The sequence below is a fragment of the Haemaphysalis longicornis genome, unplaced genomic scaffold (genome assembly GCF_048455015.1).
Source record: "Haemaphysalis longicornis isolate Haplotype H1 unplaced genomic scaffold, Haemaphysalis longicornis Haplotype H1 scaffold_17, whole genome shotgun sequence".
Taxonomy (NCBI): domain Eukaryota; kingdom Metazoa; phylum Arthropoda; class Arachnida; order Ixodida; family Ixodidae; genus Haemaphysalis; species Haemaphysalis longicornis.
The window spans coordinates 2994189-3045116 of NW_027526276.1; the positions used below are offsets into that span (position 1 = coordinate 2994189).

Consider the following 50928-nt stretch of genomic DNA (forward strand, 5'->3'; position numbering starts at 1 on the left):
AGAATTTCTTAAACGTAGTAATAATGGTTTTGGTATAGCCGAACTTCGTGCATCCCAGCTCCAAGGGGATAAAAAGTTGGTTAGAATTAGCCGGAGTTCGAACTAGTGGGGCTCCCTTTGATCGGCAATACAACGCAAGCTACCAGCATCAGAAACGCATGCGCCATAAAGTAGGCGGCAATGTCCTTCAGGGTACACTTTTAATATTTACGTGTTGGAAAAGTATGGAGTCCGCAATGATCAGCTCGAGATGCGAACACGAAGAAGCGAGCCCGCACTTCCAGACTACGGTCTATAGTGAGAAGGCTGTATGGCTTATCCCAGTTGCTTCAGTGTATACGCGCAGAAAACACGCGGTTACGACTCTGGGAAGCTGCGGAGGCTAGTCACGCATTGAACTTTGCACTTCGGCTTCAAAATTTCACGAAACGTATTCCGTGCGGACGGGCAATATTGTTCGGAATAACTTTGGCACGTGTTTCAGGCTCTAAATAGGGCGAGTTTGCCCAATTCAAATACACGTCACTTAGCCGGAACCAATATACCACGTCGAGACATCCGCTGGTTCGAATTATGCTGCTTAGAATTAACGAGGTTCGACTGTACTTTCATGGCCATTTGATGTACAACCTGTAAAGATTCTGAGGGCTCTCGTGTACACTGCTTACGGGCAAAAATGCGGAAGCATTATAGTCTCGCGGGGGATTAATTTAGAGAAATGTTTCCACATGCGTTACTTGCACAGTGAGCTATCCGGCGCAGTTATTTTGGGGTTGCCGCTCCGTGCTTTAGAGCTAGTAAATTGCAAGTGGCACATCGACGCTGTGGGGCTCACATCCATTCCGTATGCGCAGCCACCGCGACCGGACCACACCAGTTTAACCAGAGGTAGTGCTATGCAATCGTGTGACCTGGAAATTATTGAAATAGCGTACCCAGGTCGCAATACAATCGGTGGCCATAATTGTGCCGTCCATGGTGCTTTGTTTACGTTTTGTAGCTAGAGCCCAACCGCATCGCGTTAAGTTGCACTGTGCTCAGAAGGGAGCATCCGTGTTTCCTTGAGGCTATCGCGCCACATACGGCGGCATGTAAAGAGGAAAGTAGCGTCAAGTGCACGACACTGAGCCGCACTATTCTGGCATCATCAGAAATTTTACTGGTTTAATTACAGATTTCCTGAAGGGCAACACTCGGCAATAATACAGGCTTAAAAAATCACACAACCTTCGATTTCTGGACAGTGAACACAGTCCACGTCAATGTCCACGGAAACGTTCGCCGTAACGACCTTTATTTAGCACTGAAAATAATGTGTTTGCTGTCCTACGCGGCATGGGATGGGATTTCGGGATGACACCCTGTACAGTCAAATCTCGGTACAACGAACACCACATTAACGAACTTTTTAGATTCACGAACATTTAAGAAATCCCACGCCGACTGCTTATAGTTTTATTGTAAAATTATTTCACTACTACGTACTTCAGAATAGCGAACTTTTCAAAATAACGATCGTTTTATTTAGTTCCGTGCCATTTAACAACGTCTCAGTACTACGAACTCATATTTTCAAGGCCGGCGAATCTTATATTTCCGTTAAACAATCGCGGCAACCGGAGCCGTATGCTAGCAGACGGCACGGCAAAGCGCAGAGCAGAGGATGACGCCTTGGAACTTGCTCCGCAGGATGCGCGAGCCGATGCGAGAGAGCGAGAAAAAAGAAGGTGAGGAGGAGAAAAAAAAAGGGAAGCATGGGTGGCCTCCTCTATCCAGAAAGCCGCGATATTCGCACCCCACCCCAAGTTTTTCTACGTTCCGCCGCTGCTCGGGTGGCTTGCTGGATCTTCATGGACATCAGCGGAGCTGACAACAGAGGACATACTCCAGAGCGTGAGTGTTCAGAATGAATAAGGCAGCGAGGATGGCATGAACGACGATGCCTCTGAGGGTGTCGCGGCAGCACTCTAAGACTTTGACGAGCACGTGACGACTCCGGATGTGCTGGACAGCATACGAAAACTCCGCACATTTCCGGGGAAGTACCGCACGACCACTGAGTCAGTCCACAAGAATATGGAAGAGTTGGAGTCCTTCGTGCTAGGAAACTCGTGCTGCACGCACCAGATGAAAATTGCCATCTACTTTAAAAATAACGTGCATTGTTTCATGATGACTTGTGAATTTTTTTTGTGAAAAATGACTTCAAGGATGCACTGCTCTACAGACAGGTAGGTCGTTTAAGGCATTGAAATACTTTGTTTTTGTATTAAATATTGCGATTTTCGCTACAACGACCTTTCAGAATAACGAGCAATTTTCCGCAGTCCCCTGAAGTTCGCTATATAGAGATTTCACTGTATGCATACCCCTAACAGCCCATAGGAAGCGGTTACGCTAAAGCAGACCTAACGAGATCTAACACATACCTAACACACAAATCTCTGCCGACAATTTATCTTCTGCCACAAAAATCCGCATAGAACGCCGTTATACGACCTGTTAAACGAAGGAGTTCACCTATTGTGCTAGAGTATTCAAGAATTGGTACTCTTAGCTAAACCCAATGGGGAAGGCGCTGCCGGAGAGTTGGGGAAACTGTGCTTCTAGATTTTTTCTGGAGACACGAGAACTCTTCGCATATCTGCTGCGTATGCTCGAAAATGGTCTCTGAATTCGCTTTCAAGGCGGCCGCGATAAGGAAGAACTTACGCATGCACTCAAGACGCTATGCTATAGCCAACGTATTGCTCTTACTGAGATTTGCACATACGAGACGGGAGTGCGCACTGATTCTTTGCGCAAGACTGTACGAGCCGTAGCCAGGAAAGAGCTGAGGAAACGCATTCAAACCACGCCAACATTAAATCATTTCAAGAACTACATCCGAAAGTGGACTCCTACGGGACTGCCAGTCGCCATTTTCCCGTTGGATTTTCAAGCAGATAGGAGACCGTGTCATACCACCGGCTCATCGCCTGTCGCGCGACACGGCACCAGCATTCAACACATTACTCACGTCCTCTTTGCCAGCTTTGTGACCATTCCACTTGCCAAAGCGACTTTTACGCCACAGGATCTTGCAACCGCACGTCATGGAAGAAAATCCTTCGAAGCAAAGTCGAATACATGTTTAATCACCTAAAATCACCCAACTATATTCATCACCTGACAAGCATAGCGTCGCTCACACAGCTCATGGCAGCTTCCACAACCTACCTAAAGGTACCTGAAAGCAGTGCTTTGGTGGGTGAGCTTAATGTACTACGAAATAACTACACGTCTAGAAAGACGAAACAGCACACCAACCACGAGGCACCTACAGAAATCCCCGACCCACAAACCTGAACAAATTGAAAGCGACTTCAGCCCACATAGGGGCTTCCTGCCCCTAAGCATATCTTTCCTGGTGATACAAAGGTCGAAAAGCAGAACAATTCCCCCTAAAACGCCCCGACGGGTGCAGAACTCGAAGACAAGTACGTATGAACTACATCTACCTACTGGCGGACATGGGGTTTTAGCACTGGTGGCTAATAGACAGCAATTTTCTAGGATGAAGACAACGTGCGCACCTCAGCTAAAAATACAGCAGAAATTGATTGCGGGAACTGTCTGTGTATTCAAATCATGCTTTACTTTAGAAAGACTCACGAAATTCCGCGGAATTAATTGGAAGCAGTAGAGATTGTCTACATGTAATTAGAATTTCCTGGTAATACTCGGAAGTATGGTAGGTTCTTGAAGCTGGTCATAATTAGATCGAATTATCTGTGATTGCCGTAAATTACCTGGCACTTTCTGAAATTTCTTGAGATTACGTGTAGCCCACACACTTTCTTAAATTAATTTGAAATTACCTACTTTGAATTTGCTAAGATTTAAATTCCAATTCTTCCTTTTTCTTCTCAGCAATATCTCAAAACAAAAGGCGCATTCCGAGTGCACTAGTGGATGGCGCAATTACCGCACATGAAGTGCCGAGCTCTTACCTAGCTTGGAAAACAATCTCGTTGTGCCAGTTTGGCTGGTTGATCGAGAGACATATGGGCCGAGCGAGAAGGGTGGAGGTGGAAAAAGAAAAAGAAAGAGAGGAATGAGTAGGAGAACAAGAAGAATGCCACAATCCTTAGTGGGAATAGCTTATAGTACAAAAATGCTTTAAATATAGAACTGTGCGCACTTTTTCCCACTGGTTATGTTAACTAATTGCACGTCGCAGTTTATTAAAATAAAAAAATGGTCTGGAATCATTCAAAAAATATTCTCAAATACTCTGGAGATTGCACACTATGCACGAGTAGGGCGAACCTTGACCAGATATTATGGTCATACCCCGCAACACAGAATCAAAATGGTGCAGCAACTGCTAGGAGCAGCTGGTGTACCGTAACGAACATGGAGCGATGGGAGAGCGCTTTGCTCAGCCCCGACCGTGAAGTGGAACTTCGGGTCATCCGGATGCTGAGGCTGCCGCCAGAATCCGAAGACGTCTGGCCCACGACTGATGAAGAGGGAGGAAGACGAGCAGAAGACACTGGCTTCTCATTCATCTCTTTCCCTTTTAACCCCATCACGGGCATAAAGATGTTTCCACTATGACTGCTAAAAGCGGCATGACTTGCACACAATGAAAATACCGGCAAAACATTCGACGCGCCTTCACGCGATGAAGTGTCTGAATATGTTGGGGGAAGTAATCTCATGGATCTCCAGCGCAGCTTTTTACTATTGGCAGTGCAGGCCACCACTGAAGAAGCCAGTACGGCGATTGTTTTGACGTCTCTTGTAGGATCACCGTTCCAATATTGAGAAGCAGTTGGCTTGCAGCGCGTGAGGCTTCGTTTTCTTTGTGTATTTTCATGTTAATTTTCGGCGTCTGAATATAAGTGTCAGTTCGGAAAGTGTAGTTTGACTTCAGGAGGAATATATAACCGTAAACAACTTGAGTATGGTGGTGTTTGACGACGTATGCGTCCGAGCCCGGTGTAAGCATAAATGGTGGGCCCGTTTCCCCGATCAACATTATAGGCTACGACGATCGCCGTGCGAAATTTCTAGATTTCGCATGTTGTTCGCAAGGAAGGGATAAAGCAGAAAATCATGAAGAGTTCGCGGGCATGAAGTGTTCCGCACACACGCCCACACTGCCCACGAAGCGGCTTGGACCAACGCGTGTAGCGGCAGCAACACCTTGTCGCCGCTTTTTAAAATCACTCTGGTCGTGTAAAATAAGTTCCACTTTATCGAAAGTGGGTGTTAGTGGAGTGAAAAAATGCGCTAGGTATTGTCATCGTCGGTGACTTTCAAAGCGATGCTCAAAGATCTCCCGCGATCTAGGCCGACCAGCCGCGGAGGTCGGTCCCGGCACCGCTGGCATGCGCTGGCCCGTCCACGTACAGCGCGGTGAACTGCCGAAGGATGGCGATACCTGCGTGCAAGAATGCACAGAGGTCATGGCAGGTGTCTTGATTATTGATCACTTAAACGGCAATCGCCGCGGATACAAAGTTCTCCGTAAGAGAAACGGGGTGATAGTGTGGTGCAAAATTGTGTTAGGCAATGTCATTCGGAACGGTAACGATAGCGGGGATGAAACATATGCAGCGACTCTAAGCCTAAATGTCCCAAAACCCACCCGACTCCGAGCATCCGAAGCCGACTGTGAGGTGTTGCAGAAGACGCTCTTCCAAAACTCGTCGCGCGCGAGTGTGTTGTTTTTGTGCTCCTCTAACTTCTATGGGGGTCTCCCAACACTTGGTTCCCCAATTCTAAAAGTCCCCATTAGTAGAATGCCCCAACCATTACCCCACGACGTGTTTCGCCTCGCACACAGTCTAGCCTTCTGTGAGCAGTCGTGAGTTCTCGAAATTGATGCTAGAGAAAGGCAGGCTCACTGTAAACAGACAGAGGCCCACGTTGCAACTACAATTTCTCATGGCGCGATTCCAATGACATGCACACAGAGGCATATCAAAACCCGCACGAAGGCGCGTTGATACATAGCGGACAAGTTGTCTCGAAAAATAAACATATCAGCCATGCGTAGTATACCGCCGTGATCGTTAATCAAATCAAGCATAACTGCAAAAATAACGAAGAGAAAATAGGCATTACTTAAGCCAAACTGTAGATCGCCCCAACACTTTAATAAGAGCATGTGTGGTGAAGCAATCCGTACACCCTTATGGCGTTGTCATTCATTTACAAAGCAATGTGCGCAGTACGCGCTGTGAGTTCACAACTGAGCGGCACGTTTCCTTCGCCATTGCAAGCTCTATTTTCGCTACACGTGCAGTCTGGTACACGTCACATCGCACGATTTCATAATGAATTATAGCGTAATTTTCTCGGAATCAATTGCATCGTTTTTGGGGTTAGCTGGCTACGCATGAGCTGTGTATCGAGATCGTAGCATCTACCTAGCATCTACCTGTAACCTCTACTTCCCTGCGACGCGGCGTCGTCACAGGGAGGTACCCGGTGGCCAAAACAAAAGAACCCGCTGTCGTAAACGCACAGGAAATGTGTTTTATCGTACGACAACATATCCCGGCGTCCTATAAGTGACGTCACTCATTGGTAACGCTACGGTGTGTACTCGAGGCAAATAGACAGAGACGTGGAAGAAAGCAATTAAACTAACTTCGCACTTGTAAAGACGATAGTCTTTCTTGGGCTACTTAAACGAAGAAATTTTGTTCTGAAGGTAAGTAAAGTAAAACAGAAACTGCGCAATACTCTTATACACCTACAGCCAAATCTAAAGGTTTAATTCCGGTGCAGGGTTCATAGTTGTCAAACTTGTTGAACAAAAGCAAGACATTACGTGAAATATAAGGCTAAAAATAACAACATACGTGATATGCGCAGTGTTCCTTTGTAAATTCATGGGAGCTTGGTTCTGCGATAGCAAATGAAATGATACATACACTGCAGGAAAAATTTCACTGCGTCGCCTGCTGTTGCCCGCACTACTATAGCTTCTGGTGGAATTTAATAAATCAAATGGCAACAGTAACCAAATGTTCCACTAGATAGGTTTCCCACTCAGCTTGGAACGCTCGTGGAGTATAGGGCGACGTGGTTGTATAAACGTTGGAGTAGGCTGCCTCGAAAACGCGAGTCTCCACCGTTGGGGTGGGCTGGAATCGAGGCACCCGGCCTGGAGCAGTAGAAGGCGGTAAATTTAAATTGGTTTGAGCAAACCTTTAGCGTGTTATCTTGGGAGGAACGAGAGGAGAGATGAACAACAGCATGAGAGGGAAACGAGAAAGAGAAGGGAGATATTTACTTGGAAGAGGCGCCAGTCATCTATTGTCTTTCGTCGACATTTGCAAACAAAGGAGCTGAAAGACGGTCCTTTTTTTTTTTTGCCTTCCATCCTCTGATGTTTTATTGCGTTTATAAGTGTTCAATTTTATCCTTTGTGTAGGAAGAGACAGAACGATGTTATCATTTTTTTATACTCCCCCATGTACATTAAAGCACGCAATTTAGAACAGTGTTCCTTTTTTTTCTTTTTTGTGTGCCTTAGCAAAGGATCGGTTGAACTGCCGAGTTCTCTCATTCAGTCCATCATCCAGAGTGTACCCATTTTTGCACCCCTGCGTGGAGTCTACAATGTGTGCCCACTTCGCGTAAGAGCGAACCAAGGCCTACAGTTTCGATAATTGAATAAACTGTTACATACTGCTTCTTTTATTCATGCCCTTTGCTTTTACCTCAAATTAGTATAACGTTCTGGCTACACAAATCAACATAAGCAAGTTCGAACGATGCCATCACCAGTAGAACCATGGCTAGGTCAGTTAGTATGCCCCCATGTAACCGAAAATTGCGCCATTAGCGCCAATTTGTCCCCAGGTGCTTGGTAGGCCAAACTGTCAAACCAAAAAACAACAAAAAAATCACTGATGCTGCTATGGCAACGGTTTCATTGATGCGCGCCTAGGAAACGCCGTGCCGCTTATCGTCTGCTGTGGACTGAACGAGCGCGACTGTCTTTGTGTGCCGCAAGCGCGAAAAAAAAACCGCTTGCATTTTGCTTTTCAGGTTAGGCTGCTGCTGCATATCTTGCTTTCGACAGCTTTCAGTTGCTAATTTCCTTGAACTCTCTTGGGCTAATTTGCACGTGCACAAAAATTTGTTTGGATATCTTTCTTAGTTGCATATGCGCAGCGCATATACGGACCCCGGCCCACGAAGGCCTTAGGGGGAACGAGGCAGCCCATGACGTCGCTCGAGGACACCCGATTCGAGTGGGCCCCAGTCTCGTCCCCTATAATGGGGCCAGATACACCAGGGATACACCTACTGTGTTCAACAATATCGGCTCCTATTACCACTTTTCCCGCCGTAAAGATCCCGCCGCACATCCTGAGCTCGCATCGAAGCAAACGACTGGGCGAGTTGGCTTAGATTGATCTTCCTAGGCGCAAAAAGACATGGACGAAAGACTGACATAAACGCAAACAGGACCCCTTATTTGGGTTTACCTCAATCTTTCGTCCGTGTCTTTTTCCGCCTAGTGAAGATGCACCCAGAGCTCACCGATGCACAAGGGTGTACCTTGCGACTTCTGCCGACTTACAATCTCCCTTGCATGAAGAGGGGGAGAGAAAGAGGAGAGAGCGACAGAGAGAGGGAGCTTTAATGACACAGACAGATAGAGACAGAGGGGAGAGAGAAAGTGTCATTGAATACACAGAAAGTTAGCCTTACAAATAGCGGGGCTTGCTACTTCAGATGGAGTGAAGACAGTGAGGCGAAAAAAAAAACAAAGGGGGAAGAAGTGAGGAACTTTACACGATTCGTTCTTCCGGGACAGTATCCTCCATCTAATTTCCTCAATTGTGGTAGCCGTGCCAAGGGGCCGCACTTTATGTGGGGCTACCTTCTTTACCCTTTCCATTCTGTCTCCTCTGATGAGCAGTGGGAGGTAGCGCTGGGTAGTTGTGATAGGTGAGTTGAAGTCTCACTCATGAACACAGACGCTATAGTGTCACCGCCAGGCGTGCTCCGGCGGCTATCCCGCTCCTCTTGTCTACTCTCGCTCATTTAAAGTTTATTCTCTCTCTCGCTCTCTCCTTCTCCGTTGTTCTCTCACCCATTCCCGTTTCTGGGCGCACCGACGCTCCTTCAATTGCCCCTGTTCTTCCTCCGAGCGAAATGCACCGTCCTCCCCATAACGAGTTAAAAGGGCTGAGCAACACTTCCGATAAACGCTTTCACTCTTCCGCGTCGGGAACAACCGCGAAAGTATAGTTATCACCAACATGGAGCGAGACTGCGTGATTTGCTAATCGCAGCAGACACGCCTTCCGTTTCGCTTTCTTTTTAAAGTCTCTATAGAATGCGTTCATTGGTGCAACTGCTCAAAGGAAATCCGGCCAATAGCCACTACACCGCTGCAATGACGCAATTCCGGCGATCGAAGAACGCTGACAGCAAGAAACAGAAAAATATTTTGAGAAATTTTCTAAGTGGCCTGATGGGCATAGAACAGTAATTTTCGGCTGAGGTACTTTGCCACCCCCTCTTATGTTGGTTGGTTTAATGTGCTTGGTTGGTTGGATTATGGTTGGTTGGATGTGTCGGTTGACTACGTCGTTCAAGCCTCTAAGATTTCTAAAAAAGTTTGAAGTGCTCCAGGGTTTGTTTAAGTGCAAGTTCTGCCGATTGTGGTGCTAGCGCTGTTATAGCCCTATTTCGCAACTTGTCAAAAAGATCAGTAGTGCCAAGGGGTGTACAACACGTGAGGGAAGTATCCGCGGCGGCGAGAGGGAGGCCAAGGGCAGTGGCGATTAAAACGTCCACACCGCCGCTATAACCTGGGGGACAGACATACCCAGCTTCGCTCTAAAAATGTTCTGACTTGTTCAGGCTGTCCCAATCACTCATGATTAATGCGCATTGATTTAGTAATGTATCCACCAAATCTAAACACGCAGCACCACTGCCAAACACCTCCTAACCAATAGAACATCGTATAGTATCCTTTGGCAGCAGTTATTTCGATGGAAACGAAACATTTGGTGATATCGATTGTTGTCGACAGCAGTGTTCATACTAAAGATACAGGGCCGTTGGGAGTGAAAAAGATGGCTGTGGTTTAGCTTAGGTTAGTCCTAGTTGAAAGCAAACGTTTCACTGCCCTGTCTAGGCCCAGTGTCCAGATGTTGTTTCGCAATTATATGCAGACATGTTTTCAATGAATACAATGCTTATTCATCACCTTTCTTCGTCTCACGGCATTTTTTAAGCGCCGCCACTGTACGAGCGGGCACACATCGATGTTTGTCTTCCTCCATCGGACACAGCTCTGCACCGCAAATGGCTTCCTGGCTTTCCTTCGTGGCGTGTGCTCATCGCTGCGGTGGCGGCCTCCTTGCCTTCCTCCGCCGGGAGGTGACACGGGTTCCGCCCACATCTCCGTTCTCTCCTTGCCTATCTCTCGCCAGAAAGGTTTCAACCTGGGCTAGTTGGAAAGACCTATTCTTGGATGAAACCAGAGTCAACTTAAACAAAGACAAAGGAAGTGGAACGCAAGTTGTATCAACGGGCATTTGATAGAGCTTGAATTGTCATTAAAGGGCTCCCCCTCATCCCAACTTTCTTCGCATTCTACTGAGTGCCATGGATGTAAACTTAATTTTCCGGCAACTGATATTTTATTAGTCACCGTGAACAAAAGCCTCGAGAGATTATGGAAGCGTTCCACAGCAGAAAGAGTAGACAAGTGTGCCAGCCATGCAAGCGTGTGTCTTCATCCCAAAGAGATTGCATATCGGCGTGGGCCCTGACTGTAGCCGGTCTCTATCTAGTTGCCTTATCATCATGGCTTTTGGAAACTTGTTTTGCTTATGCGCAGTGTTGTTTAGTGTTTTTGTGGAGTGTTTATATTCAGCCTTCGTGATAAGAACTTTACCTTTTAGACCAGCGGCTGTCCTCGCCTTCTACTTCCTTTGTCTTTGTTGAAGTTCGCGGTAGCTTTATCGAAGAATAAGACGATCTCTCCCTTGCCGCCCGTCTCTCTCTTGCGGAAAACAATGTGGTTTGACCTCCAGCTCTCAAGGTCAAAACGGGTGACATTGTGAAGAGAGCCCGGACTAGCGTAGTGTAGCTTTCGCTACAAAATTACAGCGGATCTTAGAAGATTCAACAACGTGAAGGCAAGCGCCTAGTTGGACCTTCTGTTCATCTCCTGCATACATTTCTGTTTATATATTTTGTGGAAGTGTGCGGCCGCGTCCATCCCCACTTGCCCAGCCTACTCCACTGCACCTACCAAAGGTCGTTAGGTCGTTCCGCTGGCTCACCATCACCAGGAGCCACCTGCTTCAGCTTATCGATACTAGCTTGTATTGCACATGCGGCAGCGGCTTAAGTCCTTGGTCTCTGCTTTTTTCGTTCTTTGGCACGCGATAGGTCGCCCTTTCTCACACTTCTTGGACTCTTGCCTTTACGCCTATATTTTCCCAGTGCAAGATTCCGAGTTTACGCTCCGATTTTCTGTGCGATTTTGCGTACCTCACAACGATATTTGGACTTTATGCGTCTCTTGAAACACAGTGATCTGGGGCATTTGCCTTGAAATATTTATAAGCAGTTTTCAACACAACAATGATACACTGCACAAACAAGGTAAGCAGAGGAAAGGCATGGCTTTTTCTGTTTACGGTGATGTAGCGAAAACACACAGACCTTGTTTTTCACCACTAACAGTTCTTTATTATGCTCAACATTGAACCGCAGAATATTCACCCCGGTTCTTTTCTTCTTTATAGTTACAACAGCGACTTGCCCCTGCACTATGCTCACCTTGCTCACTATGCTTCTCATGGTGTGAGCAACCTGTTTGTCTACCCGCTGGTTTACTCCAGAGCTTTAATGAGAGCAGTGCGGAACGGCACGAAGAAGTGGCGGTTCCACATTTTTTGGCCGATACCCTCCAGTACCTTGCTAAGTACTAATGCCGCTGATTTGACGCCATTGCCAGCGCCTTCAACTGTCAGGTAGATGTTCAAGGTGGACACAGGAAGCGTAGCTCCGACATACGAGAGCTTAACTGCTTGGCCCACACCTGTGGTTACGACGTGAAACTGAACCGTGAAGCGAGATAACTCTGCTCGGAGATTAAAGCTCCCTTCTTTTCCTGAACATGTCCTCCATGACTCCGAAAGAACGATGTCATCTTTGTTGACAAGGTCCACTTGTAACATGTGGTTCCCATTGAGGCAGTAAGGAATCGCCGGGCCGTACTGCCGTAGGAGATTCCAGCCGCTAGTATTGAGTCTTCCGACTTCAAAGCCAGGTAGTACCGTCCTGTATCCTTCAAAGCCGTGCTCGACGTATGTGGGAAGCCTGGTGAGGACGCGCATCAGAGCCCGATCCAGGTCCATATTACTGAAGTCGCAGGAACTTCCTAAACAGGAAAAGAATGCGTTAGATATCAACACAAGAGTAACATACAAAGCGCTCGACCAGCTTTAAATGCAATATTCCTTAATCAGGCAAGGAGAGCCTGGAAGCCGTTCAAGGAACAAAATGGACGCCTTCTCGCCCGGGGGAATTGGGTGCCCAGCGCGGCTGTTGTAAAGCACTACGCATGCTGAAGGGGGAAGGTATGAAATGTTGCTTGTTTTTACGGCGGGCTTGTCGCTTGCACTCGGCTTCTGTGGCAACACATGCTGGGTCCTGACGCATGCGCTCGGTGTTTTCAGCGAGAACTGCTGGGTCTCTGTCTAGCCTGACGCATGAGTTAGCCCTCGAAGGAGGTCAACCCCCCTCACCTTTCGAACGTAGCTGCAAAGTTATTCTTTACAAGAAACATGAGGGCGGGGGGGATTGGGGGGGGGGTCCCGTTATTCAGCAGCGCCTTATCATCCATAATGCGGTTTCAATGCATGTTTTATGGTTTTCCTTTACACGAATACTGAGCTCTATGCTGCACGCCTGATTAGCCTGACGCGTGCGCTCGGCGTCTTGGGCGAGAACTTCTGCGTCCAGCCTGGGTTTTTTTTTGTTTATGGCACGAAATTCTCCGACCAACGTAAGGCGAACAGCTTTGCTGTGGAACGCTTAAGGTATCACTGGGCAGTGTTAAACATCAAGGTCTGCAACGACTCAGTTTCCGCTCCTCCACTTGATGACGTTGCAAAGGTTGCTACTGATAGTCGTTCATCTGGGAGAGTCTTGTACCGGGGATGCATCACTCCGCGACGCCCACACTTAAGGATGCACTCCAAAATACACGCATCCTTCAACACTGTGAGCCTTCCTTTTGAACATTCACGGAACAAACCACAAAACTGGTAACACCTTGATCTTTTGACATTTTCAAATGCGTACTAGATTTACCCGGCATCATACCCCAGTACCCGAGACCAGGTCGCTAATACTTCTGCACTTGCTCTGGGCGTATGAAGGCATGGCTCAAGTATCTACGGGTGGCTCTGTCAACAGATCACTAACGACCAGCGCAAAGGCCTTTGTGATGCTCGCTTTGCACGTTTTTTAAATAGACCCTAAAAATTGATACCAGAAAAATGGCGCAATATAAAGCTGACAATTGCCAGACATCTAGGTCCCTCTAAAGGCCTCGGTGCCAACCTTGTAATAGAAAGGAATTGAAAGGGCAGAGAGGTCACTGGTTTTCCACACCCCCGGATGAATTTAGCATGAACTAAGGCGTGGCTTTTATCAGCTAAACGTGGCCTCGTCATCCCGTATCAAAGACGAAGTGTACTTGGCGACGTCAGACATAATTAATGCACTGACGAGTACATGCGGTAGAGGGCTTTGGTTTATATACAAAAGTAATGAGAGCCCCCGCTCTCTTATTTGTAAGGCATACTATTCCCAACAGGACACTGGATCGCTATAAGTGAGACATCTTGCGGCTTCTTCTGAACATGTTTAAGGTCGCACACACATGCGACTCTTCCTGATTTGCCGCGAATAGTTTCGTAAGGTGTTACCCTGCACAGAAGTTTCGGCACACCTCGCATTTTTAGGTCAGCCCATTCGCTAACAACTCGCTCGCTCGGTTACTCGATCACTCACTACAGCACAACCGGGTATGAAAAGATATGTGGAAGACCTCTGTACCCCATACAAAAAGCACTTCAGTGATTTTAGCTGCTCTACGTTCAGGGGTGGGAAGCACTTCGTCGCAAAGATAGCAAAAAAGCAGGGTCGTTAGATTTTGTGGTTTGCGCTGCTGCTAGTTAATTTATCCCCTGTCAAGTAAAAACTTAATACCGCACGGATTACATTTCGCCATTTTCCAGCACAATTAATTATGTCATGAGAGCTTAACTTTAAAAATTAGGACCCATTATACTCTCGAAAGGAGATTGATTGATTACCCAAGCTTGATGACCACATGACGTGGAGGCCACGCGGCCATACAGACCACACGACCGTTGACTAGACGACGTAGAGGCGATGCAGAATTGAGGCGAAAGGTATGAGCACAGTGTGGTTCACTCGAGCGCTTACGGCGGTCATCCCTAAGAAAAGGTTTTGCGTCTCGTACACAGTACATTCATGCATCCTTAGCCATACATTTTGCCGTGGTTGAGCGCGGTTAAACGAAGTTTCTCGAGTGATAGCAAGGTTTTCCCGTGATAACGCGCAGCGAGGACGCAAACAATGGCACGGCCAGACAACAACCCGCCCCCCTTGATGTATTTGCCGCTGTATGCGCATATCAACCGCCAACTTTGATGCACACAGAGCCTGCTTGTATCGTTTTCGGAACGCACCTGCCTTTACCTTTTCCCTTTTCCCCCTATCGCTCTCTCTACACCCTTCCCCTCGGTACGAACTAGCCACTAGTCATTTTCACTGTGGAAGCGCACAAAGCGCTGGCTTGGACTTTGGGGGAGCACGTACACTCTTTCCATTACCCCCTTTCTCTCCCCTCCCCTTGGAACAAACGAGTTATTGCATATTTTCACTGTGGCCACCATCGGCACCACAAATTGGCCCCGTAAGCAACCCATCCAACGTCGGTGGCTTAACCCCCTTCACCACGAAACGTCACGAGGCGTTTGCTACACATTGGCGGAGCTTGAAGGTTAGAGTAACGATAACAAGAGTTTTCTGTGTTTGTACCTGGAATAATAAGCTCGCCTTAAAATGTCACATCACAAAAGCTGCTCGTTAGTTATTCAACTGTCTCGCTAACAACTTGTTTTGTGCACTTCGAACCAATTTCAATACGTTCGTATTTGAGAGGCCGACCTATTTCGCAAAACATACATCTTGAACGAAAAAATTGACAGCTTCGCAGCAAAAATCCTCCAAAAGACTTAACCTTCAAGCACCCATACCAAGGTGCGGCAGTCCAACACATGTTGTTCTATCACTCTCTTAACCCTCATACTAGTTCTCTGCTCCAATTCCTCCATTGATGGATAGCATGAAGATTTCTTGAAATGAATTAAACTTATCCTCGTTCCCACTGTTCACGCGCCAACTGCTCCGACCTTTTGTTTCTTGTGGGATTGGAGCAGCTTGAGCCAGACTAGAGTTTTGTTGTTTAGTGTTTGCTTTTATCTCGCATCCACCCACTAAAGTCGCAAGCTTGTTAAGGCTTTCTCTGGTGAACGCAAGGTCAATTTTGGGTTTCTTTGTGCTTTTCTCAGAACGCCATTTTCTCGTTTTTGTGCTTTTCTGAGAATGCCATTTTCTCATTTTCTGAGAAAATGAAAACACCTGTGTGTGCACATTTCGGCGCAGGTTAAGGATCTCAAGGTGGCCAAAGTTAATCCGGAGCCATGCCTTATTGCACCCTTCATAGCGCAGGTGTAGCTTAGGCGCGGAAAACGCCCGAATTATATTTTATTCCCGTTTTCTTTAGACCGTTACGCATTTCCTCTATTCTTTCTGCCAATCTAACATTCATTCTGAGGAAGGAGCATTGTTCCCTGAGAGGGGCCTGCGTACATATGTTTTGCCTGAAATGTGCATAATGTTTTCTTCGTGCTGAACAACATTGGCCTGTATGGCGAATGCCATCCGTTTTTCTAGTGTGGGAATATCATTCCTACATATACTTTGCCTTGAACATTCCTTAAACAGTTTTTCGCATGGACAGTTGAATCAAATGACAGGCGTACAGGCACAAATTGTTGCGTTCACGTAGCCCAAAAAAAGAGTATTGTCTCTAAAGTATACGTGCAGCAAGTACTTCCACATTGTTATATCTGAGACACCGTGGTGCTCTTCCTAACGTTTATTTTACGAGGCGCAGCCTTGCTGCCTTGGAAAACAGAACATTTCACCACAGCGGCTGCATAGCTCTACTAGCACACCACGGGCCCACCACCGACCCAACGGTGCCGTCAAGCTATCCCAGATGGCGTATATGGCCAGGCCGTCGTATCGAATATCACGTGCGCGTGCACACCACGGCGACCACCCAATATACACCTGCGGCAACAGAATACAACACTTCCTCCCAAAATACGTTAAAAGGCGTCGTATGGTGAACGATCTGGAGGGCGCCTACTCCTCCTGCTTCGTAACACAGTGGATGGTTGCCGCTACGGGAAAGTGCAGTACCGCCCTGCTGTACACATTGACCACTCTGTCGTCTTGCACCTGACCCACACTCCAAATCAGAAGCATGGGGCCCCCGCACGGCCAAAGTGTCCTCGCACCCCTCAGAGGGTTCAGACCAAGAACGTCGGAAGTGATCAGCGTGCACAAACCATAGTCTATTTCCCACGAACACCATTGTTATGAATGTGCCAAGGACCACGCAGGCAGAGACAGAAGTTTTCCTGGTGCCCCGTTGCCGTAAATCTGAGCCGCTGGATTAACCCTTTCTTTACTTTGCTGGAGTCAAGCCGCTCCTGTGCAGTCATGCGGCCAATCACGGTCAGCGCTTCCCCGGACAAGCACATACTGAGCTCGACGGTCTATTTGTCCTACCGCCAAACCCTGTCCAATCGCCATGCGCTCGAAGCGCTGCAGGTATGCATGTAGGTCGTCGCGTCTTTCACCAAACAGGGGCAGGAGCTTTTGTCGATTCACTGTTCCCGGCAGTAACGGTTGTGGGGTTTTGCAACCCTTGGCCGTGTATACGAGAATTAGGCGCCGGTTAAAGATCCCCGTTGGTCAAAATTATTCCGGAGCCCTCCACTGTATATACGGCGCGCCTCATCGCATGCGTCGCGTCGGCGCGTTGAACCCTTCAATCAATCAATCAATCAATCAATCAATCAATCAATCAATCAATCAATCAATCAATCAATCAATCAATCAATCAATCAATCAATCAATCAATCAATCAATCAATCAATCAATCAATCCATCAATCAATCAATCAATCAATCAACTTTGTAACCCTTCTTGAAGATGAATTTTCAACTCCAGGATTCGCACTTCTCTTTCGGCGGCTTCCTTCGCTATCTCAGCAAATTCTCGCCGTGCTTCCTTTTCCCGTTGTCCAGTTTGTCGGAGTGCTTGTCTCTCAGCTACCTTCTGCATGATGCATCGTCCGCTGACTGACGATCAGTGTTGTACGTAATGGTGTTGCAAGGAACGGCGTTCCTGGAACTATTTCCTTTTGGGAGGAACGGAGGAACGCCACCGTTTCAATAAGGATCGGTGGAACCGTAACGGTAACTCGTTAGCTTTACGAAGAAACGGCAGGAACGGCGTTCCTTCTGCAAACGTTACATCGCTAGGACTTGGCTGCTTTTGATGCCAAGGCTCGAGCAGAAAAATCCACAAGTCGCTAACTGTGAGCTGCCCTACAGCGGAAAGTGGTTCCTCGAAGGTCAAGGGCAGAAGAATAACCACGCAGCGGGCCGCAGCTTGTGCTTGCTTTCATGCCGGTTCAGCTTACGCGGCGGCGTTGGACGGGTGAATAGCGCAGCCGCGAGGATGCTTTGTACCTTGCATCGTTTGTCTGGGGAGGCCAGGATGCGCGTCTAGTCGATGGAATTCTTTCCCGCCGGGTAAAGTCCGAGCGGCCCTGCAGGGCCCTCGTGAAACCTACGTATGTGTATATTTTCCGGGTAATTACCGCATTAGTGCGAGTTAGGGCGGGTGCGTTGTTGTCCGGGAAGTTGCGCTCGCTGTGAGGTCATTCGAAGGAACACCGACTATCAATAGAAACATGGGCGCGCCGCAGTATCTCGGGGTGTTGTACTGCTCGAAGCTACGGAGTGCGCACGCAGTTCGTCACGGCGCGGTCTATCGCTGATATGGTGGGAATGGGTCGACGGGAGTACCAGGTCCTTTTGTATTGCACACGTCGTGTTGACAAAGGACAGGAATTTCGGCATTCTTGGGCATAATTTCGTGGCGTGGCGTATGGACAATACCTGAGAGAGGCCGCCCGAAGGTCTCACGGTCAGCGTTCAGGGTTGCTTTAGTTGGGCGGTTTCAACCTGTGTTATACCTTCGCTTTGATGAATACCTGGGTGTGAGAGTGAGAGTGTGGATCACGTCATCATTTGTGTACAAATTTTTGAAGTTTGTTGACCTGGCGGCCCAGTGTGTGTTAGTTATTAGGTCCTCTGAGAATGGTTTTGTGTAATTAAACCGAAGTGTTTTTTTTTGTTCTTGGACAGTCACAGCGACAGTTATATAAAGTCGATTTAGGGAAGCTTGAGTCCTGACCGATCGAGACTGAACGAGGAGTTATATATGTTTAGCTGATATATTTAAGCATTTCTCTGTTTTTTTATGTGAACTTGGTATATCAGGGGCGGAGTTAAACATGTCTGGAATTTGTCCGGTTCTCCCTGAAAAAATTGTTCTAGGTTCAAAATTGGGAAGGAACGAGCTGTCGTTCCTGTTTTAGAGGCACGTGTACAACACTGGTGTCGATCCACTTGCGACGTTCAAGTCCTGAGAGACCCAGATTCGTCCCGATCTCCAGTAGCTTCTCTGCATCTATGATAGACTCTTCAATGACGTGTCTCACAGCACCCAGCTCCTTCCTGCAGATGTCAAGAGGGGATCCTGTCCGGCTGGCCACTTTTGTTACAAATGGGCCAAGGACCACACAGGCAGAGACGAACGCTGTTTAACACGTTGAAGAAGATAATTTCATCAAGACGAAGGACAAGCACACGGCGGGAGGCATAATAGACGATGGGGAGAGGCACAACACAGTCTGAAGGTACACAATGTAACCTTACATTTCGGACGGTCCGAGAGCAGTGCCCGCTAAGCATGTCCGCTCACGTTCCGTCGCGTTGTGTTTCTAGCGCCTCAATAGCAGGAACAGCAGCGCCCAACAGCGGGAACGGAGTGTGAGCAATTGGCGCACCAGCGCCGCGATAACGGTACCCAGATGCGCTTTCGAGCCTCGGCGGAGGTTATTAGCGGTCTTGTTCAAGGTGGCCGGTGGACCAGGCGTCCCACGGTGTCGTTTCCACGTAACCGCGCATTGTTCCGCCGCTTGCCTAACTAGCCGTCGTCGTTCGAGCTTCCGATCACTCCCGTGCGGCCCATCTTCATTGTCGCCGTTGCTGTAGTTCCCGCGGGCACAATTGCGCGGTCAATTGCTCGCGGGGTCATTTATCCCAACCATATACGTGGATAGTGATTTCACTTGTGTTATTTTGCCCGGGAGCCACTTCACTACTTCTCCACGCACCGAACGTACCAACACGCGATCACCCGCAGCAAATGGCCACTGCGCAGATGGGCGTTCATCAGCAGCCACTTTCACTTTGGCTTTTTTTCGACCATTGCGCGGGTGACATTTGGCCCTAGCAACGACAAGAGAGAGAGAGAGAGAGAGAGAGAGAGAGAGAGAGAGAGAGTAAACGTGTTTATTGCGAAACGCAATGAGGAGGAGTCCTCAGTCTAAGACCCCTTGAGCTTTCCCCGCCTCAACAGCCCTCAACACCAGCAGGCGCTCGTCATTGAGGTCGTAGCTGGTCAGAGCTTTCTCCCAAACCTCGCGAGAAGGAATGGAGGGATTTCGCGAATGTAGTGGGGCGTGCGCGCAGCCCCCTACCACATGAAAGAGCGTCCCGGGGGCTCCGCAGAAACGGCATAGCGAGGAATATACGGTGGGGTGCGAGATATGACATTTAGTGGGATGGGGGAAAGTACTCGTCTGGAGTGCACGGAGCTGCCGTTCATCCTCTTTCGTTAGGTGTTTATGCGGTGCTGGGTAGGCGATACGTCCCAGCGTGTAGTGCTGTGTTATTTCGTGATACGTGATCAGCGGGGTTGGCCTCTCCTGCTCGCTTCCCGGAGCCCGGCGGGATAACTCTCGGGCCAACAGGTGGGCGATTTCGTTGCCCGGTACTGTAGAGTGGGCGCGTGCCCCTGTGGTCATGCTAGATCTGTCTGGTGGACGCTGGCAGATGATTTTGTGGGTTGTCCGGTGAATTCGTCCGCACGAGAAGTTGCGGCATGCTTGCTGCGAATCTGTGATGATTACGCTGGCGGTAGTTTGCGTTATGGCGAGAGCGATGGCCGCTTCTTCCGTTTGTAAGGGGTCGTATCCTGGTAGGGTTAGACTGGTGACGGGCTTATTGTTCTGAACAACCACGTCTGTCATTGCTCTTATGCCGGGATAGGAAGACGCGTCCGTGTATACTGTGGTTGGTTCCCTCCCGTAGTATGTGTGGATGGCCTTGGCTCTTGCTTCCCTGCGCCCAGTGTGATGCACAGGGTGCATATTTCTAGGGAGCGGTGAGACGTACAACTGTTTCCTGATACTGTGGTCGAGAATTCTCATTTGAGATGTCTGACGCTGCAGAGGGGATGTGAGCCCCAGACGAGAGAGAAGGACAAGCGTGTCCGCAGTTTCCGTTTGAGGAACAACTATGCCGGCGTCATCCCCGCGAACTTGTGCGGCGTTGTTCGGTACCAGAACACAAAATGCTGGGATATACAGTCTTCATTAAACTATTCTTCTGCGTCGTCCGACTGACATGTATAGGGCAAGGAAAGGGAACACAGAAACAACTTAGCCGGGTTAAACCCCACAATCACGCTAGCACTGGAGTAGGAAGCTGGCTTTCCCGCATAGCTGAATTTCGCCGAGCTTGAAACGTAAAAACAGAAACTCTGGCCATGGTATTTGTTTTTCTTGGAGAGCCTTTCAGTTTTATCATATGCAAATGTCGTTTCAAATCGCGCGCCATCAGCCGCAAAGGGTTCGCACAACATCCGACAGATGGCGACGAGTGTACTGGCCAGTAGGAAGACGCATTGAAACATCCCCCTCGCGAGGGGCACGATCAAATGCAGAGCATTTCCGGGGGCGCACGACGTTAAGTAGTTTGCGTTACGTTAATGCTGTTACCCGCCGCGGTGGCTCAGTGGCTAAGGCGTTGCGCTGCTGAGCACAAGGTCGCGGGTTCGATTCCCGGCCGCGGCGGCCGCTTTTCTGATGGAGGCGAAAAGCAAAAACGCCCGTGTGTACGAGATTTCGGCGCACGATAAAGATCCCCAGGTGGTCAAATTTAATCCGGAGCCCTCCACTACGGCGCGCCTCATCGCCTGCGTTGCGTCGGCGCGTTAAACCCCACGATCAATCAATATGTTAATGCTGTTGCACTTGTGACAACTCCTGACGAGAGAGCGCTCGTCAGCAGTAATTTGAATGAGTCAAGGATATAAGGCGCGTCCGTAGCCGTCAATTCTGTGTTGGCTTTGTGGCGCAGTGGTTAGAGCACAATGTACATTGCATTCCGCCCGCAGGGTCGAGGGATCGAAACCTGGCGCAGGATAGTATTTCTTTTTTTATATAGTAGGGAGGGGTGCGGTGCGGACTACGGACGCCAACGCGGGTGACATCGTGAGTTACTGAAATGCTCTGCATTTAAAATGATCAATTCTGTGCTGCAATGTTGTTTTGTTTCCTTTTCCTTGGTTGTCCAATAACTGTTTCAGCAGTGCCTTTCTCGTAGTTCGAAGGGCACGCTCAGCCACACCATTCGATTGCGGGTGATACGGAGGTGTGAGCGTATGCTTTATGCCATGAGCCGTCAGAAAGGTGTTGAATTCTGTCGAGTGGAACTGCGGACCGCTATCAGTTACTGCTTCCACCGGCCTTCCATGAGACGCCAAGAAGGAATGAACTGTTTCCACAGTCTTTTCTACCGTCGTTGAAGCCATTAGCTTCACTTCAAACCATTTTGAAAGCGCTTCAATCACGAAAAAAGGCATTTGTCCTTCTTTTTCTATGAAGTCGAGCTGTACCCTCTCCCAAGGGTTTTGGCACATTGTCCATGGTCACAGAGGCACAGGCTGTGCAGCAGGAAGAACAGTTTCACGTGCTCGACATTTCTTCACGATTTACTCGACACCTTTATCAAAACCTGGCCACCACACCATGGAACACGCCACAGCTTTCAACCAATTTGTTGCTCGTGAAAAAAAGCTACTAACAAGTCCTGGAAGCATTGCGGAATTACAATCCTGTTCGTCCACACCACACAACCACCATCAACAGAGAGCTCGAAACGGCGTATCCAAAATGGCTGCAATTACGGTGCGCCATACACAGCACCGCTCTGGAACGCCTGTATTGTTTTTACAGTAAATCGTAATGGTAAAAAAATTTCCATGTAACCAGGCACAGGTGCCACAGTGTCTGTCATGTCCGAAGCAGAATGCGAGAAGCATTTTCCCAATTCTCGTTTCAGAGAAGCCAATCTTCAGCCTGTAACGTAGAATGGTACGCCTGTCTCTGTAAAAGGTAGTCTGAATGTGGAAGTGTGTTATCATGACCAGTGCTTCCACTTGCCTCTGGTCATAGCCAAAAAAGCTCAAGGCGCTAGAATGCCTACGTGATTTGGCCGGCATTGGCTGAGTAAAATTAAACTGAGGTGGCATGAGATCCTTCAAGTGAGGGTAACAACTGTGTCCGTACCACTCATAAAAAGGTACCGCGACGCATTTGAGCCGGGCTATGCAGTTATGAGAGGATTTAAAGACAGCATTATCGTGAAAGAAAACGCCAGGCTCATTTTCTGTAAGGCAATACAACACACAGCACTGAAGCGAAAGGCTATACAGCTATTGTAAAATACTTAGGACTCGTGGAAACGTCCCTGGGCAGTTTCGGTAAATGACATTTCATTTGTTTATGATGTGTCATCTGTCATCGCGATTTTTCGTTTCTTTATTTTCGTGCGCCCTCTAATAATTTGTTGCCTCGCTACAAACGGCTAGTATGCTAATTCTGTCGAGGAAATATGAATCCACAGCTTAGGCCATTCCAGCAGCTCCACTGGTTTCGAAAAATGGTTGTAGAATGTTTTGTGAGAGATTTGTACTTCTCTCGTAGAATAAAACTAAATTACTTTCCAGTTTTATGTATCTAATTAAGCCCTCCATATGCAAAAATGGCCAATTAGAGACAATGGTATTTTCTTTGCAAAATCCGCCGTAGAACAACTTGTAAAAGCTTCTTGTTAGTCTGGGGGAATGAAGCTACATTCTTTACACGTTTTATAAAGGTAGCTCACATTTTACTGTGGAAACTCATTCAGTACAATGCCAATTTTGCGGGAAAACCTCCGTAGCACGATTTTTAACAGCTTCGTGTTTGTCCGGTAGAATAACATTACATTTCTCGGAACTTTCATGGTGCTTGTGCGCCATTCATTGCGCAAATATTGGTATTTGTAAACAGTCACAATGTTTATCCCTATAAGTTTAATTGCCCTCACTTAAACAGTGCCCGGTCAATACTCTCGCAAGACATAAATACGTCGCTATCTAAATGAAAAAAATGAATAAAATGTCTTGCGGTATTTCATTGAGCAACATCTCAATCTCATATTCTAATACGAATTGATAACAGAGGCATGAAATCCTAATCTTCAATTGTCATTCATGTTGTGGACAGGTGAACGGGCCTAATATATTTTTTAAAGTTCCGACACTTGTCTAGAAGATTTTAACTTGCTGATTTCAGTGATATCGGACTAAGAGGTTACCACTTACCTGTTTCGTACGGAAGGGAACCCATTACCACTCCAATACAAGCAATGTATGCCAAGACTCTTCGTGCCATCCTTTCTAGCTGACTCTGAAATGAAAATAGCATATAGTGGGTAACTACTCTCTTATTCTATGGTTGTTACGTTTAAATAGAAAGCAATTGTATTTCTTATTTCTGTGAAGCGTTTAAACCAAAAGCGTAAAAAATTGACGTATCATGCACTACTCGCAGAGACCTGGATAAACGTAACAGCAGACCTGCCGGCCCCTCTCTTTTCGTCGGACACAAGCTATTGCACCTAACATGGATTTCCGAACTTACTGAAGAAAGTTCTCCATGACTGGCAGGCACGGATCATTCTAGGACAAACGTGTATTATGCGCGGGTACACAAAGATCTCAGCGATATCATATCCGTCACGGAAGTGACGGGGCCAGAAAAAGTGCTCTTAATGCTGCGGCGCCTGGTTTCGACTCTACGACTCTCTCGCCAGAACGGGAGATACTATCTTGATCACAGTTAGGGTGAACAAGGGAGGCCAGTCATTCCGTTCGCGGGATCCGCCTGTCGGTATTCCCCGTAACTTTGATGGCATGCGCAGTTCGTTTGCAACGAAGCTATGTGATGCGCGTGCGAAGTTACCCGGAACGCTGACAGGCGGCTCCCGCGCACGGAATGACACGCGCTCCCGTGTTCACCCTAACAGTTATGAAGATAGTACGCGGCGCAATGACCACTGCACTACGAAGGGAGATGTCAGCAGTCCTACGAACGCGACTTATGCCCTTTCCTATGACTCATTCATATGGAGCTGCCGTCTAGGGAAGGCGAAGCGAAGTAGCGCATCATGATGCTAATGAGCGCCGACAGTTGGCACCTCGGTGCCAGCGCCACCGTGTACGGGGGACGCGCTTGAATTGAGGCAGCATCCGCTGTATTTAAAGACGATAGTCTTTCTTGGGCTACTTAAGCCCAGAAATTTTGGCCTGCCTGTCTGTCATCTGTCTGTCTGTCTGTCTGTCTGTCTGTCTGTCTGTCTGTCTGTCTGTCTGTCTGTCTGTCTGTCTGTGATTCGATTCAGCCAGCCGGCCAAAGTGAAACGAAATCACAAATGTGTTTTATGCCGGAGTACACGAAGATTACAGCGACGTCATATCCGTCACGGGAGTGACGGCACCAGAAAAAGGGCCATTAATGCTGCGGCGGAGTGTTGCGAGCCCACGACTCTCTTGCCAGGACGGGAGGTACTATCTTGATCACAGTTAGGCTAAACACGGGAGCGTGGGCCATTCTGTTCGCGGGAGAAAATACTGACAGCTAAATCTAAACATCTAAGTCCGCTTTTAATGTTCCTACTTGTCAACATTATTCACGAAGAACAAGTCATAACGGAAATATAAGACAGAAAAACAATAAATGAGCAATATTTACAACGTTCCTTCATAAAAAAATTAAAAGCCGTTCCACTCAATGGGAAAGCTGTCGGAAATGCAGAGCAGTGATTCGCCATAGTGGCCTGTAACGCCGTTATCCGCTTACTGCTACCACCCCATGCAATTCAAATTTCCCGCCTTCGGAGTGCTCGCGCGCCCCCTGCCTGAAACTGCGCCAGCGGGAGTTCTGTTCTCTTTGTTTTTTTCTCCCCGCACGTGCCGGCGTTGCACTGCCATCGTAATTTGGCCCATCTCCCCGCGAGGGGGACTCGAGTAAATGCGTCGCATAGGGGGTGGGTGTATTGCGTTAACGTTTAGTGTTTGGGGAGTTGGTGGTAGTGAATGGGTTGTATCAGCAGCTTCTTGACATAGTTTGAATGAGTCAAGGATATAAGGGCGCGTTCGTAGCCTCCAATTCTGTGCCGGCTTTGTGGCGCAGTGGGTAGAGCACCATGTACATTGCGTTCCGCCCGCAGGGTCGAGGGATCGAAACCAGGCGCCGGATAGTATTTTTTTATAGTGTAGGGGAAGGTGTGCGGACTACGACTACGGACGTCAACGCGGGTGACATCGTGAGTTACTGAAATGCTCTGCATTTCAAAAATTCATGCCGCTTAATTTTAACAAATCAAGCGGCAACAGTTACGAAAGTTTTCACTAGATAGGTTCCACGTTCTGCTTGGAACGCACGTGGAGTAGGGCACCGGGGTTCTTTAAACGTTGAAGTAGGGCGTCTAAATTGATGCGCGTCTCTGCCGTACGGCAGCGCTGTCATCGAGGCACCCAGCTTGGAGCAGTGAAATGCGGTAAATTTAAATTGACTTGAGCAAACATTTGGCGTATTTACCTTGGAAGGAGCGCGACTGAAGAGGAACAGCACGAAAGGTGAGCGGGAAAGCGAAGGGAGGGATTTACTTGGCAAATGTCGACAAAGAGTATCCCCTTTGTCAAAATTTGCAACGAAAGGAGCAGATACGGGACCAATTTTTTTTTTCTTGCACATCGGCGTCACTTCATGTCGCGGGGTCAGGCTCGCGAACCCTTGGCGCATAAAGGAGGTTCCTTTAACAATAAGTCTCTCGTTTGAAGGCCCCTTTCACTTCTGTGTTTTGCCGATTCCTAGGAAAGATGGATCAACCACAATTGTTTATTTTTTTACAGGCTTTCACATCTCTCCCAAAGTGGGCGGCGTTTGCACTCGCTAGAACCCGCGGCAAGCCGCTAGGCTAACTTGGCGCCTTTAGCGGTAATTTGGCATCTGTGCTCCCAACTACAGGCATGAAAGCACGTAAATTTGTTTGGAGCGCAGCACGCGAGTGAGCACGCCGTGAACTCATGGCAGGGTGTTCTTGAAGGTCGAGCTGGCCGACGCCGGGAGCTTCTCAAGAGGTGCACTCTCCGGTGTGCTCGCTATTTCTGAGGTATTTTTTTGCGAATTCCTCACGTGGCGCAAGCCCACGCACAATCCCGGACGACACCGGGTGCTCTTCACGAGGCGCACGCTTCCGTGCGCTCGGTATTTTTTGTATTTTAGATGCAGAGCATCTGATTCGCTCGCCTTGTCCCTCCGGCGTCGTCGTCGTCGGCGTTGTCCGCCCCTCCCCCATTCTCCTCGCCGCGCCAGCTGCGCTCTCCGCTGCTCACTCCTCTCCTCTCCAATAGCGAACACTCTCTCGCGAGGGGCATTGGATGGATTCGATTGGATTGGTTTGGATTGGCGTGGCTTGGATTGGATTAAAGTGGATTGTGTTGCGTCATAGCCGCGGCAGACGCGCTGTGGCCAGCGCATGTGCAGTACTCTCTCTTCCGCGGATTCCTCTCCTTCGGGCGCGCTGCGCATATAACCGGTGTGCCGTTATCCGGCGAAGCAACATCCACGCTTGGCTCAAACACCTACAGTCCACGCCACTTTACAAGCACGCCAACGTCGTCATCGACTGGGACCGGCTTACGCAGTCCCCTCAACGTTATGCGTGCTATAAAACGCTGTCCCTTCGCCGCTCCGCCTATGCGTCGCATCTACACAGGGGTTCCTGCGAGGGGAAGTGGGAGTTTTTTTTTGTGGTAATGCTCTATGGCGGAACTAAGAGCCTTCCGATCCAGTAACTTGGAAGTTTGGCGTATTTTTTAACAGCGCCCCCTAGTAGACAATCGTGAAAATAAGACACAGGTCATAATTCTTCTCTTTGCGCTTAAAATATTTATAAAGTTCGCAATAAAATTCGAACGTAGTACCAGCGTTGCACGTTCCTATCAAAAACACTGCCGTGTATTAGCGGCAGAATTCAAAGTTGCTGCATCACAACATTTTACGATTGATACGATACGCAGCGGGCCGCAGTAACTTATTACAATACTGTGCCGTCTGTTTCGACAAAGGGAATTGGAAAACTGTTACTTTTGCTTTCCAGCGAAAAAACAATTAACGGGGCTAGTGAATTACTGTAAATCCTGACGTTTTACTGAACCCATCTTTGTTAAATAACGTAAAACATACCCCTTGAGAACGCCGCTGACATCGGAAAGAAGGCTGGTCTCCGGTCGTCGCTCCCAGCGGCATTAATGTACACATTCCCGTTTCTAGGAAGCATTCACGCCAGCTCAAGTACTGAAACTTTTTTTTATGCAGAAATGCATTATAGTCGGGGGTTGTCGTGCGTCCCTTCGCCGGCGTCCGCAGCGCGTCTGATGATGATTGTGGCCTAATGCCCCTGGGTATTGGCCAACCAAACAATCCATCACGAGATAGCTTGGCGTTCAACCACCATCGTCATCTTCCCGTAGGGGAACCGCTGAAAAAGAAGAAGGAGAAGAAGACAAAGCTGCGAAGAGGAGGGCTGCGTGATTTTTGGCTACCGTTATCCTCCTCGGCCGGCGCATCTTCCCGATCTGAACCCGGTCAAAGAGCGGCTCATCGCGCCTCGACTCCCCTTCATGAGCATCAGGCGGCTGACTCGAGGCAACGGGCAGTTTGGAATCAAGGGACAGGCGGTGAACGTGCCCATCGACGTATCGAAGGTTGTGCGGTGCCTTCCTCGCATGGTACCCGATGTTGCGACCGGGCGGGGGCACCCGATCCGTTCTCCGTGGCCTCCAACGTACGATGGGTAGCGTGTATGATGCGAGCGGCCAGCCGCTGTTGCAGCCGAAGAGAAGTCCAGAGCAGTAGCAAAACGTAACTGTTTACTTCATAGCGAGGGGTGAGCCGAAGCCAAAAAAACATACAATGCCCTGACGGGCGAGGTTACAATACAGAACTCGAGCAGAGCGACCGCATGGATTCGCTGCTCAGACAGGAATGAATTTCAGCGTTTGTGCTGCTTCTATTTATACCCAAAAAAACGCCCCCAAGAGTAACACGCCACAAACATCACAGACACCGACACGCTCTTTCCATAGTTCGTGAGTCATCCATGGCTTCGTCCCACGTGGTGTCCGAGAGGGGGGGAGAGAGTGTCCTTGAAAGGTGCCGGGGTCGCGCTATCGAATGTTGATCGCGCCGATAGCGAAACGTCTGAGCCGGGGATGTCAAGGCGGGACTCACCGACGCGCAGGTGCCTGAAGGGTGTGGCGAACGTCGTGAAGAATGCCTGGGCGTGCCTCTGGTAGCCGCCGGAGGCGCGTTGCAAAGCGAGGTTACTGACCCGGCATGGCGAGACACGAAAGTACGATTCACCGACACGCGGGCGCACGTGGTCGATTCCCACGTGGTGGCTGATGCGGGAAAATATGGCGGCGTTGGCCGATTCGTAACACCGAGGACGTTGCGTTCGACGTTCACATCAAGCGGAGGCTGATGAGTCCGGCAACGTACAAGCGCGGGTTGGTGAAGCGCGGCAACATCCTGGCTTGTCTCAAGCACCTGGAACACACCCCGCTGTATCGCGCCATCAACGTTCGGGTCGATTGGAGTCGGCTCGATCACTTCGATGACGGCGGCGAACGAGAGGAACCGCAGGAAGACGACGTCGATGATGCTGACGGTGAGTTCGAAAATATTCCCGACGACTTTGACATGAACGATCCTCTGCAGTTGGCGGTTGCGCTCAACGCGGTCTCGAAGACGCTTCTCTATAACGAAGCGGAAATGACGGGTGTGGGAAAAGAAAAAAATAAATGATTACGCTCACACTCTCGCCTCTCTTTTCGCCATTAATCGCATCACACTCATCGGTGCACCCATTAATCGCATCATACTCATCGGCGCACCCAATGCATTTCTGCATCCTCACAATCCCCCTCGGGGAGGTGCGGGGGAATTTTTTTGTGCCACATTAACTGACAGAGAAGGAGTTCAGAAAACTGTGGTTGATTTCTCTTTAATAGGACTCGGTAAAATACGAAAGTGAAATATGCGCGAAACCTGCAGCTGAGCATAATTTGCGGGTCGGTGGCTGTCTTGTGGCTGTGCTTGTAGGTGAGCGACGTCCTTCTGTCGGGTCGCTTCGCCAAAGGTGTACTGCCGTCATTTCCGTAACGGATATGACGGCAGTGAAATCGTGGTATATGCCGAGATAAAACACTTTCGCGTTAAAACATAAAACCCGAAAACGAACAACCCAAAGTATAACCTACTCTTTAGTACTAAAGATTGCTTCCCCGCAAGAAGACCCTGTGTGCAGGGGTGCGCCCTTTACAGGCGGTTTGCTTCGTTTTACTGGCGTCACTTTCATGACGGATATGGCGTAAGAAAAATCTTCGTGAATCCCGGAATAAAACACTTTCGTGCTAAAATAGCTTTTTCACAGCCCCTCTTTTAAATGCTTAAACTGATCCCAACTTAGCCTTACTTCCAAACGCACAAACGAAGTAGCATGATTGTTCTGGGCTCCATTTTGACGGTCAGCCAAAATTTATCGGCGTACAACAAAAATTGTAGAGTGAAATCTCGTTGTTAATTTTTTCACGGGAACTCCAAAATAAAACGTATAATGTGGAAATAGTATTATCCAAAGAGGTTAAAAAAGGAGGAAAATATCCATAGTGTGCCCGCAAGTCACTTTTACTAAGCAACAATGAAATAACTGGTTAGTTTGCGCGGCGCTTTCTTGTTTTCAACGTCGAGGAGTAACTTGTTCAAAATGGTAAAAAAGAAGCTGCTGCCCTTTCTCGATTCGCCGGGCACCGCTTTGTACTGCAATCCGTGTCGTCCCTTAAATCGATGAAGCCAGCTGCCGGACCCTGCAAGGTCTTCAGTGTACAAGAAGAGCGCGGTGCTGTCAACTCCTGCCACTCAAACCTGTTTGAACCAGGTACGAAGGACATCTTCCATTTGCGCGATGCTTCTCCCCTCTCGTTCGTTTTACACAGGGGCCGAAAACTCTCAGCTTCTCCTGAAGTTCCTCTTGCTGCCCGACAATAGCTTCAAGCTTTCACACTGGCAAACTGAGGTCGTGGCCAGTAGACGCGCATTTATGTTCGGGATCTTTTCTGATTTGCGTACGATTTTTACTTTTTCATTTGAGATGACCTCAGAACTACAGCAGCACTATGGAATACAGCAACAAGGCCGAAAGACAGCAAAGAACTGTCGTGAGCACGGAGAATGGCGAGAAGTTTGGAAGGGAAGTCGAATGCCCTCCGAGAGCATTGAGCAACTACATTGTTTATGAAAAGTTTTCCTAGATGTGCCCCATGCATCTTCTGTGTACCTTATCATTGGACAGAGTGGTCACGCCTGGCAGCGATGTTTCAGCAGCCAAAACAGCGATCGCCAATTTGCAGATTATGGCTTGTTGAAACGCGGTTTGAGCTATGTGAGCAATAAATAAAAGTAAGATTTCTTGACAACGTCGCTCTAGACCTATTTTCACGGTCGTAATATCCAATTTGCGGTATAAATTTGATCGTGTTCAACGCACGAAAATGCATTATTTCTTAGTGACGTCCGGCAATAATGAAAAGAAAAATGTATTAGACCAAAAAACGACTTTTGCCGATTCATACCGACACGACGCCACTGTATACAGCAAACATACACATACACATACCCATACCTACAGTATACACAAACGTTGGGTGATATTAAAATTTCAGAGGTGACTTCTGAATTACTACATGCGGTTTAGAATGTTTCGTTCACTGAAACTCCGATCATCGACAGCGAATAAACAACTCTATTGCTTCCGCGTACAAATCAGGAGACGCCCTTCATCCAAGATGTCAGTTAGGGCCGCCTCCTGTGCTACATCATGGTGTTTTTTTTTAGTTGGAACTTGAATCTTCAGCCCTTGTCATCCAACAGCTACGAAATGTGGCAGAAGACTGGGCAAAGCGTGCCAGCGAGCAATGCAACGTGTTGTTTGACAGTACAGTACGCGCCGCAGTTCCTGGCACAGAAGGGGTTCAAATTGCTTTGTGAGAGAGGTAGGTGACACCTTGCGTACGAAGCATTAAATAAATTTTGGATTTTAAGGCCTTCGGTGCATCATCAAGTGCGAGTGGGGACTTGTCATCGTCAGCACAAATGATACGAAAGTGTCCGCCGATGTTAATACAAAATGAATAAATAAAAATAAACGTACGCTGTTATGGGATTAGAACCCTGATCGCATGAGCAGAAGGCGAGTGCACGCTCCACATTCCTAACCAGGCAAACGCAACAAGGTAATACAAATTAGTTTAGGCGCTTTCCGTGAAAGTTACGCGCCATAAACCGGCGGCACGTAATGTACGTTTTTACTGCAGGTAGGTTTTTACGTAGAGTGAAAGGACTGCACATAAAAAAGCAGTTGACGATTAGTATACCCCGTGATGGGAAATTTGTGCGTAGAGCGAATTGGAGTATTTTCGGTCTTGGCGTAGAGCTACTGCATCTCAGGAAGTAATCGCGTCATCAGCGAGCGCATGGCGGCACGCGCTAGTCTGCCGTTATCTCGCACCACGTCGCCACCACCGAGCATGTTCTTTCAAATCGTGTTCGAACCTCCCGTGCAAATGTCACGTGGTTCGGACGAGCCACGAACTGAGGAGGACAGTCAGGTGTAGGTGTGAGGGGGAGGCAGTCAGATATGCTGAGCCATGGACACGCGCTGGGAGATGATGCCATAACTGCGCGTCCATCCTCCCCCTCACTCTTTCGCCGAACGCTGCTCCTTCGCTTTCTATCTGCCTTCGCTGTCTCGTTCGCTCGCTCGGCTGCGCGGACATCGCCGCCGCCGCGCCAAACCACTGTACCGGGCGCCAAAGTGCTGCGCTCTAAAAGCTGGTGCACACGAAGGAGAGCTGAGACTGTGTGGAAGCGGCCGCGTAAGGGCCCGTCCGCCTATCGAAGGAATTCGCGGGAAAAGATGAAGAATCGGAAGCGGAGAAAGACACGCAAACACGATGCAGCAGCGAAGAAGGGCTTGATAATCGCCATGTTTCTCCTTTGGAGCACGTAAGCTTCTTTAAGTGCCCTAGGAATTTTCTTTCTTGACATTTAATTGTAGTGGCGAGTAGATTCGACATTCCCGCGTGTGGCGTAGGGGGCTGTAGCCATTACCACTCCTGCTTCAGCAAAAAACTCGCGGCCGGCTTCGGCACGTGTCCGGGGGTGCCCATCCGTAATCGCGCTGTCAGAATCCCGGAGGTGTGAAAGTGCAAATACCAACGGAAACACACAAATAGTGCAATTTCTTTCGATGTAAGTCAAATTGTCATATGACTGTTAAACAGATGAAAAGATTGTATTAGTGACATTCTAAGTACAGGCAAACGTCCATTTAACTAATCGTGATTTAAAGAAAGTCCCGATTTAACGAAGATATAGCGATCCTCTTCAAACGCTGATAGAGCAGAGTGCTGTGACTCACTCGAAATAATGAACGCAATATTATGATCTGTCCCGGTTTAACGAACCTTTTCTCAAAAAGCACAGCTAAAAAAAGTGTTTATTTTTGGTCTATTTTGTAGAGAACGTCTCTAAATTGAATCATGGCACGCCAACGACATCGCGGAGTGCATTTGTCACGCTTTTCTAAACTGGTCGGCGCAAAACAGGAGTTGTAATTTGATGCTCAATCCTCTAAATGGCGCCAGCGGTAAAAACAAATTCTCGTTCGCACGTCATAGATTGCAGTGGCGCTGCTGGGGATCGGTTTTCGGAGGTAGGTCTTTTAGGGCATGCTTTCAGTTGTTCGTTCAATATTGTTGTACTGGTAGTTCCTGTGCTTTCGGTTTATTTTACATCGTTCTATGTTATAACTTAGCTTGTCACTTTTTCTTTTGAAGTAGAAGTTGTTAAGACTACAGTCAGTTTAGCATTGCTACTTGTGTGCGTGGAAGTGGTGTGTGCAAGCAAGCGCACCGCTAACCCTTGTGACCAGCGTGTCGGACACAGATCCCGTAAGAAACGAAAAGTAAGTGGCGACTTAAGACGCTCAGGAAGACGTTGGAGACATCGAAGTTCCAGTGCGACACCGGGTCAAGTGATGGATGCCCTTGATCGGTTGCGGATGTTTACCGGAACGCACTGGACTGACAACAAACTTACCAGAAATCCGTGCGGCCCTCACGCTAAACGTTCTTACACCCTTTTTGGCCGAAAAGGGTGTAGGAATCTTGTCCCATGACGAACACATTTAAAAGATGCCTTGGCTAAGAAAGGGTGTAAGGATGAACTAAAGCGTGTTCGTCCTAACACCCTAAAAAAGGTATAAAGATGCTCAACACGCTAAAATAAAGGTGTGGGCAGCGGAGCTACGCGTGACGGTGTGGATGGGCCGAGAGCGCAGTATGACGTACAGATACATTCAACTCGCACAAGTCACACTTCACTATCAAATGAATTGACCAAGAAAACCAACGGGATGCATGGGTACAGCGAGCACATACATGGAAACACGTCTGCTCCTCTTTCCTTTATAGCCGGCAAAAGGAAGTCCTCCTATGGATTTGGCAGGCATGTCGCAAAAGTAAGATATTTTCCTGTTATTTCAAAATTGTGCATTTTAATGTGAGCATATACAAATCACCATGCGGAATTGCAAAACCTTTCGATCACGAGGTAGTTATTATTTCATTAAATACCATACAAATACTCTCCGCCATCTCAACACTCTTCAAAAAGGGCAACATTATTTCGACACCCTTCTTACCAAAAGGGTGTAAAGAAACAAATTAGGGTCATTGAAACTAAGAAAAAGGGTGTAAGAAAAATGGTGTAAGAATACCCACCAACTGATATGAAGGGGGCAACAGACCTCAAACTTTGGAGGTATTTCATACTGGTTTACATGGGTGTACGGAACATTTCCTACAAGCGGAGTATGTTTGGACTTTACCATGTTTTACCCACTATAAATTAGCATAATGTATTACAGATGAAGCTGTTTACGCTAGAACCAGGTTCGGGGGCGTTAGCAAAAAAGAGAAAGAAAAAGAACAGCGCCCCCTGTAAAGGGTGCGCCACCGCAGAAAAAGGTATAACAGTGAAGCCGGGTTTGGAGCCTGTTCGAGTATGATCACAGAAGGTGCAAGATATGCGCACCTCTTACTACATCATTTCAAAGGTACTACTGTATTTTGGATTTAAAACGCAAAAAAATTCCCCCGCATTTCCCCTAGGGGGAGAATGTGAAAGTGCGAATGCACGGTTGTCGGCCCGCTTGCGGCGCTTGCGCTCGGCCCCCGCAGCCCACCGCCTCGCCGCCTTCTCTTCCATCTCTTCCATCGGGTTTGTAGTATCACGTGTACACCACGCAGTTATCAAGCCGCTATAACGCCGCTGAGTCGCCAACGCACGCCGCTGACGACGTAGTTTGAATGCGTTAAAGATATAAAGCGCGTTACTAACACTGATATCAGCGTCGCGTCCGTGGCTTAGTCGGTAAAGCGTCGCGCTGCGGCCGCAAAGTCCTCGGATCGAAACCTGGCGCCGGATGCTGTTTTTTTTATATATAGAGAGGAGGACTGCGGACGCCGCCGCCGCCGCCGACGCCGCCGCCGCCGCCGGCAGTGGATGGTTTGGGGTCGCTTATAAAGTGCATCACTTAAAAAGAATTGGCGCAGCTTGCGATGGTGGTGAAAGGCTGGCGAAACAGCATAGTTGGGGGTCGACCTAACTTGTTTCCCCTTTGGATTTGCTGTCAGGGTGGGGGACACACTGGAACATCAATTGTAAAATGCGATAAAACTAGTCCTCACGTATCCGGGCTTATCCTAGCTAGCAAGAACGTCGCAAAGCATAGCAAACGTAGAAAAACTTAGCAACACCGGTAGAAACTAGTTCGACCCCAGCACCGCTGTTCGTTTTTCGCAACTGAATACCCAATTCACACCGTTTCAACCCCTTACAGAAAGTTAAGCGTGTTGCATTGGGTGAACAGCCGTTTCGCCCCAAAATTAGTCTTTAATTTAAAACGTTCAAATTAATATTTCACGTGCCAAAGCTAAACATGGGGCATGTGGCGCACTGTATCAGTAAAAGAGCGATCATTGCAGTCGAACAATTTTTATTTGCTTTTAAAAATTTCTAACGAGTGGGCGAAGGTTGCGGGGATGTCTTGTCCTCTACAGAGTAATTATAGATGCATGCATGACCTTATTCAATGAAGAACTGAACATCTTTTCTACACCTTTTTAACACCCTAAGAAAAACTAAGGGTGTTGATGTTGATCAACACACTTTTTCCCACAACAATGGTGTAGAGCTGGGAAACGGGTGTTGTGATTCCAGAAAAAGGGTGTAATGGGCTCCCAACACCTTTTTTCAACCTTTGCTACACCCTTTATCACCAAAAATGGTGTAAAGAGGTTTAGTGTGCTTGCTTACAAAGCGCACTCAAGAAAAGATAGCCGACTTCTTTGGTTGTAAATAAATTTGTAGTCCTCCGGCGGCAGTTCATGCTCGGGAAACAATTTTCGTTGTGTCTTTTCATACGCGTGGGCCGAAATTTTATTTTCGGATTATTCATGCTTCGCCAATAAGCCAACGCATAAGCTTGCTGGATTCCGCTATAGTATATAATCGAATGTACCAAATTATGCGACCAAGAAATGCACCACTCAATTCACCGAAGTTATGCACTTAACGAAATTTTTCCCTTCGCCCCTCAGCGTCGTTGAACTGAGCTTTGACTGTATACCCAACCGTCATTGTGTGATCACCACGAACCAAAGTCTTCTATTTTATTCTGGCTTATATTTTGTTGGTCGCTTTTGATTTATCCATGGATGTACATTTCTCTGGCAGGTCTGATGCACCCTGGGTGGACATTGTCGCGGGTGCTGATGTGGAATTTTTAAGTCCTCACTTTAGAGCACTGAGTCACCAGGCGCCCATAGCACCAGTGTGCGAGGGCAAGGCTAACGCTCAGCGGGCCAGCCCGAAAAATTTCAAAGTATTAGGTTGAACATAAACACTCCGCAAGATGCTCGTGAGTCGGTAAAAATCGGTTTAGAAAATAGCGGGGCACCAAATGAGCTGTCCCCCACTGCAGCATCTGTCAGTTTTGGCGAATGGGCGGTGACAATGCGGTGAGAGATTGCAAGCAAACGGCGTCGAAGTTGCCGTCAGCCAATGCAAGAGTCCGAACCCGGTATTCAAGGGGACACTCTTTCTTGGGCTACCTAAACCCGGAAATTTTGGTCTGTCTGCATGTCTGTCATTCTTTTCCTGAATTCAGCCTTTCGGGCGAAAGGTAAATCAATACTTGAACCAGATGTTTATCCGGTGAAATTTCGTTAATTCGAAATTGATTGCAGTAACAGCTCGTTATTTCGAACCGCAAGGGGCGCCATCTAAGTTTGAAATATTGAACATTCGAACAAATTAAATGAACAATAAAAACACCACGCCGCCATTGTACAGCAGCGAGGCATGTCAGCTTTTTGATGTTTCAAAAGGCCCGTCATTGTCGCCTGCCTTTTGGCTGTCACAGAGCTGTGACAGCTTTTGGCTGTCACTTTTTGCTGTCACAGAGGAATGTTCAGGAAACCTTCATCTTAGCCTTCTTGAAAACGGGAATATATGGGCGGCGTTATTTCCGGTCATTCCCTCTGCAGAGATGGCCGGACCATGCTTCCTCCTAGTCCTGCTTGTCGTCATTCCCAGCGTCCGAAAGGGTGTCTTTATCTGTCAGCCCACTACTGTTATGGAGCAGTGGTGCGCAGTAGATCCAAAAGAATGCTCCTCTTCCATGTCTTTGTGGAAGATGGCTACTACTTTGTAAGATAATTTTTGTGTGTGTTATCTCGGCTGTGCGTGCTAGCCCCAAGGTGTCTAATCGAAAAAAAAAGTGCGGTTCTGGTGTGGTTGGGGTTCCGGTTAATGTATTTACCTCCATTTCAGTTCCGCTGCAACTAAATCACGCGCCGGCTGTACTACATATCCAATTACCGAATTCGTCAGACACATCCACCTCAAACGATTGTGCTGAATAATCGGCAAAACGGCTGAAGTAATAATAATTTCCCAGACACATTGTTGCCAGCCCTGATATTGACACTTGGACTACATCATATGGCGCAGGGCACCCTACTTAAGCTACAACTACAAAACATGTATACACGATTTAACATCACCCATTTCTTCTTGAGCGTTTCCCTTCAATGCTCACAAACACTAAAAAAACTGATAGCCTTGTTCTTATTATTTCCCCTGTTTCGGCATTGATGAAGTTGCACAGCACGAAATAGCAGTTTTAGATGTTTTATATAATGGTACTGTCAACACTACGTATTTCGAAGCCACAATGAAGTTGAGTGAGTTATCTTGGGTTGTTCTCAACATAAAATAATATTGCATTTCCTTCATTGGCCCCTTAAACATGCCATCTCAGAGCGACAGGAGACGCAACAGAATAATAGCTCCGAGTTTGGTGCTTTCGGTGTCTAGCTGCCTTTGCCTTCAACCAATAGTAAAAGATGCCTCCGCGCTCGCGAAGGCTGAAGAGTTCGAGGCAGAAGCTCTTATACGCAACGCTTACGAGCTGGCATTGGGACTACCAGTCAGCAGCACCTCGACGCAGAAACTCATACATTTGGGAGTTCACAATGCCTTCGATAAACTCCTCCAAGCTCATCGTATGTGCCAATTATTACGCCTAATATTCACTTCCACTGGTAGAACGAATTTAACTCAACTGTGCCTGCGCTCACCACTAGAACACCTCCAGGCCGACACGATTCAGCTTCCGAGTGAGATTCGCCAGTTTACCGATGTGGCTGCACTCCCCCTAACGTTCATCTGGCATTCCACTAGGTTCGCAGACACTTCCTAGCGAAAGCGTTCTCCAAACAACACTGTCAGAGCTCCACCACCATGTACACAGACGCCGCATTCAACCCCTGAAAAATAGCCATGACCGCTGTTGTGACTACAGCTGAATCATTCCTCACAAGCGTATTAATTCCAACCACTCGACGGCACGAACTTGCACCGCCCAAGCCCATGCCCAAACCCCTGGGGTGGTCATTATCACATACGGCCAACAAGCGTGTATAACTTTCTCGAGAGACTTCATCTCATAGCCCGCCGCACAAATTCTACTGCAGCATTCTCTCGAACGACACGTATTCATTATTTGGGCTACACTCCAAGCTTACGTTCCCGGTAACCAAGCTTTCCACCGGCATGTACGAGAGCTAACACACAGTGCAAGCCAGATGTTTGGCGAGCGATGGCAGGTCTGTTTCTCTTGTCCTTCAAATCCCGGAGCAGCACCGGGTGGGGCGAATAATATTCTCCCTCCACACCAAAACCTCAAGAAATAACAAAAACGTCTCCTTAGAGGGTTTCAAACACACCTCCGCAACCCACGAGCACCTCGCAATGCCGCTTCTGCGAGGCTCCGGGCACCATCAGCCATTCTATGTAGGGCTTGGATGAGAACCCCTCATGACCTGCCAACCCTCTCATGACCTTTTCCTCCCCCGAGCACTGAGAGGGAACGCTGTGACCTCTGACTATAAATACCAGCTTCGGCGGGTGAAGAGAGCCAAAGCCGGACCGTCGTAAGGCGTTCATGAACATGGACTCTTCCCCTAGAGTACCTGCTCCATAGAGACGTTCATTCATCCTGCCTATAAAGAAAGCCAGCTACAAGGAAAGATTGCACGTGAGGCACACTCACGTGTGTACATTCGATTGTTTGGCCACTATGCTAACTTTTCAGCTGTCACCCGCCACGGGACTGGTAATGGAAAGCTGTATTTAACTATCAATCAGTGCAATAATGCTCCTACACGTGGAGTGCATTCCAAGGTATTTATCACCTGTACCGGCAGCAGTCTGAGTGACTCCGTACCTCTGGCACCTTCCGTCACGTCTTACGCTACAATGCGCAATTTAATATGAGATTCCGCGATTACAAACTAAAAGGCAATTTGGGCAAGACGCATTACATGGAACTACTTCAGGGATAGACTCTAATTCTGTGTGCTGCTATACATCCACTTTGGAACAAGTAGCAGTAAAACCACACTTGCTAGTTAACGCAAACATATATAGGAAAACGAAACACCTGTGAAACAAACAAAAACCCATTGAGGACAGAAGGAATCAGCGCGGGGCAAACAAGACAGCGCCACCAAGTACTGTCTTTACATAGTAGCCCCGTTTATTCTTCAAAGCCGAAATATATTTTCGCTGCAGGTAGGACGGGCAATACAATTTCGTGCAAAGGGACGAAGCTTGTACCATATGTTAACAGTTGCTGTGTTATTTATAATTACAATTTGGTTGTTTTAATACAACTACAACTTACCCGATTTAGGCGCCCCAAAAATTGATTATTTCGCCACCGCAATATTTCGCTTCGACACAGCGCTATGTATAGAACTAAATCGACAAACTCCTGATAAAAACAGTAATGCAACTAAGCCTCATTCGCTGTCGATGACACCACGATCCAAAGGCTAAACGCGTCGTCACATAAAGAATTCGATGAAATGCTCCTAAACGTAACCAGATTACTGCTTTTTATTTGCTCAAATAATTTTTTGTAACGATACAAATTGTTATAATCAATTTTTTCGTAGTTTTTTTCCTCAGCAAGGATCCACCCCATCACCCTTGAATAGGTATGAAGTACCTCTGTCTTACATAAGCATCCTCATTTATACGATACGTAGTTTATGTATAGTTCCAGCCGTGTTGTTAGAGAAAGTAGCGTACCACTTGGTCTTTCAGACTGGATTCTCGATAGGTCACCCAGTTATGCAAAAAGATCTATTGCCCATTACAATATTTTTGCTTGAGCGGGGTAATTGCACGTGCGGTTGTATTTGCCAGACCGCCCACAAGCCTTTCTTGTTTGGGCTGCGAAGGTCACACGTTTTGTGTTGAAGTATGATCTGGTTTTTTTTTTGCTTCCTTTGCTTTGTACCCAACCGTGTTTTACTGCACGGGTAGAAAACACAAAGATGTTTCCCTTTGTCAACCTTTTGTGGATCGCAATCAGTCATAGGGGCATAACAGAAGAAAGAATCCTTGCATGCACCTATAAAAACACTACCAAGCAGTAAATCTATGCATTCGTCTCACGGCAAGGTGTTTCAGGCTACTGCTATAGAGTTAGAGTTGTCTGAAGATATCGCCAAAGTATTAATGACGGTACGTATTGACACGAGGGAAAAAAGCAATTACCAACGTGCGACCAGGCTAAAACGCTTTCCAAGTAACGTTTGAGCGACAGGTTTTGTAACAATTCTTCGACCATTTTTTTTCGCGTAATATTTGCCTCTTTATCCACACTGAATGATGCAACCTTGTAAGCTAGAATCACACAGTTTTCAGATGATCTAGCCACATGCATAGACGCAAGCTCACCTCAGTGTTGTGGAGAGAACTTTGAAGGTTTCACGACTGCTGTGCTACAATAGCACTCAGAGAGGAGACGGGATGGAGACCGTATCGGGGCCCTCAATGTGCCAAGGGAGTGGGACAGTTTCGTCGTTCTGGCGGCGTTTCGATAAGAGGAAGGCCGCGGCAAGCGTTCAGTGTCAATTGAGGGTGTGACGCCAAGCACCACCAATAGCAGGGCTCAGAAGACCCGGCGTCCGCTCCACATTCAAGTACACAACATCAGTCCTGTTGTAGCCTTGGACGTATGCCTCGACAACAACCGCGGACCGATTCTTGAGCCATAAAAGCTGGGAATGTGCGTGCAGTTACGGACAAACAAAATGTGAACACGAAAGTATGAACCACAACACGCAAAATTCAAAAGATACCGTTTGTGGAAGCCGAATAGCGCCCGGCTATTGGTGCATTTGGCAAACCGCATTTCCAAACTTTGCCAGGGTAATCAAGCCACGCGTCAATCTGGCCTGCATGGAAAGAAATCGCCCTATTTCTGTGTTCCGGTTTATATTTCCGTGCACGCATTTCATTTTTCCGTGACTGTACTTATGCCGCATACAAGAGACGCTGGCTGATACTGTCTTGTGGCTTCTGCGAACAACTTTTGTTAAAGCAAAACGGTTCTTAGTGGGTCAAAACACTAATGCATTTTTCTGTAAACCAGTTGGTCGAATGAACAGCTCTGATAAGATCTCTGGACACACGGCGCGTGAATGAAACCGGGCTTCCATAGTGTCAAATCGGTTACTTGAAAATCGCGATAAACGAACGGTTCTACATAACACCATACACGCATTGATAGTGAAGGAGGGGCACGATAGTGTAACTTTATCACATAAACCAGGTATTGGCATACATTTGCATTGTTCGTAGATGCGTTCCCTTAGTGCTGCGAAAACGTTTTGCATGGGTACGTTTTGCGAAGAAAACTTCCTTTGCAGAAGCCACAAGACATATCACGCATTGTCTCTTGTAGGCGTCATAAGTACAGTCGTGGACAAATCAAATGGGAACACGAAAATATACGCTAGAACACACAAATAGCGCGATTTCTTTCCATGCAAGACAAATTGACACGTGGATCAATTACGGTAACAAAGTTCCGAAATGTGGCTTTCCAAATGTACCACTGTACCACTAACACGCCATTATTGGGCTCCACTGACAGTACTATTCAATTTTGTGTGGTGTGGTTGATAATATCGTGTCAGCATTCCATTACGCCACGAATGTACATGCATTCCCAGCTTTTATGGCTCAGGAATCGCCCGCGCTTGTTGTCGAGGCATACGTGCAAGGCTACAACCGGGCCAATGTTGTGTACTTGAATGTGGAGCGGATGCCGAGTTTTCTGAGCCCTGCTATTCGTGGTGCTTCGTGTCGAACCGTCAATTGACACTTCACGCTTGCCGGGGCCTTCTTCTTATCGAAACCCAACCAGAACGACGAACTGTCGCCACTCCCTTGCCACATTGAGCGTAGCATTAGGGCCTCCATCCCTTCTCGTTTCTGAGGGCCGCAGTGGTACAGCAGTCGGGAAACCTAGGAAGTTTTTCTTCACAACACTGAGCTGACCTTATCTGCGTGCCTATGTCCTCCGAGAAATATGTCATTCTAGTTCACAAAGTTACATAATTCAGTGTAGATAATGAGGCAATTATTGCGCGAAAAAAAATCGTTGGAACAATTGCTGCCAAAAAGTACCGTTCAAATGTTACTTGGAATTCGTGTGAGCTTTGACCCACGTTGGTAATTCATTTTTTTCCCTCAGGTCAATATAAACCGTGAGTCATGGTTTGACAATATATTCAGATAACCCTAAGCATATTGTACTACTCGTGTTTTTGAAAGACCCTCCCGTGAGGCAAATGCATAAATTCACTGTTTGGTAGTATTTTTAATAGGTGCATGTAGTAATTCATTCTTCTGTTGTCCACCTGTGCATGACCTCCTTCTCCACGAAAGGTTCCTACTGGGAGACATCTTCACACTTTCAACCCATGCAGTACAACACGGACGTGTAGAAAGCAAAGGAGGCAAAAAAAATGCCACATTATTCTTCAGCACAAAACGTGTGACCTTCGCAGCCCATAGAGGAAAGGTTTGTGGGCGGTCTCACAAATACAACCGCAAGTACAATTGCCCCGCTCCTGCAAAGAATAGCTTGTAATGGGCAATAGCTCCGCTTACATAACGGGCGACCTATCTAGAGTTGGGGCTGAAAGACCATGTGCTATGACACTTTTTCTAACCACACGGCTGGCATTGTACATGAACTACGCAACGTTAAATGGGGATGCCCATGCCATACCGAGGTAGTTCACACGTATTCAAGGGTGATTGGCTGGATTTTCGCTGAGCGAGAAAACTACAAAAAGACGGAGTATAACGACTGGTATTGTTATAAAAATGAATTAAACATCTAAAAAGCAGCAAACTGATTACGATGAGGAGCATTTCAACGAGCTCTTTATATTACGCCACGTTCCGCCTTCCGATCATGGGGTCATCGACTGCGAATGAGATTCGCTCGCAAGACTTTTTTTATCAGGAGTTGAACGATTCAGTTCAAATTTTGCGGCGGTGTAATAATCAATTTTTGGGGGCTGCGTAGAAAAGACAAGTTCTAGTTGCTTTAGAGCAGCCAAATTGCCATTATATATAACAGAGACACTCTTAGCGTATGGCACGGCTTCCTTCTTTTGAAAAAATTGTATCCCCCCTACCCTGCAGGGTCAAGACATATCGGCTTTAAAGAGAAAACAGGGCTATTATAGATAACCCACGTGGAAAGGCAGTATTTTCCAGCGCTGTCTTGTTTGCACAGCGCTTATTCCTTCTGTCTTAAGTAGGTTTTGGTAGGTTTCAGATGTGTTTCGTTTTCCTATATATGCTTGTGTTGACTATCAAATCTGGTGTTATTGCTACTTGTTTAAAAGTGGGTGTACACACAATTAAACCGTCGAACCCCGAAGTAGTACCATTAATAGCGTCGTGACTGAATTGCTTTTCAGTTTGTAATCGCCCAATCGCGTATTAGATTGCGCATTAAAGCCTAACACACGACGGAATGTGTCAGCCGTACGGAGACTTACTCAGAGTACCGCCTGCGTTGGTGTTCGGAAGCGCTCCAGGTATACGCTTCGATCGCTGCCTGTAGGGGGGGGGGGGGGGCACTGAATTCCCACCAGCGGCCCGTTTCGAAACGAGCCGCGGGGAGTATCCGGCCTGCTCCCCACGGTCGCCGCTGGTTTTGCGGCACGTTCGCTACTGAGATTTCACGCTTGCATTCGCCGGAAATACATATTTATGTGTAGCAATCACTCTGGTCGCAAATGTGGTGTATTTGCGAGAGTATAAATGCTTCTTACGCGATTTTAGTGGCGTATATTGGGTTCGTATAAGGGCCGAGTGTGTGTCACCGGCCGGCTTCACCAAACCGGGATAAGCATGGAGCGGATTGTACTTTTACTGCCCTAAAATTTACTAACAGTCTCTCTGTAGGTAGCGTTCCTTCAGATGCTCATGTTACGGCTATACACTACGATGTTAATCGGTTTTCTGCGCTTACATAATCTACCTGAGCACTCGTACCTGACCACGCCAGGTACGCTTCATATCCTACCTATTGATCACTATACCCTGAACAAGCCAATGTAACCTAAATTTTCCGAATATTCTACGCAGTAAGCACGATGGATAATGCAAAACCATACCTGGGATTTAGCACACGACAAATCATTTTATGCTGGGTCGTCTTGTCGCGAGGAGAGCGCTCGCAAACATTTATCATCTGCAACTATATCATCCGCGAGCAGCGCGGAGCCTGACTTATATCCGCGTCCGCGACTAAACGCGTCTTCGAAACATCGTCATATGATACAGGGGTCCTGCAAAATCTAGCGAAAACTGAAATCAGAGGGCCTTATCAGATACCAACTCTTCCAACACCTTTTATTTCTTGTGAACTACACACCCTGTATACATCGAAAATGCGTCCGCCAAGTGATCAGGTGTTCGTTAAAGGAGTACTGACATGAAATTTTCGTGTTACGTTTTTTTCGCTGCTATGCGTGCCTTCCAGCGCACTAATCCCAGAATGACACATTAGACGGTCGAGCTCATCGTAAACATTCATTTACGGCGTCGTTTATTCGTGTCAGTTTCGGTTTCGACAAAACGAACGCCGAGCGGACGCCATGACAGGAGGTATCACGTGACGTCACCATTCTTGCCGTGCCGCTGCCGCTCTGGACGCGCGCGCGAGCGGCGCACGCGGGCGCCCAGACCGGCGGAGGTCTTCCCCATCCCCTCGCGCCCGGGCAGCATGACGTCAGTCACAAAACCATGGCGTGTACACACGCCAGAGCAGCGCGAGCCAACCACAGCCAGCGCGTCGGCTTCGTCACGGGAGCCCCGACGTCGGCAGTTTGGGGAAAGTAGCAGATGATGTCATGTCGGCCCGCTCTGGGCTTTCTCGTGCGGGCGAAGATTAAAATGGATTTAAAATATGTTACGCCGAACGGTTGCTGTTGAAAGTTGCCGGGAGATATCGCCTGATAAAAAAAAAGCATTTTACATAGTTATCTCAGCTTTGAAATTTTGTGTCACTACCCCTTTAAAGTAGAAAAACAAAAGAAAAGTGAACTCACAGCTTGCGTGTGTGTGTGTGATTACTAAAACATCCGTTCTTTGCTTTCGCTCCCTATTTGCACACAACAGTAGTTAAGCGTCCGTCTTTCCCCTCCTTCTTGTGTTTGGAAATATCAGTGCATTTCACGTGTAGTTTGTGTAGCGAGTCCTACCTTGCTTAAGCTAAGACGAACGTTTTGAGCATTTCTGGAGCAGCAGTGGATCTTTTTCTTCCTGTACGAGCTAATCTGTTGCTTCCAGACTTTGCAGAACATTCATTTTTTCGTTGTTTCATTATCTCTCCTTCGCCCTTGCTATAAGGCGGGAGTGGGCCCATATTTAACGTCACAGCCTTGGAATATACCTAATATTTTCGCGTTGCTTATATTCCCATCAAAGGCACAGGTTATTGTCAGGCATGGGGTAATCACAGTCCGGAGTCATATTTTTTCTACGACGTATATACTCTGCGTATAACTCTCACTCTGCCCGTATCAGGACTAAGCGAGGCGACAACAGAATTCGCTTGCGCCTTACGTGTTCGGAGGTGACAGGCGTGATATGCTGCTACCGTCGCCGGCACCCGTAAGATCGGCGAAGAAGCGCAGTACCGCGTCCGCTTTGATAGCATTGTGCATGGCTCAGCGAGGCAGTCCTAATTGAAACGATTGGACCCAGTTCACAATTTACGTTTACGTCTCTCGTCTGGGGCGTATAGGACATCACGCATAAACAGCCTCTACGTCGAAACTAATGAACCACCACTCACAGATACAAGAACAATGCTGACATGCCCACGCATACTGAAGATCTGTTCACTGCAAAAACACCTGTGTTACACGATAGTTACAAAATTACAACAAACCCCACGCTATCAGACCATTGCTCCTTCGGATTGAAGAGAGATGCCAAGAACTAAGTATGCTGGGCGCATTACCTCAAATTTCCCATAGACCGGACCAACTACCACCTTGCCATAGTTTTCCTACTATAGGTGACTTCACACTAACATGCCTTAAAAAAAAGCAGACACCGCGGGAACATATTTTACAGAACTTTTTGGCACTGAACGAAAAATACAAAGAATACGCAGCGTTTTACACAGGCGGTTTCAAAACATCGTGCTATGTTGGGAGTGCAGTAGTGCAAGGGAAATGGGAGACGGTGATAAGCTGACCACAGCGCGCCTCGGTTTTCACTGCGGAATGTCACGTTATGGCTGTGGCTGTAAAAAGAATAATGAAAGAAAAACTAACAAACAGTGTTATCTACACAGACGCTCTCAGCGCAATGACAGCAATCAACTAGAAACATGCAGCTCAACCTGTAATAGGAGGTATAATACACAACTTAAATATGGCTAAAACGCAGGGACAGGAAATTAAGTTGTACTGGATTCCTAGGCCTGGGTTCCTGCACAAGCCGGTAATAGAACAATAAAACAAGTACAGATTTCGCACAGCGACTTTGTGAAATTTGTATAAACTAAGCTGACAGAAAAATGGCAGTCATCACGGGTTGAGGAAATCAACAACAAGCTTCGCATAGCAGAGTGGCAATCAAGTTGACATAAAAAACGCTTCAGAGAAGGTATTTTATGTCGCTTCCACATTGAACATAACCATTTGACACATAACTTTCTTCTTACTAAACAATATAAACATAAATTTGAAGGATGGGACCAAGAGCTAACACTGAACGACATCTTACTGTCGTGTGACAAATATGAGGGCCTCAGAAGAAGGCATTTTAGGCTGTTCTACAAAGAACACATTCCATTTCACCCCAGTTTAGTTTTAGGAGAGGACGGTTTTGCTAAAAATTTTCTCTCTTTTTGCTGTGTAAAAGAAGCAATGCTCTTAAACAAGCTGTAATGTTTTAAAACAATGGACCATTATCCACAAAACAAAACACAAAACCATCTCTTTGCCGCATGATAGCCTTAGTTGCTGATGTGCCATAAACACAACGCAACCCAACACAACACAGTACCGCGTCCCCGGATATCTCTTGTGGGCATTGGAGCACTCTACCAGGACGTGAAGTGCTCTAAACGTACTTTTTCTTTATAGCCATCCCCATAGTGGTCATTTAATAAGCGCCGCGGAGAGGCGGCGCACGAGGCGCAGCGATGGCGCAGCTCGAGGCTTATGGGAGCCTCACTCCACTGAATGATCGTTAAATACAGCTTCCTATGAGCAGTCCCGTGGCGGGTGACAGCTGAAAAGTTAGTATAGTAGCCAAACAATCGAATGTACCTTACTTGGAATCTTTCCTTGTAGCTGTCTTGCTTTATAGGGAGGATGAATGAACGTGTCTATGAAGCACTTAGTCTTGGGGAAGAGTCCTTATTCATGAACGCATTGATGCGGTCCGGCTTCTTTGGCTCTCTTCGCCCGCTAAAGCTGGTATTCATGGTCGGAAGCCACAGCGTTCTCTCCCATTGCTCGGGGAAGGGAAAGGTCAGGAGAGGGTGTGCAGGGGTTCTCATCAAAGCACTCCGTAGCATGGCTGCTGGTGCCCGGAGCTTCGCAGAGGTGGCATTGTGAGGTGCTCCTGGGTTGGGGAGATGTGTTTGAAAGCCTCGAAGGTGACGTTTTTTTTTCTTTTGTGAGGCTTTGGTGTGGATGAATAATATTGTTCGCCCCACCCGGTGCTGCTGCGGGATTTGTTTCAAGGACAAGAGCGACAGACATGCCTTTGCTTGCCAAACATCTGGCTTGCCCGGTGTGTCAGCTCTCGTACATGCCAGTTGAAAGTTTCGTTGCCGGGAACGTAAGGTTGGAGTGGAGCCCAAATAATGAATACGTGGCGTTCGAGATAATGCTGCAGTAGAATGTGTGTGGCGGGCTATGGGATGAAGCCTCTTGAGAAAGTTATACACGCTTGTTGGCAGACCGTGATAATGAACACCCCAGGGGTTTGGGAATGGGCTTGGGCGATGGCCATTTCGTGTCGTAGAGCATGGGTGGTAGGATTTAATGCGCTTGTGAGGAGGGATTCAGTTCTGGTCACCACAGCGGTCAGGGCTGTTTTGGGAGGGGGGGGTAGAGTGCTGCGATGGTGCACACGGTGGTGGAGCTTTGACGGTGTTGTTTGGAGAGAGAGAGAGAGAAAAGACTTTATAGAAAACATCCGGCGTGCGGGAGGTCCCCGGCCACACAGGGCGCGGATACTCCCTATCTATAGACTATGGTAATGGTCCATTAGTCTTAGGCCTAGATCTCGAAGATTCGTGCCCCGGCTAGGCTGCTGATACTCGGTTCCCTCCGCTCCCATCACTGCCTCTGGCATCTCTGCCGTTGGTGGTCGGGGCGTCGGGTCCCTTTCTCCGCTGCTTCGCCAGGGCTTCTTCGAGCCGCTGGATGGCCTTCCGTTGATGTTTGAGTTCACTAGAACACACACACACGCGCACTTCCTCGGGATACGTGTCTCTCGAGCACTGCACATCCCCAGCGCGCACCACACTTTTGCACCCCCCCCACATGATGTGCTGGAGGGTGGCCGGTTCTCGCTTGCACACACTACACGTAGTGTCCTCGTAAAGGTCCGGGCACATGTGCCGGGCCAGGGTCGGCGTCAGCACACACTCCACCTGCAGTTGTCGAAGCCTCACCGCCTCCGCTCGAGACAGTTCTTGGTGCGGAGGCGGGAAGGTTCTTCTGGCTTCGCGGTGCCAGGCCAGGATCTCGCCGTAGTCGGTGAGGGGCTCCGCGAAGTCTTGATCTTCCCCGCATGCCCCGAGGTGGCGATCGGCCGCGACCCGGCACGTGGTGAGACCACGGGCCGCAGCGTCCGCCTCCTCGTTGCGGTTCACGATGTTCGGTGTTAGCTCCCTGCCCGCGTGGGCCGGGAACCACTTGAGAGTGATGAGTCTGGGTACGGTCTCCCGAGCAGCCCGCGAGACCTCGGAGGATCTTACTAGCCGCTCGGTGCCCCGCCAGACTATTCCTCGGGCGAAGTTTCTGATCGCCGACTTGGAGTCGCTTAGCACCGTGCGCGTGCCCGGTAGGCTCATGGCCGAGGCGATCGCCATCTCCTCCGCCTGGCCGGCAGTTCGGGCACGCACGGTGCTCGCCGTTAGGAGTTCCCCGGTGGTTGCCCGAACTGCCACCGTCACGAAGGCGTCGCTCCTCCCCGGATACCTCGCGGCATCCACGAAGACTGCACCTTCGTCCTCTCGATGTTGACGAGCGAGCGCTAGCGCGCGCGCTGCCCGTCTGTCGCCGTCCCGTTCTGGATCGGTGTTCTTTGGTAGCGGGTAGACGACTGTTCTTCGGACCACCTCGTCGCCCAGGGGCACGAGATCGTCCTGGTCGTCCGTCGATTCGCCGGGAGGTAGTAGCCCGGCTCTGTCTAGCAGTCTTCTGCCCGCTGCCGTGCTGCCCAGGCGGCTCAGCTGCGATGCGCGTTGGGCCTCGCTGATCTCCAAGAGCGTGTTATGTACTCCCAGAGACAGCAAGGCCGACTTCTTGGTTCCTTGTAGGAGCCCGAGGGCCCCCACGTAGGCTTTGCGGATTGCCGCGTCGATTTTCTGTCTTTCCGCGTTGGTCCACCGATGGAAAGCCCCCGCGTATGCCGCATGGCTAATGACGAAAGCCTGCAGCAGACGCAGGAGGCTTCCTTCTCTCATGCCTCTCGAGAGAGACGAAATCCGCTTTACGAGACGTGCCGCGATGCCCGTCTTGGTGACGATGTTCTTCACCGCCGTACCATTAGTTTGGGTGCCGTCCACGAACATACCCAGAACTCGGAGCCCCGGGACGTGTGGGATCGGTTCCCCGTCGCCCGTGCGTACGACGATGTGACGAGCCGCTTCTTGGCTTGCGCTCTTCCTGTGCCGTCCTGGCGGTGGTAGGATGAGCAGTTGTGATTTTTGCGGCGAGCATCGCAGTCCCGTGCCCGAGAGCGCGGACTCCACGGCATCCACCGCAGCTTGCAGGCCTGCTTCTATGTCGCCGTCGCTGCCACTCGTTGCCCAAATGGTGATATCGTCGGCGTACAGGCAGTGTCGGATTTTGGGATTGAGTGTCTCCAGGTTCCTGGCCACCTCTATCATAACGAGGTTGAACAGGATCGGGGAGATTACTGAGCCTTGTGGAGTCCCCACGCTGCCCAGCTCTCGCTCTTCC

General features: G+C 48.2%; 1 long non-coding RNA gene across 1 annotated transcript; it reads right to left on the reverse strand.

Annotated features, from left to right (window-relative positions):
• Positions 1-12303: 12303 nt before the first annotated feature.
• On the reverse strand, positions 12304-41264 carry LOC144166351 (uncharacterized). Its single transcript, XR_013321654.1, has 3 exons — positions 41132-41264; positions 23950-24034; positions 12304-12427 (listed from the first exon to the last, which is right to left on the reverse strand). It is a non-coding gene; the product is annotated as an uncharacterized LOC144166351 (long non-coding RNA).
• Positions 41265-50928: the final 9664 nt, after the last annotated feature.